Genomic DNA, 68,507 nt, shown 5'->3' with positions numbered 1-68,507 from the left:
GAATCCAACAGGCAAGGGCATGGGCTCTGGGCCTCGTTGGCCTGTGCTTTCCCCATGACGTTCCTAGGGAACGGAGGCACCACGGATATGTTCACAGAAGCACACTGTGATGGGTTCAGGAGCGAGTGGCAAGGTGCCGAGAGGCATGCACGTGTCCCTGCTGGTTCAGTCGCGACTCTGTCACTCCGGTGCTCACCATGCAGCGGGAGCCGAACCAGACACTCAGGGAGTGAGTAGTCCTGGGCCTCCTGACCTTTCAGGAGCTGGCTGAGGCTGCAGCGGGGCGACTGTGCCACCAGACAGCCTGATTCCCCCTGCATCGTCCCCTGTGATCCCCTGCGCACCACCGTCTCCACAAGGTTCCCGCCTCCCTCGGCTCTGGGTGTACCTCTCACCGGGCAGATCTCTGGGAACCCCAGGTATACGCTCAGGGAAATGACCTCCAAGTTCTGCTTGGCCCTGGGTCAGAGAGATGAAGGTCCCCGTGGCCCCCACTGTCCTCCCATCATCAGATTTTCTCTCCAAACAAGCTCAGGTCATGAATGCATTCCCATGATAAGCCCACTTTTTTTTTTTTTAAAGATTTTATTTATTTATTTGACAGAGAGAGATCACAAGTAGGCAGAGAGGCAGGCAGAGAGAGAGGAGGAAGCAGGCTCCCTGCTGAGCAGAGAGCCCTATGCAGGGCTCGATCCCAGGACCCTGAGATCATGACCTGAGTCGAAGGCAGAAGTTTAACCCACTGAGCCACCCAGGTGCCCCGATAAGCCCACTTTTGAGGAGGAAACGCCGGGAGAGGGGGATGGATTCTCCAGTGGCTGCCAGCCTTGGCATCCAGCTCTTCCAGCGGGAGTCTCCAGGCTCCGAAGCTAGAGTCTCACTTTCTTTTGTCAAATTCCCGCCCCACCCCTTCCCAGCTCTGCAACCCGGGGTGAGTTACCTCCATTCTCTGTGCCCGCCCAAGTTCCCTTACGTGAAAAACAGGGATTGTCAGGAAGGCTGATGAGACAGTGTCTGGTAATTGGAGGGGCACTTGGTGCACAGTAAGTGGGGAGCGCACCTTAGCCATTGATACGCCCATTTTAGTGGTACCTTGTCACCAGCCCCTTTCAAGGGCTGAAGGGTTGGGGAAGCTGAGTCACGCAGGCTGGGTCGGAGCTGGCTACTCCTTGTCTGTGGGGTTTCCTGGAGCCCCTGGAAGCCTCTCTTCCTTCTGTGTTTCAGGGTCAGGCCTTCTGCCTGACCAGACCACTGGGAGCCCGGGGTGGCGGGTGGCGGGAGCCTGCTGCTGCTGCTGGTCCCTCCCAGTGGCTGTGACACGTGGCTCTCCCAGGTCTGTGCCACTGGTGGGACAGAGGTGTGCAGAACTCACTCCCAGGTGGCGCTCCGCCCCTGACACTGTGGCCCGGTTTCCAGAAAGGGTGGGGCAGCACCCACCCTGGCGGGGGCGCCTGGCTCTCCTCTGTGCTGGGCTCAAGCCCCAGGGCCAGGATCTCGGGTCAGCGCAGGCTGGGGGGCAGGGGTTGGCCAGAAGTGCAGGGTAGACCATGCTGGCATCCGTGTCCCCACAGGACGGCTGTGGGTCATCGCCATTCTGGGCTTGGCTTCTCCTCGGAAAGTTCTGCCTGCCCCGTCGGCCCTACCAGGAGAAAGACTGAGTGGGAATTGGGGGACGATGCTGCTGGCTGGGGTAGTAACCCACCCTTTCTCCTACGGAACATCCCCTCCTGTGTTCCTCACCCTGGCCCCTGTGCCAGGCCCTGTGTTGTACCAGACACATATTCACTTTGGCCATCTCCCTCCCCTCCCCACCCCTGCCACTGCCATGGCCCTCAGGTCTTGTCCCCATGGTCTTAGGAGGACACTGAAGTTTGATGGTTTGAGCAACATGTCAAGGGCCATTCAGTTAGTAAGTGGTGAAGCTGGGATTTGAACCCAGGCTTATGGCTTCAGAACCAGGACATGAACCTTGTGGATTGAGGAAGACCTCAGATCTCCCAGAGCCACCTGTGGGCCGCTGGAGGTGGGCCCAGGCTCAGCATTCTCTGCCCCTGCACCACCCCCACCCCTGCCATCAGCCCCCAGCCCAGGGAGACAGCAGCCCCTCCCAGCAGCCTGTCTGCCCTGTGCCCGTCAGCTGGCAAGGCTAGCTGTTCTGCCCCACAGGAAGCCCTGGGGACTGATGGGAGGAGAGGGGCACCTCCAGCATCAGAGGGGACTTTGTCTAGAGTTGGAAGAGCACCGTCAGCGAGCCTCCTCCTTCTGGGGGTTGATGACAGCCCATGCCTCTGTCCACGGGCGCTCAGGGGGACGAGTGGATCATGGAAGCACCTGTCATTACTTTGCCAATGGGTCACCCCCCAATCCTGCAAAGAGAGGGAACCCAGGGTGGATAGAGGTTTGGCCTATAAACAAAAGCAGTGGGTTGGTCCAGCTGCTGTTGGCGTGGCAGGCCTGATCCAGGGACATCCTCTCCCCCCCTTAGCCTACCTCCAGTCCTACTGCTCAGCCAGATGGAGCTAGCAGTTTTGTGACCCCCCCAGATAGTCCATGCTCTCCTCCGCAATGCTCTTTCTTAACACTAGAACGCCCTCGCTCCCTCTCTACCTACCCAACCTTTCCCCACCTCTCAGGACAGGGCTCCAGGGGCAGTTTCTGCAAGAAGTCAGGGGGCCTCCTCCTGAGGACAATGCCCCCATTGCTGCCTTGAGAACCCCACACTGAGGCCCAATCACCCGGGGCTTGTGATTCACAGAAACCAGGTAGGGCTGCCCCGTCCCGCCCCGCCCCGCCCCGCCCTCCCTGCCTGGAGGCCGCTTCAGCCCCACCCACCTGCTCATCCTGGTTCTCAGCCCCCACCCGGACAGCTACAGGAATTTCAGCTGCTCTCAGCTGAAGACTCAGGAGAAAAACGTTTCCACCTTGTGCAAAGCCCCCCTCTCCCCCGCCCCCCACCTGGGGAGTCGCCCTGCCCCCTGGCCCTACCTGGGCCACACCAGCCACACCTTCAGCACACCCGAAGCAGTTTCCCCGGTAAAGTCAGGCCTGGGCAACGCACATCTGCGGGAGGCGGTGGGGCTGGGGTTGCTCTTCAGGAAAGAGGAGGGCGGGCCGGGAGAGGTGGTGAGATTCCCCAGCTGGCTCCTGGGCTCAGATTGTGCTGGGCTTGCGGAAGGTGGGTCAGGGAGACTTGTTTAGCATGGAGCTGCCTTACCCCTCCCTCATCCCCACCCACCCTTACTTTGCCAATTCCCCAAAGAAGCCAACCTCCTGGGGTGCAGGTCCCTGAGGATGAAGGAGTGGGAGGTCGCTTCATCGCTGCTTGGGGGTCATGGACACACAGAGTCTTCCCTCTGAACTTGACACAGAGACCCCTCTGGCCCCACATCTCTCAGCATTCTGGGGTCCAGGGGTGGTGGTGAGCAGTGGACCTCACTGGGAGAGACTGGACATAATTTATAAGCCGGCTTCATGATCATGTTAATAAATGATATCAGCCTCTACCTATCAGCACCTACTGTGTGCCAGGCAAGGTACAGCACAGTTTACGTGGACTCTCCAGTTACAGGAAGGACCTCGAGAGCTCCACGTTACAGGTGAGGATGCTGGGGCTCAAAGCAGTTAAGTGACTCATCCAAGGTCATACAGGGCAGGATCCTGATTGTTCTGCTTATGATTTTTTTATTTGCACGGTATACTTTCCACCAAATAAAACTGGGTATCTGACAGAAACAAAGAAAAGTTTAGTTTAAGTTACTTCTGTATTTTAGCTAACAAATATTTGAGTAGTTTGTGACAATGTAATGCAAAGTATGTGTGCATTGATCTTTATAAGGAAACTCGTGTAGAAGAATGCTCCAATTGGCCTATGGCAGACTTTTGATTACTCCCAGGGGCAGCCCGGGATGAGAGTGCAATCTTACTGATCTTAGGGCTGTTTCTTGCTCAGATCAAATGACTTGCTAATGAACAAAGGGTGGGGGGTGGTTCCCATCCCCCGCCCCCACCAATGCCTGCTGCATTGTTGATTTCCTCATTGCTCTCCAGGTCTAGACGGGCTGAGCATGGGGCAGGGCTCCTGTCTTGTTCATCCTGAGGTCCCAGAGCCCCTCCATACCAGCTGAAGGAATGTAGGAGAAAATCATTCTCACTCAGCAGATCTTGTATGGGATTTGGTCATTAGATAGTCAAATGTTGATGGAGAGGAAAAATATGGTGAAACAGTTGCCTTATGGTTGTATTGTCTTTAATAGTTGTCAAAGTGCTGCAAGTCAAAACAAGACAATGGAACCCAGAAAAAGAAAAACTGATCTTAAAAGGTTCGGATGTCTACCTCACTCACGTGAATCAGTGTTAGCACGGAGTCTGCAGGATGACTAACATGTCGTTGTTGAGGGTTCGTTCATTCACCGGTTCAGTCCTTCCGTAAAAGTAACACGTATTTTTGGAGCACATACTCTGGAACGTGGGAAGTGGCAAACCTGATGGGTGTGGCCCAGGAGAGAACTCCCAGAGGGGCCTTTTGAGCCCCGTCTGGGCCCCTCTGAGTTAACAGACCGCAAGACAGAAGAGCAGGAGCCTCCACGGGCGACAGTGGGACGCCCATGGGAACCAAGGAAGAGCAGGTGCCTTCACTTTCCCTAGTGCCTTCCCAGCCTGAGAGGGATCCGTGTGGCAAAGGGGCGTGTGAGAGAGCTCAGCCCAGCCCCGCTCCCCCAAGTCTAGTCCCTGCTGGCCAGTGGGGGATGGGAAGCTGTGAATCAAATGGGAAGTTGGGATTTGAAGCCGATAAGGTTGAAGCCTTAGTAACTACAGTGGGGCTGTTGAAAGAATCAAAAGTGGTTGTTGAGTTTTGGAACATTTACTGGAACCCACCAGAGCCCAGGTGGTAGCAGTTATGGAGAGAACAATGAGAGTTCGTAATCAAGCCTCCCCCATCTAGGTCTTTATTCAGCCTCTGCTGTAGGTGCTGTCCACCCCTGGCCATAAGGCAAACATTGTTGCACGCTCCCTTCCATTCCCTACCTCTGGTCCCCACCCCCCCATCTTGTTTTTGGTCTACTATGAGTTCCGGAAGACCCAGAGTTTTTTGTTCACTGCTGAATCCCCAGCACCAGGAAGGTGCCTGGAACCCGGGGCGCTCTGTAGCTACTGAATGAAGGAAGGAGTTGTCGTGTATCCCCAAGGAGTCAAGACTTGACACTGGACAGGTCGTGTATACACGGTGTTCTAAAAAGGCCAGAGATAATCTTTCTGCTTGGAAAGGTGAACAGAGAGATTTGGGGGCTCTGGGGTAGGGTCTCTTTGACATGGATATTTGACACTGAAGAAATGGACATTCTGAACATTTGCAGAATTTTAAGCTCATGGAGATGGAAGAGGCCAGGGCTGCAATGCCCTGAATGAATGACCGGGGTGGGGGGTGGATGCTGGGGAAACACCAGTTGGAAAGGAGTTTTTTCCCAAGAAATCAGGCTGCCTTGCCACACCTGATGGATTGGTACTGGTGTCTGGCCACCAACAATCCATTCTGCCTCCCAGTTGGGCAGACGTTGGGGCGGAGGGTGGTGCATAGTGGAAGAGAAGTCGTATGTGCCCCAGAATCTGTTGTCTTCTAGAGAGTGCTTAAGGGCACCAAACTCCCTGGAGTCAATCCCCATTCTACCGTGTATTCACTGCATGACCTTGGCCAAGCTACGGTCTCCGTTTCATTTAATCTGTAAGGTGGGGATGATATGAGCAACTGCCTCGTTAGGTTTTGGAGGATGAAACGAGCTTCTGTAAATATAAGTTGCTCAGAACGGTGCCTAGTACATGGCACAAGCCTATGGGTGTTTGCTGTTATCACTGGGATGTCGTGGAGATCGAAAGACTTCCCTCCCCCCAGTGTGTCTCATTTGTCCTTTTCCCTCCCTGCGGTGTCTACTCCCCCTTCTCCCTCCTCTCAGATTCCCCCAGTTTAGGTCCCCTGTCCCTTTCATGCTAGGAGCCTTTGGGCAGGCCTTGCCCGGCCCCTCCTTCCCGCCCTCTTCTTCCCTGAGCCAAGCCTGGGCCCCGCTGGTCATGGGAAGATGGGCCCGGCTGGTGAGTCAGCCCATCTCGCCTTGCCCGCAGCCACCAGTGACGGGAAGCCTGGGGAAGATGCTGATGACATTCCCATCTCCTGCCAGGACATCAGAGATCTCTTCCATAGAGTGGGGAGACATGGAGCTCATGTGGCCACAGTCTCCATCTGAGGGATTATCACTCAGGTCCCTAGGCCCTGTCCCAGAATTATTGTCAGCCTCACTTGTGTGGCCGCAGGGGTGGGTTTGGGTGGAATTTGCTAGCTGCTCAACCTTGCTGTCTATCCTCTAGCCCTCGTCTGTGCCTCTTGGCCCATACCTAACTTTAAAATCTGAGTCCCAGACTTTGGCTTCCTTTTTCCCATCATCCTGTCTCAACTTCCGTCTCTCCCCATTTTCTCAGTATTCTGCAGCCCCAGCCCAGCTCTCTGGTAACTCTTCCCTCAAATCTCCCCTCTTCTGTAGGTCTTCCCTTCTAGAAAGCCTTCCTACTCTGGCTGGGACTACTACTCAACAGGTGTCTGTGGATGGATGCCTGGTAGCAATAGCGTCCACCTAGGGGCTCCCAGAAATGCCTCATCTCAGAATCTGCATTGTAACACGGCCCCCAGGGATCCGCAGGTGCAATACAGTTTCAGAGTTATGGAACTAGGTTACCCTTGCTCTTCCAGCCCCTGAGAATATGGAGACTCTGGGACTCTGGGTCAGCTGGTATTAGGCCGACTGGAGACAGAAGAGAGAATTTCATCCTGTAAATGACGATATGGTCCCTGCTCTGCTCTACCATCCCTGCATCTGATTTTTGAATGGCCTTCCCACCAGCACCCCCCCGCCCAGCTGGCTGGGCGGAATTACCCCGACCCTTGGTCAGCTGCAAGAAAGGTCTCATCTGGTTGGCCATTTACTGTTCCAGAAGGACCTCTGCCCGGGATTCCAGAATCTCCCTTGGAAAGTAAACTTAGCCAGTCTGAGTGTGCCCCAGACCGGCTCTCCGGAACACAGCTATTCTGCCAAGAAGTGTTCCTCCATGAAACAAGTTCAGGAAGGACTTCTGGTCACCCCCACTTCCTCTCTCTTTCTCCTGTCCTCTCTCTGCCGGGACACACATCAGCACCTTAAAGCTTCTGGGAAATAGGAGTAAAACAAAACTGTTTAACTTCATTTATCCCAGAGTCTCTAAAACGTAGACTTCTTCTGTCACTTGACATCTACGAATGTCCCGTGGTAATACCTTTGGGAAATGCTAGCCCAATTCCCTTATACACGCACACTTGTACACACACACACACACACACGCACACAGATACACAAACACTGAAATCTTGATGTGAGGCTCTCTGGTGCTAAGGGGTCCCTTGCCTCCATTTTCTGAGGTGAGAAACTGAGTCTGGTGGCTGAGGGGAGGGTCTTGGAGGGGGGTCCGGCCGGCCCCAGTGGGTGTAGGCAGTGTCACTTAGCCCAGAGTCTATGGGGCCCGTTGTTCTCAACAGCTTTTATTCCGAGTCGCAAATGCTGGTGTCCCCCCAGTTTACCAGCCTCGTCTGGAGCTGGTGTGCTGTCCCCATCACTGGGAAAATGCTGTTCCCAGAGGCCCAGTGGCCATTATAAAAGAAGGCGTGACTCCCTCCTGAGGGAGAGGGAGGGAGGGAAGAGCTTTCGCAAATCCAGCAGCTGACCTGGGCTTCTGCAGGAAAGCTCTATGCCTTGCCCACCTGGAGAATGTGTGGCAGCGGCTGGAAGAGGTTTCTAGCCCAAACCTGGCCTGGGCTTCTGCTGACACCGTGGTTAGATGGAACGTGGAACTGGCAGGGCCAGTTCTGACAGCCTGACTCACCAGCTTCTTCGGCCTCCAGCCTCGTGCGACCGGCACAGTGCGGCTGAGGAGGCCGAGGTGGGGCCGGTGTGGGGATCTGTACAGCAATGCCAGAGTGTGGGTTCCGTGGCCCCTGCCGTGGAGCTGGGGCAGGTTGGGGCCACAGTCTGGAGTTTGTGGAGACCTTGGGGGAATTGGGGAGCCTGGGGAAAGGAGTCTTGGAGAACCCTGATGCTTTGAGAATCATCAGGTATCAGCCCAGAGAGGCAGAAGTGCACGGGACCCTAGACACCCCATTTTAGTGGAGAGGACATGGGTGAGGAGGCTTTCCCAAGGCCATCCAGTGACTCTGTGGCAGAGCTGGGATTTCCTGACGATTATACTGAGACACCACGTTTTGTGGCTTCTGATCGCTTCTCCAGCTGGAACTAAATTACCTGAGAATAAATTTATTCCAAAGCTGGATCTGTCCACACTGGAGAATCCCATTTCCAAATACCAGCAAACACATACCCAGTTTCCTGGCTCCTTACGAGTCCCAGCTCCCTGAGGAAACTCAGAATAGGATCCACCACAGGCCTGGGCCCGCTGCAGTCAAGAAAGACCTCTGCAGGAGTTTCCAAGGGATGGGAGCTCAGAGAGGCCAGGAACCCAGGGATTTTAGGACTGGATGACTGGGTAGACTAGACATGTGAGCTTCAAATTAGAGAGGTCCCATCCCACCGGTCCTGGTAGCACTCAGGCCACATCCGGTGTCCTAGACCCCATTCATAGCCCCAGTTCTTAACAGGGATGATGATAACGTGAGATGTATTAAGGAGGGCGACCGAGACAGTGAAGGGAAGCTAACCCGTGCCTGATAAACAAAGTCTGAAGAGCCTGAGAAGGCGTAGGCTGGGTATGAGACCACGCAGAGCCACAGGATGGCAGTGCTCAGATATTGAGAGAACTGCCTGGAGGCCCCAGGGAGGGAAGCCAAGGGCCAGCGAGAGCAAGCCATGGGAGGGACACCTCTAACAGCCAGGACAGCTTTGAGGGGACGTTCCCTGGAGAGGCTCAGAGGGCGCTCGGCCAACTTGGAGGCTGTCAGTGTGGACCTTTGAAATCAGATAGAGGGGAGGAAGGCCTGGGAGGCTTTTAAGATCCATGCAACACGAGATGAACCCAGAATCCTCTTCGATTCCGCGTCTATGCAGGCCAGAGCCCATGCTCCCTGCTGGACACTGGGCTAGGTGTTGAGTAAGGACATAAAAATGAGTAAGTCACTGTTGCTGCCCACAAAGGGACTCTGTGTTCCACAGAGGGCAAAAAAGAACCGTGTGCAAGTCAAGACCTGATTGGGGCCTCCGCACAGGTGCAAACACGCAGGCCTCACAGAGGGAAGGACGTGTGAGTTGGGCCTCAAAGGATAAACAGGGTTTTGACGGGCAGAGCTAGGCGGAGGGTGCACTGGGCAGAAGACACACACAAGGACAGTGGGATTAAACAGGCATGTAGTGTTTGGGGAGATGCCTTGCATGGGCGGAGTGGAGAGAGTAAGTGGATGGGAAGGAGCCGGAGACAGACAGGGTGGATGGGGGCCAGCCAGGGAAAGCCTGGGGTGACAGGCTAAGAATTCTAGTTGCAGAAAATTGGGAGCGGGCAGATGTTTTTACGCAGAGGAAGGATTTCGTCAGCATTGCTTTTAGTGATTGGGCTCATGGCAGCACACTCTGGTGGCTGGGAGGTCGGCGAGGGGAGCAAGAATTGGAGGGGCCGATTGGAGGTGCGGGTGTCTTGAAATGGTCAAGACCAGGCTTGTAGGGGGCCCAGTTTAGGACAGCAGTGGTGGGTATGGAGAGGAGGTGACATCTCGGCGCCGTCAAGGGCTTGGTGCCCAGATGGGAAAGGAAGTATTAAAGATGAGGCTAGCGTTTCTTGCTCGGATGAGTGGGTAGGTGGTGATTTCATTAGCCTTTGTCTTTTGTTTCTCAAAAGCAAACACCCCAAAATATGTGTGGCTCGGGCTGGTTTTAAGCTTGGTGGAGCTCTGAGTAGAGAAAGGAAGGCCTAGGGAGGTGCCGGGAAGCTGGGAAGAAGCTCTCAGGGTAGCCATCAGAGGTCTGAGGTTTGCTATCTGGGCTTTCCCCTCTTGGTGTCTCATTTCCTCTGAATGTGCAGCAGGGGCAGATGCAATGTCCTGGCTTTCTAGCAAAGCCCCAGACCCTCTCCTCTGCCTCCCTTTCTCTCTCTTGGTGCACCCCTCACCCCTCTGCCAAACTCCGCAGCTCTCTTCTCAAGATAAACAGGTAGACTGACAATGAAGTATGTTTGTTGGGCTCCCTGCACTGCCCCCTGCCCGTGGCCTTGCTGGGAGTTAGCGTGCCCACCAGCCGGGCACTTGGACCCACAGGGCTCTGAACCACCAGCAGTGAAGTGTGGATCCCTTCTCACTGTAATCTCAAACAGTGGTTTGTTCTTAGTGGCTCTAAGTTGTTCTCTTAGAGAATTTGGGGAAGAGCTCATCTTTATCACCAGAAGATACTTGTGCATTGACTAGACACTACTATAGGTAGAATCCAGGTGAGAAGAAAGACTGGGGCTGCCTTGGACCTTGACTTCAGTTTCGTTAAACACTACCAACCTATGCAGCTATTACCCACTGTCGCAGTCACCTAGAGACCCCCAGGCCATTCCCCTCATTCCCCCGAAGACTTCAGTTCCAGTCCACCATCACTTTCTCAATATTAGTTCTGTTTAAATTCTTGGTGATTTCAATGTCCAGGAGTATGCTCTTTCTAATATCCTGGCCTCTTGGTTCCTTGATCTCCTGTCCACCAGTGATTCTTCCTCTGTCTGGTCTTAGCTATGCACTCCCACGGTCATCTCATCTTGTTAACAATGATGACACTTTGCATCTTTTCCACTTCAAGCAATACGCTCTGTGACTTCCTACCTTTCAGCTCACTCCTCAAGTCTTCTGATTCCCATAATTCTTCAGACCCTATAATCCATTCATTCTACTGCCTTTATTTTAATCAGCTCTCAAAGCCCTCATGTTTTCTCCTTACTTGCCCAGGTTAAAGTTCTTGGGCCATCTCTAGTCACTCCTTTATATGCAGCCTTAACTCCCTTACTCCTCTTTTGCCTCATTGTACTTTCTTGGAAAAATCTCTGGTTAAATACTCTTCACCTATTCTACACTAGCAGCTGTGTGGTAGCAAAATGTGGGTGTAGAAAATCCAGGCCTATGCTGACTCTTTTAAAATTCATGACATTGACCTCAAGAGGGTTCTTAGCACTACCTGGCATTCCTACTATATTTTGTTAGTTCCTTGGTTCTTCTCCTTTCCTAGAAAACTCTTTCATGCCTCCTCCCCGTCTCCCAAGTATCTAATACATCCCCCTCTATCCTCACTCTCAGATAATAATTGGGCTTCCTATCTCACTGAGAACATGGAAATGAAACAAAGGGAACTCCAACTGGCCAGCTCCACCACATCTACCCATCCACCTGCCCCTGCACGTGTAGACAAACTGTCCATAATCTATCCAAGGCCATTATACAGGTCCTATCTTCTCTCATCTGTTCAAGAACATCGTGCCAGCAATTCTTCCCTCTTTTTCTGTATCATCAACTTTTCCTTCTCTGCTGGATTATTCTCATCAACACAAGACATGCTTTTATCTCACAAAATGGCCTCTCTTGACACCACATCCACCTCTGGAAATGACTTCGTTTCTCTCTCCCTTTATAACAAAACTATTCATGAAACTGTAAATATTTACTATCCGTAATTTAATTTTCCCCATTTTCTCATGAATCCACTCTAGTCAAGTTTCTGCTCTTACCATGTAACCAAAATTGCTCTTATCGAGGCACCAATGGCTTTCATGTCACTAAATTTGATGATCAGAAGGTTCCATTTGCAGTGATGGTGGAGTAGAGCCTATCAAATCATCTTTCTTGCAGGTAATGGCTTAAAACTGCACAAAATATGAAAAGTAACAACTACATGAGGGTATTAAAGCATGGCCAAAAAGCAGTCAGAAAATGCAGGGGAGTTGACACTGAGAAGAATAACAATGCATTGAGTAAGTTTTCTATTTTTATAGTATTCCTCCCAATGGCCAGCTGCAGTTGGCTCCATTCAGGCTGTCAGAAGCTTGAGTAGAAGCTCATAGTCTTACTGGATTGAAGAATTAGAGGCAAGAATTTGAAGCAGTTGGAAAGCAGAGGAGGGAAAAATTGAAAGGAGAGTCACAGAGAGAGTTCCACAAATTCTGAATGTAAACTCTGCCCAAACCTCTAGGTGACCTTTGAATTATGTATGTGTGGAAAAGAATCCAAACAGCCCAACAAAACTAAATGAATTGAACAGAGATTTTAGCTGCTGCTCACCACAAAGGGAATTTGAGTCCAGCCAGTTAATTTCCTGTTTAAAAAAATTAATACTCTTCAAGGGAATATAACACAATCCAGAAGGTATACAATTTATCATTCATAAAGTCCAGGATGCAACCCAAATTTACTAACAGAATAAGAAATAAGAAACTGTAACCTGTACTTGAAAGAAAAGGCAACAAATGGAGACTGATCATGAAAGTGGATAAAGATTTAATTTTTTAATTTTTTTAAAGACTTTATTTATTTATTTGACAGAGAGAAAGATCACAAGTAGGCAGAAAGGCAGGCAGAGAGGGGGTGGGGAAGCAGGCTCCCTGAGAGCCCGATGTGGGACTCGATCCCAGGACCCTGAGATTATGACCCGAGCTGAAGGCAGAGGCTTAACCCACTGAGCCACCCAGGCGCCCCTAATTTTTTAATTTTTAAAAAAGATTTATTTGTTTTTTTATTTTGGGGGGAGGGGTGGAGGGAGAGAGAGAGAAAGAATGTCAAGCAGACTCCTCACTGAATGTGGAGCCTGATATGGGGCCCAGTCCCATGATCCTAAGATCACAACCTGAGCCAAAATCAAAGTTGGATGCTCAACTGACTGAGACACCCAGGTACCCCAGCAGACAGAGATTTTATTTTATTTTGTTTTTTATTTGTACCCTGCTCTGATACTGCATTATCTTTTTATTGTGGAATTAATTTATTTAATCTTTTAAAATATCTTTAAAATCAAAAATCTTTAAAATCAAAGATTTTAAAGTAAAGATTATAACTTTGCTCAAAGATATAAAGGAAAAAATACTTGTAAATAATAAATAAATAGAAAATTAGTAGAAAATATTATCAAAGAAATATAGAGTATTAAATAGCACCAAATAGAAATTCTAATACTGAAAAATATAGTATGTGAAATAAAACTCACTGGATGAACTCAACAGCACATTTACAATGATGGAAAACATTGTCAGTGGACTTGAAGATAGGTCACTAAAAATGAACTAATCTGAAGAACAGAGAATAGAAATAAACAGACAATGATCTGTGGGAAAATATGTAAAGGTCTACTAATATACAGGTAATTGTCCTCTCTGTCTGAGAGGACAGAGAAAATGGAAACATAAAAATAACTGAAGAAATAATGGCCCCAATTTCCCTAAACAAGGTGAAAGATTAGGCTTAGCACACCCCAAGCAAGATATATGCAAAGAAAATCATCCTTAGGCATATTATAGTCAAATCACCAAAAGCCACAAAGATAAGAGAAATTCTGGAAAGCAAGACCGAGGAAAATGATATGACATATACAAGGAACAGTAATATGTGTGACTGCTAGATTCTCAGCAGACATAATGGAGGCCAGAAGATAGTGGAACAGCATCTTTATTTATTTTTATTTTTAAAAGATTTTATTTATTTATTTGATACAGAGAGAGAGAGAGCACAGTAGGCAGAGCGGCAGGCAGAGAGAGAAGGAGAGGATGCAGGGAGCAGGGAGCCTGATGCAGGGCTCGATCCCAGGACCCTGGGATCATGCCCTGAGCCAAAGGCAGCTGCTTAATGGACTGAGCCACCCAGGTGCCCTGGAACAGCATCTTTAAAGTGATGAGAGAAAAAAGACACCAGGACTCTGGGACCATGACCCGAGCCTAAGGCAGATGTCTAATCAGCAGAGCCACCGAAGTGCCCCTTGTCTTATGGTTTAAAAGCTCTCACATCTTTCCTCACAATGTCTGGTGTCTGGCTCCAGTTATTCTACATTCTCTTTAAGGGGTGGGACACTTGGCATTAATTTGTCCCCTGTTGTGTCCTGGTCACCAATGCTGCGACTAGAAGAAAGGTCCTCCTTAATCGTATAGTGGCAAAAACACCAAAGACTCTGCTCTGTGCCCACGTGGTGCCAGGTGCTGTCACAGATGCTCCAATCAGCACGCAGCTGTGTGTGTGTGTGTGTGTGTGTGTGTGTGTGTGTGTGTGTGTGCACGCTGTCAACCTCTTCTCTGTGCCAGGGATCACCGCCCTCGAGGAGCTCACAGTCTAGTGCAGGAGACGATGGGCTGCTACAGTTACCCAGGGTGGGTGTCATGCTGTGTTCCAGCAGAGCACTGGGGGGTTGGGGGAAGCACCAGAAGGTACATGTGGTCCAGTGGGGGCGGCGAGGGCAGTATAGGAGAAAGGATCTGGCCTGCTATTTGAGGCCCGAGCTCTAGACCTGGTTCTGCTACCAGAGCTTCTGTGTGACCCCACCTGGGTCTCCGTTTCCTCACCTGCAAAACCAGGGGGCTGGACTAGACCAGAGATTTTCCAACAGCTCCTTAGAGCCTGAGGTTCTAAGGATCCCCTTCCTGGGAAGACAGGGGTGGGCAGTTGGAGCTCCTTCAAAAAGGCTGCTTTGGTCTTACCTGTTGGGGGCTTCAGGCTTCCATGTCGGATGTAATTCACCGAAGGGGTTCTGTGGCTGAAAACTGTGAAAATCACCCGACAAGGGGAATCCTGAGGTCCCTCCCAACTCTGACAGTCTGAGACTCTGATAAGGGCCAGTTCCAAAGGGTGGGTCCCAGCTACTGGATGGTGACGCCAGGGTGTCCCCTGAGTCCCGCTCCCTGCCAACCCGCCTTCCAGCCCCTGGCTTGGGGGGCTATAGCTCCCCCTCTGCCGAACTGTCCAGCCATCCAGGAGCTCTGATTTGTTGAGATCAAGAGTAAAGGCTCTGCCCCAAGGGGGCCCCAAACTCAGGCAGGCCCGGGGTCCCGGGAGGGCCGGCTCTGGGCTGGCAAAGGAAAAACAGATGGCGACTTTGGACAAGAAGGGCTTCTCTCAGAGTCAGAACTGGCCGCTTGTCTGCGAAATGGCTTTTTATCAGTTTGGAGGAGCCAGTGAGGTCGCAGGGGGCAGGGGTGGGGTTTGACTCGTAGTTTTGTCTCAAGAGCCTTTTTGGAGGACAAGAATTTTTTTTACCCAGGTGTTTCTTGAATTAAAAAAAGAAAAAGTGAGCAGTGTGTGTCCAGGGCACAGGTGCTTGCTCTAGCCTCTGGCCCAGGTTACAGAGGCTCAGAGGAGGCACTACAGTCAAAGGACGGTCCTGAGAGGGCAACCAAGAAGTCAGCCTAACCGCTGGCCGCTGCTGTCTAAATGCGGTTACAGCGAATGGGGGAGGAGAGCGGTCACGGCCTCAGACTTGGTTCAAATTCTGAGTCCATCACTTACTAGCTGTGTGACCCTGAACAAATAACTAGGCCTCCCTGAACCCAAGTTTCATTATCTGTGAAATGGGGATGGTCAAATCTGCTTCGTGGCATTGCTATGAAGACGAAACGTAATGACATAATTAATACGAGGTTACTCCTCTCTAGGTCTACACCTGTGCCCCACAGCCCAGCTGTCCTCCAGGAAAACTTTGGGCCCTAGAATGCAGGAATGTGAGCTTGGGAGGATCCAGAATGACCCACCAGGGCTGCATTCGGCCTTGGAGAGCTGGTGGAAGCTTCCTTTCTGAGTGAGGTGTAGAGAGCAGGATTTTAACGGCTTTGTGTAGAGGGGGTAGGATTACAGCCCAGAGATTTGAGCCTTGATTAATATGGAAAATTTTTTTAATTCACCAATCATGAAACTTCTTAATGGTTGATTCATGGGCCTGTAACATTGGGAGCAGGCAGCCCTTTCTTATATGGCATGTGTCTGCTGATCTGCCGTCTGTGGGGTTCATCGCCTTTGAGGAGAGGGCAGACATACTACTTGGTGACATTTGTACTCTGCTGATGCAGACACAGGTGTCTGAAGGATGACCAGTTAGGTTAGGGCAGGCCTGCTGGGGTCCATTGGCCCCATATGCTGACCCACCAAACCAGGTGGCCCCAGACTAGATGATCGTCACCGTGGTTTCAGGTACCTGATATGCCACAAACCAGAACTTTCTACTCATCAGCACGTCTGCATAGCAACCCACGCTCATACGACGAGCAGTCTTAGCATGCCTCAAGGTGGCGTGAGCTTCTGGACCACTGGGCTACAATGTGCACAGTCCTACCTTTGTATCGGGGTCTTATCCCGTCCTAAGCCCCCAACAGTTGGGAAGGCTCGTGGGAGTCGATCAGAGTACACGCCTGGGCTGGGACAGAGGATGCTTGTGGTCTGCCACACACTTAACAATGTGAGTCTGGGTAAGACAATTTCTCTCTTAATCTACATATTGGAATGTAATACTCAGAGCTCTGCTTGCCTCACTAGAATGAGGCAAAGCTCAAAACAGAAAATGAATACCTTAAATCTTTGAAAGGTTAATGGGGTGATTTTTTGGCCCCTTAAGTAAAAAGACTATTGTTATTAACAACTTCTGTTCATTCTTTCTCTGAGCCTGTTGGGCAACAGAATGACCTGAGTTTTGAGAAGTGAAGCACAAAGACTGCTTTGTCTCTAGAGTAGCTGGGACTACCGGGGGGATCCGGGCCGTAGGCCAGGCCATCTGCAAAGGGACAGGAGGAAATGACTTCAAGGCTCAGGGATAGAGAGCCGTCCGCAGCTTGCCCATGGGAGTCTGGGAGAGTCTGTCTCGAGGACCCTGGGACCCTTCCCTTGGCACCATCTAAGCTTCCAGTTGCTCCCGGTGGCCCCCCAGTTTTGTCCTGCCCTCTGCTCCTGGACCGCAGGGCCCTCCCTTGTTCATAGGCTAGTAGCCTGAAGGGCCAGAAAGGGGCCTGTCACTCTCTTGGCCAGTGATGGCCAATGCAGGACCTTTGGAGCCCTTTGCCATGCCAACATATTAGATGCACCCACACCCACATGAAGTGAAACTTCTTTGCTGTTAGTTTTAATTTCCCAGTGATCACACCACATGTGGGAACTTTGGGGGAAGGGAGATGGCTAATCCATACATTATTTCCAGATGCTTAGAAATCCTAGATAGAACCATGATGGTGCTGTCAGACCGTATGTTGCGTTGCAGCATTGTCCTGCATTGGACTTCCAAGTTCACAGCCGTGAAGGTGACATACGATAGTAATGGATGAACCTGATGCCCATGAGCTAGGGAAGCCGGACACAGCAAGCGACAGCCTGGCTCCATTCATACAGAGTGCCAAACAGGCAAAATGACTCTACGGCGTTACAAGTCTGGATAGTGGTGACCCTCGGCAAGCGGGGCCTTGAGGGGGACTTCGGGTGCTGGTAACGTTCCATTCTTGATCTGGGTGTTGGTTGCATGGTGTGTTCAGTTTGCAAAGATTCAGAGAGCAGCACACTTGTAAGTTGTGTGTTTGTGTGTGTGCGCTATTGGAAGGAAAGCTTAACCATCTGACATTTCTTGATTTTCAATTTGTATTGGAGCTCACACTTCAGAGCCAATACATGTTTTCAGGTCAAGGCATTTTCCGGGGCCTCAGACTGACTGTATTAACAATCTAGGCCACAGACAGGCCACCTTCCTCCCACTGGGCTGAGGTGCAGCCTCTCCTCCCAGGTTGCCCTGACCATTACGGAGCCAAGAGATGGCCCAGAAAGTTAGGGTCATGGCTCTCTAGAGAGCCCGTGCCAGGAACCACCCTCCCGAGCTGGGAAGAGCTCCTCTTTAACACTTTCCTCAGCTTTCTCAGCCTTCCCCACCCAGAGGGCCCTGACACTCAGTGATGGCTTACAGTGGTTATGTTCAGACCACCACTTGGAATTTATCAGCTGTGTCTTAGAAAATTCCCCATGTGTGTCTATGGTGTATGGTCTATGGTGTATGGCCCTCTTGTGGCCGGGGCCCACTGCATCCTCTGCTTTTGTGATGCTCCAAGCGCCCCATACAGGACGCAGGTAGGATGCACTTTCAGTAAACTTGGGTTCTTCTAATGCCCTTGAAGTTCCTTTCCCTACAGCTGCTCTGCCTGGTGCATTCATGGGTGGGGCTCCTTTTCCCTCTCCAAGCTCTGTGATATGGGCGTACTCCCTCCTGCTGGAGGGAGGGTGCTGGTGTCATGGAGCCCCTGTGGGGCTCAGATGTGCGGACATGGGGCAGGGGCCTTTGCGTGGTGGTCCCCGTCTCCCTCAGGTGGTGCTCAGTCCTAGCCTGGCACAGGCTCAGTGAAAGGAGAGCCTGGGAGGGAGTGAGCAGCTCTTCTTTCCTCACCGGCACCCCCAAATAATCCACTGCTCGAAGAAGTTCAAAGAAATGCCAGCAATTTATTGATTTCCTATATTTCCACAAAAGCAAATACATAATGCATCACACAGGGAAACTGGGCCTGGCCAGTGCGAGGTCCTTATACAAACATGGGGCAAAGGGAAGGCTGGGCTCTAGATGGGTTCCAGGATACCTCCAGTATCATCCCCCGGGTTTCCCTCTGCCCATCTCCCCCTGCCCATGCCATCCTCCCAGCCTTCCTCCTCCTGACCATCCCACCTTTCAGCCAGGCTTTGGGGGTGGACAAGAGAGACTATCACTGTCTCCGTATCTGGAGAAAACCCTTCACTGCATCATGAGGGAAAGCATGGGGTCTGCGACACTGGTCTGGCCCCCCTGGAGAGGCTGCTGGCAGCCAATGACCAGATCTATCTGAAGCACAGGAGATCCTGGGGTCAGGGCCGGGACAGGCAGAGACGGAGTGGTCTGTGCCCTTCCTCACTGGCCCCAAAGTGGAATCCCTTGCTTCGGGTGTCAGCTCTGCTAGCATGAGGCCGGTGTGGGCCAAAGATACCAAGCCATCCTTGGGCAAACCCCTCCTCCCTGACTAGGAGATGCATCCTCAGGACTCTCTCAGTGCTGTCTCTTCCAAAGGGACAGCCACGGGTCAGAGGCCCAGGTGTCGGGCCCAGCTGGCCAGCCGGAGAAAGCACAAGAGAGATTACAAACTCAGGTCTGGCCTAACTGTTCATTTTAGCCCGCTCCTCCCCAAGGCAGAGGGCTGGACCCACCTGGTTCGTCACCCTAGCTGGTGACAAATCCAGCCGAGGAGCGGAGTGGCAGAAAGTGAGGGCAGCGCTAAGGTAAGGGGCATTTCCCTGGGGGCCACTCACCACAGACTCACCGATCGTGGGCTCTTTCCCTCTCGCCCTGACTGGACAATCCTCTCACACTGGGAGGGGGATCCCCAAAGTCAAGCACCCCATGTGTCCTCCTTCCTCTCTGAGAATGTAAGCTGCACGAGGACGGGGCTGTGGTCTGTTTGTTCGTGGATGTATGCTGAGGGCTTACAACACTGCCTGGCATATCTTGGTGCTCTGCACGTATTTTTTTTTTTTAAAGAAATGACTTCCTCTGAGCCTTGGTCACCAAGGAACCTATGCCCTGGACGGCCTGGTGGGACCACACTCCCATGTGGCCCCTGAGGGAGAGGGAGTCAGGAGGAGGCCTTCCATCATGAGCTAAAAGGGGGAAGGGCATCTCGGACCCACAGCAGCAGGGGACACTGATTAAATGGCCTGTAATCACAGGTCTGGCCACAGTCTGTTACATGTCTTAGCAGGCACATCCTTCGTCCAGAAGGGTACTTTTCGGTTTTGACTGCTGGGGTAAGAAGCGGGGTTGGATGGGGGGTAAAGCGGGCTGGGGAGCAGAGGGCCTGGAAGGCTGATGAGGAGGAAAGAAGAGTGAGAAGCACCTTTTATTCTTCTAGAGAAGGCTGTGGACCAGGCAGCTAATTCCTAGCTGACACCAACAGTGTTAGTACGGGAGACGGAGGCAGACGTCAGGAAGCCTTGGGAACCCATGTTCTGCTCTACCCTACAGCGTATACCGAGGGCTGCTGACAGCAAGCTTTCCCATGAGGCAGTCGGGAGGTCCTTCTACTACTATTTCTCTGAAATGCACAAGAGTCTGGGGCCTTGGGGTGGCAGGTGTCCCTGACAAGCTTCTTCTATCACATCCTCTGTGCTTTTCCCCAAGACAGAGTGGAGATGGGAAGGCTGGGGTTCAGGGAAAGGTAGGATCAGCCTTGGGCTACCAGCTTCCTTTCCTGGGGAAAGTAGGATCAGCCTTGGGCTACCAGCTTCCTTTCCTGGGGAAGGTAGGATCAGCCTTGGGCTACCAGCTTCCTTTCCTGGTCTATCCAAATTTCCATCTTCCAAGTCTCTCGAGACCCAAACACTCCCTCTCTTGGGTCTCAGCAGGGAAGTCGGCTCCTGGTTAACTTCCAAAGTGCCAACTGTCCCACAGGAGCCTGGCACGGCTGCCTGTCCGACCCAGCCTGTCCCCCTCCCCACCAGGAATATGAAGACCTAACAGCCATTCCCCAAATAGCTCTTTGACTTTGAGGACCATTTTGCCTTCTTTCTCCCGAAACAAACAGATGACAAGCCCCTGAAGGCAGGGACTTTGCAGGCTGAGCCCCCTCTGACAGGTATGGCAGCCCAAGACCATGGCCAGTCCCATCCCTCTGGCTCCTACGCCCCCAGAGCAGACTTCAGATAGCAAAGCAAGCGTGACTGTCCTTGCCCGTCCCCTGGAGCCCCAACCCCATCCAGCCCCAGGTCCTGTGGCCCTGCGGGAAGGGAGGTGTGATCAGACAACTAAAGTTTCCCATGAGCTACACTGAACTCCAACAGCCCTGCCAGCCTCCCTTCCGGCAGGACCCCGGCCCCGGTTACGCTCCCCTCCCAGCTCCCCTTGCCCCAGGGATGGTTCCCTCTAGGCTTCTCGTGGACCCGACCCTGGTGCGGGCCCCTTGCCCTGGCATGACACATTTTGGGAACTACGGACAGCTCAACAAAGAGCGCAAGTCGTGGAGGAAATGTGGGAGAGTGAGAGTCCTTTTGACCACCTCATGAGCGGCAGAAACAGCTTACTTAGCTCCTTGAAGTTTGTGGTCGTGCTTTTAGGCACTCACGCACAAGCATGCGCGCGTGCACACACACACACACACACTTACATTATACATATATATATACATACCATTTCTCAGCGAAAGAAGTATTGACATGAAACATAAGCCCCTTTAACTCAAGAAAAGTCCCCCTGCCCACCCTTCCCAACCCCCCTTGCCTGCCAGTTCCCCCAAGGAAAAAAAAAATCTAAAAATATTTTCATCAGCCACAGTTTTGAGGTTTGCTTTCAGTTGCAGTGGAACTTTTCCAAAACTGCACAGGGTGCGAAGAATCACCCTTCCAGCAAGGCCTGAGGTCGTCTCAGCTGGGTTGTGTCATTTCTGGAAAAGGAGAGGTCATCTGGTTAGCATTTCCAGGGAGACACCCCCACACCAGTAGGTCTAGCCAATGCTGCCCCCCACTTTTCACCCACAACCCCAAGGATATTTCCCCAGGCCAGCCAGGGCATTCCCAGTCGCCCTTGACACATTTGTAGGTCGCTCTTGCTAGCCAGAAGTGTGTCGGCTTTGTCCCTTCCCACCACGCCCACCCTGTTGGGCCAGCACCGGGCCCCACACAGTGCTGAGGGTCCAGATGTCACTTGCTGAGAATCTATTGACTTTTGTCTTCTCTCTTTTCCCATCCTCATTGTTGTTGAAGCTCTTCTGCCAGGAGAAGGTGTCTGACGTATTTATTTTTGCCTGGACCACGGTCACAGCCACCTCCCCCACCAGGACCCTCCTCAGGTGATGGCATGCTGGCACAGAGCCAGGGTGCTGAGAAGCTTCCTTCAGCTCAGGAGGCCCTGTCCTCGCCCCTGGCTCTCTGCAGATGGCTCCACACCAGGGCCATCTCTGGTGACCCTCTAGGGAAGGTTGGTGATGTCACCTGCCTCAGAAAGTCCTGGGATGATTGTTTAGTAATGCACTTTCCAGAGTCAGAACTGCTGGGATTGGGGCCAGGAGTGTGTGTTTTAGGAAGCACCAGGTGATGCCACTGGAAGCTAAGGCTTGCAGGCCTTTGTCATAGATACTGGTTCTGAGTTTTTGGTCCCTGGAATCAGCAGCTAGAAACAAGCTTATCCACATTAGGCATGTGCAGACTGGAAAGTGAATTATGAAAAGGATAAGAAAGTGAGCTGTAGGTGTGCAAACCCAGACTGACATATTGTATCACTGCAGGGTGGGGGGCATTCATACCATATCCACGTGTAGGGCACCACCTAGGTTGTGCAGTGCGTAACCTACACAGCCGTACCTAGAAGTTCTGCCCAGACCTCTGGCCTGCTGATGCTATCAGGACATCATATATCCCTAATGTACTGTGGTGGGACAGCCCATGGCGCCCTGGCTGAGTAGCCTATACAGTTGTCATCACAGGCTTTGTGTCGGCCACAGTTAGGCTATCTGCCAGATCGAAGGATTCTTCTGTGCTCCTGGGGAGCACAGGCCTGGCCTATGCCTCTGAGACCAGCTGAGGCTGCTGCAGGTGTCCTGGATGTGCCTCTGCCCTGGGGGAGCCGATCCTTACCTGCGATCTGTACTTGCTGGGGCAGCCCCTTCTTAGAATCGGGAGGTGAAGTTCCTGAGGCTGTTGGGCCCGGCTAAGCTTCCCAGCATGTTCCTATCCAAGCCTTGCTGCAGGGGAAAGAAACAGAGACTGCGTGAAATACTCTAGGATGAGAGTATGTGACTTCCCATGGGGCCAGACACTGCCCTCCTGGAGTGTCCTTGGCCTTGAGCCAGCACTGCCCTCCCAGAGTGTCCCTGGCCTTGAGCCAGACACTGCCCTCCCAGAGTGTCCTTGGCCTTGAGCCAGAGCCCTCTGGATTCATTAGATATGTGTGTCAGGGCTAAACCTGGCCTGATTAAATGTGCAACCAAACATAAGGCCATTGACATCCATGGGTCAGTAAATTGCCTGGGTGTCTGGGCTCCCATCAGCGCTTCTGAATTTCCTAGGCAGATCCACAGAAATCTGAATTAAGGCATAAGGATTTAAGCTGTTATTCATTACTCTATACACAGAATGATAACCAAAATCAGATTAGAAAGCTGTTTGTTTTTCCTCCTTCTGACTGTCCCTGTTCTTTCTTTTTTTTTTTTTTTTTCCCAAGTCTTGACCGAGCTCTCGGCAACGAGGACACGTCTACCAGAGAGGCGTCTGGTGCTGGTAGCGAGGAGCCGCCGCGCCGTGGGCTCGGTTTACCTGTCTGCTCTCCCACCTGCAGCCCCACCCGTCCCTGAGCTCCTGCTGGGGAGTGACGGAATCTTGTTTCTGTTATGTCTCCTGGCATGCTGCAGGTGCTCAATAAATGCTTTGGAGTGCATGGGGACAGCAGACGGGGCCCAGACGCCCTTGAGAAGGACTCTGAGAGTCTGTCAGCTCTCACTGGCCTGTGGGAACATGAGGGATCTAGACACCAGGTGGTTCAAAGCCTGAGGCCTACTTGGTCTGGGCCTGAATCATATGACGTTGGTTTTTCCAACACAGATCGGCTTGTTTGTTCCTGTTGAGCTTGGCTGGATTTGGTGGAGAGAGCCCAGGAGTGGGAATTCCTGGGTCCCAGCCCTGCTCCTGCCCTGACCCACAGCATCAAGGCAAACTCCCATTCTGTGGGGTGCAACCAAGCCCCATGGTTGGCTTCACTGTGGCTGCAGGGACCCAGCGGGCAGTGCAAGTGCGGGAGCTCTGGGGACAGAAACACGACCCTTGTTATGTCCAAGCTGCTGTGAAGCATGGCTAGAGGGAGCCACAGGGATTGGATGACGAGGCTGGTTCCCACTGACGCTGAACACAAGCATGCTGGCAAGGGGACTCTCTGGGTGCCTTAGGGTGGGTGTCGTGTCAGTATTTCTGGGTGAGCTGAACTTTCTGGACCACTATGGAACAGCTTGAGGAAGTTCTCACCCAGTCTCTTTACCTACCTCCCTTCTATGGAGTCTCCCTGGCAGCTGCCATATGGCCAAGCCTGCCCACACCATACTACTGCTGGGAAGGAGCACTGGGTTGTCCAACAGAGGACATGGACCACCACTGGCCATGGCCTTCAGACTTCCCCAGTCGACCTTGACCACCTGGTCCTTCCTGTCTCCCTGCCTTGCTGGAGGAAGGGTTAGTTCCTCCTTCTGCCCCAGGGCAGGTGTCTTCCTATCTCCTCTCCTACCTGATCAGGCCATCCCTGACCCTCTGTGGCCTCTCTGTTCTGTGGTCTTCCTCATCCTCCTGCCCCTTCACTGTCTTCTGCTCTGCCCATTCTTCATCTCATGACAGAGATGCTTGGGTCCCCTCTGTCATTAAACAGGGGCCTTTTACCCATGCCTCTGTCTCTCCCCTTTCTGGGCTACACTGAGGAGAGCGGTTCTCCCCTCTGCCCTCCTCCACCTCTCCCCATCCCCATCCCTCCTTGCCCATGGCAGGGACCCCAAGGGCTCCCCCTGCTTTGCCAACAGTGCTCTTACCATGGCCTGGGACTTCAGATCGCCACATCCAGGGGCCTCCCTGGTTTCCGTCCTCCCAGCTGCCTCGGTGGTCCTCGGAACTGCCACTCACCTGCTCCCGCTCCTGGGCTTTCTCCTCCCACATGGGCTGCAGCCCTGTCCTGGCTAGGTGGTACAGCTCCTCCTGGCTCCCTGGTCTTTCGCTATCCTTGTCCCCTAGGTGAGGGTCTTCTCCAAGCTTCTGCCCTTATTCTCCAAGGCTCACCCATGCACTTGTGCCCCATGATGGTCCTGCCTGCTCTTGGGGCTTCCACCTGCCCTGTGCTCCTGTCTGGGTGGGAGCCTGGCCTCTCTCCTCGGGTCCCACCCCCACGCCCCAATCCAATCCCCTCAGACTTGACCTCTTAAAATTGGGACTGCTCTCCCTCTCCCCGCAAAGCCTACTTGGCCTCTCCCCAACAGATCTCTTTCTGCTCATGTGACCACAGGCTCTCTAGGCTTGCACTTGAGCACGGTCAGTCTGGCCAGTCTGTCTCTTCTGTGTCCTGTCCTTGTTCTGGCCTCACCACTGTTGACATCTGTCTAAAGAATGGTGGCCGCAGGAGTGGGAGAGGCCAGTGTGGAGAGATTTGGTGAACTAAGACCTAAGGTAGGACTTTGTGTTTGACGAGGTTGGGAGGTGTTGAGAACAGAGAGGAGCGAGGGTCACCACTGGACAAATACAGCTACCCCAGCATCTTTCGGTCCCCTCTGCCCTGTCCCTGGCGATGAGGGAGACTTCCAAGTGTTGCTTTAATCATGACACTCTCTACCTAAAATCCTCAATGGCTCCCCAGTACTAAGGGCAAACTCTCACAGAGATTCAAGGGGTTTGTAATCTGCCCAAACCTACCTCTGCAGTCACAGAGCACATCACATTTCCTCGATTCCCTCTGCCCTCCGGGCACTAGGCATCCTCCCAGAATTCTAGCCTAGAGGTTTGTTCAGAGTGTGATCAAGTTCATCGTCACGCACATTGGTCTCTTAGTTCTGATTCTCTCTGTCTGGAGGATAGCTCCCTTTCCCCCTGGGGTGGGGCGGAACATTCTGCCTCTCTCTCCTTGCCCCACTCGGACTTGATTCCGTGCAGGGCAAGTGCAGGAGAGCCTCCTGGGGAGGGGTCAACAGTGCGGGCCCTTACCTGTCTGAGGACTCCCTGCAGTTCCTTGCTGGACCACATGTCAGACAGGAGGAGGCGGGCAGCCTCTGCAGCCTTGGGTGAGGCACTGGGCAGGCAGGAAGTTCATTTGTGGGGTGAGACTCAGGGAGGCCTGAGAACGAGCCCCCTCCCCCCTCCTTCCCTCCCCTTCAGGTCTTAGAGATGTGGGAGGCCCCAGAGGTGCATGAGAAAGGAGCCCCATCAGGCTCGCTCTGTGCAGTGGGCACGACCCCACGGCCCTGCCCACTTAGAGGTGTCCTAGGATTCTCCTTGCGGGCTGTAAGGGGGAAGGTCCCCCAGCCCTTGTCCTGGGAGGAGAAAGTCCCCTGGAGCAGAATAAAGTTCCCCCATGTGGGGTCTGCTGCTCCATGCCTCCTGCTGATGCTCTAAGGACCCAATGTCCTCTGGTGACCCGCAGTGGGGAACACACTGCCTCTGTCCCCTTTGTGCAGCCCCAGGGCCTGCCTGTTGGGACTGAGCCCCACAGTGCTCCTGGCTTCTGGAACTTCTCTGCACCCAAGCTTCCCCCGCCCTGCTCTCCTGTCCATTCTAGCTGCTGCTTCCGCCTGCCTCTGAGACTTTGCAGGAGTCGCAAGACAGCCTGCTCTGCATGGGGCGGGGGTGAGGGGTGAGGGGGGCTGGGGAGGAGACCGCCCGCCGCCCACCTGCTACGGCATAGGTTGATGACATTGTTGACCATGCTGCTGGTGAAGTACTGCTTGGCCATCTGTGGCTGGGACGCCATCAGGTTCCTCACGGTATAGCAGGCCGAGGACAGGATGTCTTCTGAGTTGCTGGTGTTCCCAGTGTGACTGGTGAGGAGCCTGGTCACCTCTGGGAATACTTGGTTCCCTGAGAGAAAGCAGTGGAAGGCACGGGCTCAGATGACTGAGGGAGAGAGACGCTGAGGGGCTCCCTCCTGGGGCCAGAGTCCCGGCTGCCCTCAACCAGATTCCTAGACAGGTGACCCCTCAAGGCTCCATTCTAGCTCCAAGTCAGGGCTTGGGACCCAGATGGGACCTCTGCACACCTGCACCTCCCACCCCCATCTCCAGGGGACCTGCCCCTTCCTACCTCCATGCCCCTCATGGGCCAGTTTCCCCTCTTGGAATGCGAGGGAAAATTTAGAGGGGGACCTTACAGCAAGCTCTGGAAAGCGGGGTTCTGACAAGTCCTGGCCGGTGGCCCGGGGGAGAGGGCTGACCAGATGTTGTGGAGGGCGCTTACCCATCGCGCGGTGAAGCACGGGGTGGCGGGACATGTTGCTCAGGAGGGAGGCTCCAGACCTCACCACGTCAGAGTTGCCGGATTGCAGGAGGCGAGCGATTTGGGGCAGGCCTTTTTCCTTGAGCCCAATCAACTGGCTCATGCCGCTGGACATCTGAGGAAGAAGGGCCGAGTGAGGACCTAGCCTGTGGCTTCCCAGGCACCGAGGTGGAAGCAAGCCAGGTAATCCCAAATGAAAAAACCCCAGAATCTTTTCTCTTTCTCGTTGGAAGCGCGGACAAAGAGAGACACAAATTTGCTCATGTGCTGGAACAGACAGAGCACCCAGGCGGAAATGCACCCTGACCTCTCCTGACCTTGAGCTCTACTCCCGGATCAGCCTGGAGCCCAGATGGGTGATGAGGGTAGTCTCAGACCCCTTGCTCCCAGGGGCCCTGAATCGGCTCCCAGGGGCCCTGAATCGGCTCCCAGGGGCCCTGAATCGGCTCCCAGTCTAACAGAAGGGTCAGATACCCCTGCTCAGCTGTGGGTCTCAGCTCTGCCTTCCTGACGTGTCCTATCTGTGTCTACTCGCATGAAACCTTATGGTCAGTGATATTTGTCAATTAAAGAAGCATCGAACCACCTTCCAACTTCCCTACCTCCGGGGAAACCAACGCATATTTGTTGGGTACTTGCCTAGGACAAAGATGGGTAGGAGAGGGTCCGTGCCCACGTGGAGATACCATCCAGGGCCCCCTAGAAGTAGGCCAGCTCTAGCAACAAAGCCATCCTGGCTGTAATCTGGTCCCGGCTGGTCTGGAGTTCTTGAAGACCCCCAGACCCATCCTCTCATAGTCAAGAAAGTTCCTTCCTTACCTCAATTCACCCTGGTCCTGCTTCCAACTGATTCTCTTTTGTCCTAAGTAAAGATGAAGGATTGTTGGCTGCCTCCCCATCTAAATGCTTGTTGATTGCAACAGGCCTCCTATGGCTCAGGGCCATTCCGTCGTGTCCTCCAAACTATATTTGGTTTCAAAATCTCTGCTGGTCCTGCCACATTTTCCTCTAGATCCGTTCATGTTCCAAACCCTCTATTTTTCCCTCTGCCAGTTCAACACCCAGGAGACTCTTCCCGCCACAGACATACCCTTCATCTCTGTCCCCCACCCCAGACAGGGCCAGCGTGGGGCAGGAATCACAACACTAAGGGGGCTCTGTGAGTACAGACAGAATCGTGCAGGAGTGGGTTTGCTTTGCCACTGCCTGGGAGTTCCCAGAGGGCGGGGCTATTTCTCCTCCCTCCTCTCCCCCATAGCACAGAGGACACTGCCTCTATTCATGCCTGCAGAGCCGAGCTCTGGAGGCCACAGGTGTTTGCTAGGACTCGGACGGTGGACACGCTCGTGGGAGAACAGGGAAGGGAGTGGAGCCTGGCCTGAGTTGGAGGAATGGGGGTGGGGCAGGGGCCGCTCCTCACCAGCCCCTTGCTGGCGGTTAGGTTCTGCAGGGCCCCCGCGCAGGCTTCCAAGGTGGCATCTTTCTTGCTCTTGCCCATGAGGTTCAGGTAGGTGCGGATGGCATCCGAATGGTACAGCCAGCTGCTGCCCTTGGGGTTGGTCTCCTCCTCCGGGAGGGGGCAGTCATAGTTGTTGTTCTGAGGACAAAGGGCAGGTCAGCAGGCAGCCTTGGGAAGGGAGCAAACCCAAGCCTTCTGCGTGCCTCCCAGCTCCAGGGTCCTGGGTCCTGATAGGAGAGACCTGGGAAGCACCTGCCTGGTGTCCCTTTTCTCACTACGGCAGCTCCGCAGAAGTGAGTGAGGACAGGGGACCTGCTCCTTCGGGCCGTCTCCGAGGGAGGCAGAGAACAATCTCGGGGTCCCGGGGATTGTGCTGCCGGCCAGTCTCTGCCCAAACCTTCCAGCTGCTTTTGGGTTTCACACCATGATCCTTCCTCCCCTCCCAGAGTCAGATTCTGAGTCGGACACACCCTGGGTCAGCAGGTGTGGCCCAGAGCCCAGTTTCCACAGTTGTACCCAGTGGGGAAGACTGACCCTCCCTCCACAGCACCTTCCTGCCTCTGGGGGACCTGGGAGGCCTGGGAGCTGGTGGGAACCAGGCCAGAGAGGGCTTAGAGTCCTGGCTCCCCCAAACCTTCCAGGGAAATGGACAAGATGGGGCCGAGCTTATCAATCACAGGTAAGAGAGGATAAGCTCTGCCAATGGAGGGCGGGAGCTTTTGACCTCTGGGTGGTCTGAGCTCTTACAGTCTCAAGTACACAGATCCCCTCTGCAGGCCAGACGAATGCCCTTGACTCAGCTCCCAGAGCGCGACACCAGCCCGAGACCAGGGTTTTGGCCTGGGCTCAGCCCTTCTTGCTGGTTTCAGGCTTGAGGGGGATAGAGGAAAGCAGACACCGGGCAGCTGAGCCCAGCGGGCTGCCTGGTGGGGAGCAGGCCCTGACTCTGTCATCACCATCGCTCACCATCGTCTTGTCGCTCTTGTTGCTGAAACAGCCCGTGGAGGACTTCTCGGTGTAGGCGTTGCGCGCGTTGTACTCCAGCTGGCGGTAGCGGGTGGGCACCTCAGCGTCCAGGCGGTAGGACAGGTTGTGCAGGATACACATGCAGTTCTCCACGGACTGGGGGCCAAGCAGAAGTGTGGCACCTGAGCCCGGGCCTCCCCAACACCCCGATGGCATCCCAGGCTCCCCTGCCGCCCTTGCTCACGAGAGAGAGGCAGCCTCTCAGAGGTTCCAGGACAGAGGAACACTGACCTGAGTGAAAATCCCGCCCCTCCGTCACGCTCCCCGGGGTCTGGACTCGAACCCAGGTCTGTCGCTTCCTAGCTGCGTGAACTGGAGGGGCTTGCTTTACCTTCTGGGCCCCGGTTTTCTCAGTCGGAAAATGGGACTGAAGTCACCTGCTTCACAGGGCTCCTGGGAAGGCCTACCCGGAAGTGCCTGTCACAGGGCCCCCCACACAGGAGGACACAACAGAGAGCGGCCACCGCTTCTGTGCGACAGCCACGGTACTGGCGGTCGGGCTGGGCTATTGAAGAACACACCTCTGTTCTGGCACATTCTCCCTCGGGAGCCGCTGGATGTATCTAGGTTCCAAAGCCCTACGACTGCCCCATGGTGTGGCTCGTCCTCAGCTTCCAACAGCAGAGATGCTGACCCATCCCAAGTCCACACAGGCAGTGAGACCCGCGACCTGGGACTTGGCTGTGGCAGCTTCTCCTAGGCCTTTGCCTTTGTCCTCAGTTAACAGGCTGGGGTTTGGGCCAGCAGACTGACCGTCCAATGGCCCTGCTAGTGTTTAAGGGACTCTGAGTCACTGGGTCTGGGTCACACAGGTAGAGGGGATGCTGCATCCGCAGCAAAAGAAAACATGATGACCCCTGGGAGCTGGCTGAGCCTCCGCGGGACTGTCTCTCTCCTGAGGCCCTGTTGTCACTTCCAGGGGAGGAGTGGGCCACTGGGAAACTGTATGCCAGACCCAGAGCCCATGGCGCTCAGACAGTCCCCTGGTCACCCGGGGACTGTGGGAACTCACTATTCTCCCAAGTTGCTGTCCTGCCGTGATGGAAACATCCAGCCTTCAGTTCCTCTTCCCTCTGTGATTTTTCCTGTCTGTGTGTGCTAGTGTGTCCCAAAGATCAAAGGGGACAGGAGGGCGGTTTGGCCAGTGGCCTCACTGGGGGGCAGTGGGAAACCAGTGTAGCAGAGGGAGCCTTGGTGCAGGTAGGATCCCCGGAGTATCAGTGGGGCTCCTCGGGGCCGTCTGTAGGGCTTGGCACTAGTGACAGCGACTGCTCGCGGAGCACTCTCTTGGCCACAGGCCCACTTTGAGTCTTGCTTATGAACTAACTGAGCCTTAAACCAACCCAGGAGGCAGACAGGATATGATCATCTCCATTGGAGTAAAGTGCACACTGAGGAACAGAGATGTCACGAAGTGTCCGCATTCACACAGCCTCTAATTGAGGGACAGGGGAGCTGCCCTGTAACCACTGTCCCTGGCAAGCAGAGCACTCTGCAGCCAGCCGTCCCCTTCACTGGCCCGTCTCTGGGCCTCTGTCCTGTCACTGAACCATACCTTAAAGGCCACCTCAAGGGCAGACCTGCCTTGTGGAGCCTGGGAGAGAAAAATGCCAGGACCTAGAGCCCAAGGAGCTGCCCTCACTGATTCTGGGGAGGCCCTGGGCCTTGGAGTGCTGTTCCGAGAGGAGGACCGGGGTCCAGGGCTGGAGTGGGGCGCTGCCTGGGTTCACTCACCTTGTCATCACAGCGGCTGGCGGCCACGCAGTTCTGGACATAGGCCATGAGGGAATCAATGAGCCCCGTGTAGTTTCGCATGGTCTGGCGGCCCGCATCGGCAGAGCTCAGGTTCCTGCAGGAGAGAGCCGAGAGGGGGTGAGGAGGCAGGGGAGGAGGGGTGGGGGTGGAGAGTGGTTGGGGGGCACGCAGGGAGGAGAGCAGGTGGCAGAAGGGGGGCCGAGGGGATGAGGATGAGGTTGGAGGTTTGGTAGGACGAGAGCAGGGCAAAAGGCACGAGGAAGAAGTAAGGAAAGACCCTTCAGGCAACTCCGCCCCATCGTGGCTGAGGCTGGACGGGCTCGCATCTGAACTGAGCACTTTCTACCCCTCCTTCCTCCCACTGGGCCCCAGGCCTGTAACTTTTATGACTGTTGAGGGCTCTAATGCAGCTAGCAGCCCAAGACACATGTGCTACCACTAGTGGGCACCTGTTGAACGGGGGCTGGAAGCTTCGCCTGCCCAGTTTCTCTGTGGGGCCCAGGGCTAGATCTGGGAAAGGAGCCGAGGGGTGTTCGGCTGGGGCCACATGCCCCCTCCCTGTGGAAGCTGTGTTCTGCCCCAGCAGCGGGCTCCTTCCAGGACTGTCTGCCTGGTGCCCGCCAAGTGTAGTTCCTGTTGCCACCAATAGCCCTGCAGCCCCATCAGGTCCCTAACACCCCAGTTTTGCTCACTGGAGGCCACTGCTGGAGGCTGACAGGGAGGAGCCCCAGCTGAGACACTGCACCCCTCACTCTGCAGCATCCAGGAGCTGGAGAAGACAAACGCCATCAGAGCAGGGTATGATCCTCAAAGGAGATCCGTTCCATGGCTTTACCTCCATACCAGCACCCACAACCCAGCCTGTAACTGCACTCCTGGAATGAGCATACCCGCATCCCTCCTCCCTGCCAAGGGGGGACGCAGGAGACTCTGGGCAGAGCCGTGCCATCTTCATGCCGATGAATGTGGCAGTTGGTGTTAGCACCATGGCTGGGAAGTGACTCATTAGGAGCCCATCAGCCGCCTTTTGTCTAAAAGGACACTCTTCAAGAGAGTACCAGAAATGGATTTTTGGGAAACGGAGGAGAGGGAAATGGTTGAAGCAGTGTGGGTATTCAGATCTGGCACTTCCACTCTTAGATTTCTAACGAAGTCATTTGTGGTCCCTTAAAGGAGGTCATGGAGTCCCGATCCTTATCTGGGTGCAGGGACATCAGGAACACTGGGGGTCCGTTTCTTGGAGTCTTCCTGTGAAGACCAGTGCCAGGCAGACTGCATTCTATGTCCTCTTCCCTGGCTGAGTCCTGCCCGAGATGGGGCTGCCTGGGCAAAGCCCAGGGCTGGGGCCAAAAGACTCCACGGGCACACTCTTCTCTCACCTCAAGCACCCCGTGGCATTGAAGAAGACTTCAGGGTCCACCATTTCCCGGCTCATGTTGCTGTTGCCATCACACCAGCCGGAGAAGGGAATGATGACCCGGTCGGCCAGCACTGGCAGGGCGTCGGCGATGAGCTCCTCCTTCAGCTCGTCAGTGGAGGACAGGTTCCAGAGCAGTCCTACAGGTTGGGGACAGTCAACACAGGCCAGGCCAAGGAAGACCACAGGCAACAGGGGACCAACCCCCAGCCTCCAGCCTGCTTTGGCAAATGAATCCTACTGAAAGGTCACCTTCCAAGTAGGCCTGGTTTATTTCACTTAGTGTCTGATTGTTTCCTGAGCCCACTTCCCAGTGTCTCAACAAGACTGCAGGTTCTGTGAGAGCAGGGAGCATCTAGAGTTCTTTATCCAGGTCAAAATTATGAATAGGGAAGGTGATCAGAAACACTGGATTGATTCATGGTTTTTAATATAAATGTTAGCATGTAGAGTCTTCTAATGTTTTCTATTTTCTTCCTAAAAGTTATTCCAGAAATACTGATCTTGGTTACTCTGTGCCTGGTCTCATCTTCCCTGTCCAGTCTGAGGGTTTCATAGTTCCTTCTGTCTCTTGTGCCCCTGACCTGAGTGCTTACCATATTGTTTGGACACAGGAAGGTGGTTAAGAACTGTTAGTTCCTGCTTTCATTGACTTCCCTTCCTCCCCGTCACCTGCAGATCCCAGCCTCTGATGAACAAGGGTCCTGCCTGGCCACCAGCCTTCCACGCTTTGAATTCTATCTTCAGAAAGACCTTGACCCCTTGTGGGTATACACCATCTGGATACCACTAATCTGGCCAAGGCCAGTACCATGGAGGCTCCCAAGACCTTAGCCTGAGGTCAAGTCTGCATGGCTGTGCTCTGAGCCAGGCTGGAGGGGCTGCCCCACACCCCATCTTGGGGCTGCAGCCAGCAGTCCTGCCACCCCCAACCCCGAGCTCTCCACAGCAGGGGCTCCCTACCGGTCAGTTGTTTCTGGATCTCAGTGCTCCCGGTTCTCCTCAGGAGGCTAACAGCCTCTCGGATCCCATTCTGCCTCCGGGTCTCCAGCTTGTTGGTGACGCTTCGGAACACCAGGTTACGCAGGGCTCCAGCCGCAGCCTGCTGGACGTTCTGGTTGGGGCTCCGGAGGAGGTCCACCAGCTTGCAGATGCCTCCCAGCTGATAGACCTGTTGGGATAAGGGGGCCGCCTTGCCCGGTCAGGGAGGTGAGGCTGATCTCACGGCTCTGCTCAAGGTGAGTCTTCTCAGACCCAAAGTCTACCGTCAGTTCAGAAAGACTCAAGCCAACCAGCATGAATGAGCAGGTTGGAATCATAGCAATGGGCCAGACCAGGAGCCAAGATGGATTCAGAGGCGAGCTCCCCCACCTCCTCGCCAGGAGACCCTCAGGAAGGCGCCCGTCTGCTCTGAGCCCCACTTTCCTCCTCTGAAATACGGCGGTGAGGACCACAGGAGGAGACAGATATAAATATACTTCAAAATCCTAAGCCAGGACAAATGTAAGGGAGACCCTCCCAGGGGAACTCCTTCTCCTCTGGTAGGATTTTGGATGCGGGTGGATCATGGAATTTCTGGAAAACCCATTTGTTTAGAGCACTACACCCTTGGGCTGAGCTGCAGAGCCCCAGAGGCGTCCTTCCCACCAGCCAGGCTCAGGAGGCATGAACGAGCCCTGTTTCCCCACCTCGATGCCTGGTGAGAAAGAGGATCAAGCTATGGAGAGGGGGAGAGATATGGAGACCCAGAGGCAGAGAGGCAGAGACAGACAGACAGACGGTGGGGAGGGGAGTTGAATGGTGGAAAGCAGTCATGTTTTCTAGTGGCATCTGAGAAAGGGCATGTCTGTTGAGCCCATGACTGTTTCTTCCATGTGACCAGTAGGGGAGACACGCTTGACTAATGTCCACTCACTAGAGGGTTAAGATGCCCAGCTGTGATCTTAGGTGAGGCCAAGCACACTCCTCGCCCCAGGCAGCCAGGCCGGGTGAGAAGGAGTGAGTGCAAATACCCCCACCCATCTCTAAATGGGGTCAGGCTGACACGTCCAGTCCCTGCCCAGGCCTCCAGGGGGAGGAAGGTGTGCAGCCAGCTACCTGTTGTTTGGCCGATTCATCCTGGAAACAGGTGTGCTGGATGTAATAGGCCCCGATGGCCTGGTACTTCTCATCCTGGGAGCTCAGGTACTGCACAGCCTTGGGGATGGTCAGCCCACTGCACTCAATATCCTCGCTGCAGATCCTGTGGGCAATGGGCAGTGGGGTGGGCTCCAGGGTAGATTGGGAGCCCCGGGATTAGGGGCTCAGAATTCCCCCCATGTGCCCAAGCTGCCACAGCCTGTCCATCCATCCACCCACATATCCATCCTCCCATCCATCCATCCATCCATCCGTCCATCCACTCATCCACCCATCCATCCATCCATCCATCCACCCACATATCCATCCTCCCATCCATCCATCCATCCATCCATCCTTCCTTCCTTCCTTCCTTCCTTCCTCCATTTTCCCTCTCTCTCTATCCAACCATCAATGCCTCCATCTCTCCCAAAGTCCAGCTAATTTTCTTACATAACAATTCTCACATCTGCTCCTTCTTCCCACCCTCACATCCACTGCCTTCCTTCTGACCATGATCACTCTCACTGGGACTACAGCAAGAGACCCCCACAACTGGCTCTCCTCTCCAACCTCCCCCATCCAAAAATTTCCTCCCTTTTACCAGACTAGCACTCCTAAAACCTAGTTCGCTGAGTTGTTCCCATCAGTGCCTTCTCCATCCTGCAGGTTCAAGTGCAGACTGCTTAGACTAATATCCAAGGGCACGTGTTAAGCTGGACCATATGAAATGGCTGATAGTCAACCTTTTTGAGCCACAAAAAAAATTTCACGTTTCAATCTAATCGTTTGGCTCTGCTCTACCCTCTTGCTCACGCTCCAGCCCCTCATGAGGTCAGCTCCAGCAAGATTCAACTTTCCACTGAGCAGCCACATGGCTCTCAGGTGTGGCCATGTCCCTTCCCTTCATAACACATGTGCCTCGCTGAAGTCCCACTTTCCTGAACATTCCAGGGAAAGGACACCTCTCTTCTAGGAACCTCTTCAGCTCCTGTGGTGTCGACTCTTGGGCTGCCCTTTCCACCTGTCTGTGTCCTGGTTCCCAACAAAGGGGGAGAGTTCCGGAGGGCAGTTCTTCCTGGGGCAGCCAGCCCCACCCCACCAGGAATCTCCTCAGCACTACTAGAGGGGCCTTCTCGTGGGTACCGGGCTCAGTCCTGCAGGTAAATGCTCACTAAATATTCGTGGCTTTAGCGTGGCATCCTAACTCCATTTTGGGAAAATTCTCCCATGGAGAAGAGCTCTCTGGTCTTGTATCAGCAGCCCTCCTGCCCTGCAGAGCTCTTTGGTCTTGTATCAGCAGCCCTGTACATTTGTCAGTCAAACATCAGCTTGAAATGGCTCATCATACATCCCCTTCCGTGTCTTGCCCAGTACCTTGTCCTCTCAGGGCCTCTGGTTTGGGGCAATAAGCCAGGGCCTGTTGCCGCCCTGAGTCCTGCTCCTTGGTAAAGGGTTTCTTAGTCCTTCTCCAACTCATCCTAAATACACCTGATGGCCTCCGAGTAGTTAGGAGAGGTCCAGCTTTACAATGGGGTTCAGCTTATTATCAAAACAGTGTGACGGACTGGGGAAGAACACAGGGTGCTGCAGCAGCTGTGTGACTTTGGGCAAGTGAGTTAACGTCTCTGTGCCTTGTTTCCTCCTTGGGAGTTCCTGCACCTGTCTAGAAGGGGCTATGAGGTTTAGAGACGAAGCAAAGCTCCTGGAGCTCTAGGAAGAGAAGTTTATCAGGTGAGTGTGTGGCTCTAGGATAGCTCTGGGCTGTGTGTTCTTGGCTGTGTCTCCTACACTTACCACACACCCTGGAACATAGTAGATGCTTAGTAAATGTTTGCCAAGTAAATGAATAAATGACCATTAGGTGGTGATAAGGAACAGTTTGGAGGTCTATGGAGCTCTGAGCCCTGGAGGGCAGGCCCAATGACCCCTAGGACCCTGTCCCATCCCCAAGCCACCCTGGCCTGTGGCTCTTTACAGGACACGTGCTTCATCTCCTTCATTCTCTCTGGGCCTCCAGGGTCGAGGGACAAGAGAGATCCTCTGTTCTTCAGCTCTAGATCCAGTTCCTCAGTTTCGATGTCTGTCTGTCCTGGTTGTCTGTTGTCTTATAAGGTGGAACATGACCCCCTTAACCATTGGCCACATCTGGGGACACTCCTTTGCTCTTCCAGAACACAGACGGAGACTTGCATGCCTAAGGTCACAAATTCTCCATCCCTTGGAGGGCTTGCTAGAACACACGTTGCAGGGCCTTTCCCTGAGTTTCCAAGTCAGTAGGTCTGGGGACAATGCAAAAATGTTCCCAGGTGATGCTGTCACTGCTATTTCGAGGCACACGCTTGGAGCACCACTGGTCTAGCTAACCTTCTCTAATTAGACCCCCTCTGTTCATAACCTGTGACCCTTTAGAACCTACATACCCCACGCATTTGTGTTAATGTCTGGACTCTGTCTCCCCCTTCACATTGAGGACTTCCTCAGTCCATTCCAGGAATGCCCCCAGGCAGGGACAAAGGAACCCTGGGGACTGATGTGGTCCTTTCTATCATCAGTGTGCAGCCAGGTGGACAGTCTGCCCCCACCCTGACCCCCCCACCCTGGCCCCCTGCCCGGCCGGGCAGCACTTACTTGGAGCTGGCCCTTGAGTGGCCAAAGGACAGGTCCTTGTTGCAAGACATGGGCGGGACATACACAGGTTCCTGTTTGGAGGTGCAGGAGGGCGGGCGCACAGGGCACTTCTTGACGGCCTTCTGGCCGCTGCAGGTGCTGTAGAAGCTGTAGCGGTTCTGGGTGGTCTTCTGGCCCCTGTTGCTCAGCGTGCCCTTGCGCAGGGTGCCCCGGGGGTCACAGTAGAGGTCAGGCTCACTGCGGCTCGCCTTGATCTTCTGCATGAAGCAGATGTCACTGCCTGCGCCGGTCGTGGGACAGGGGCCCCGCTGGTAGTGCCGGCCCCAGTTCTCCATCTGGCTGTAGGAGCTGAAACGCCTGTTGTCGTTCTCCCGCTTGAGGGTCCCGTTGTAGATCTGGTCAGAGAAAGGGGGTAAGGCTCAGTGGGGATTCCTGACCGGGGCTTCTTGATCCAGCTGGCCACGGGAACCCGTCCTCCCTGGCCTCCGTAATAACGTTCATGGAATCCCAGAACGTTCAGAGTGGAAGGCCTCTTGGCCTCATCGTCTGACATATTATTTTTTCAAACCGCAGGTTGTGACCCATTATGGATTGTGAAATCCATTTAGCCGATTTGTGACTCTCGCTTAAAAAACCAGGACAGCGTGGTAGATGCTGGAATGGAAGCCCTCAGAGTGCAAGGCGTGCAGTAGAGACACATGCTGTGTTATGTGCTGGGCTGGGCTGGGCTGGAAAACGCATTTCTTACTACGGGGGTGCAGGCACTCATCCAGTCCTACGTGGATGGCCCTGGCCAGGTGGGGAGTCGGAGGCCCAGAGAAGACGGGGGACTTCTAACTCAGGAGGGAAGGGTGACACTGGACCTGCCCCTGCGTCCCCAAGTCCTTGCCCTGTGGCCCTGTGCCATTCCCAGACTCCGGCAGCTTCCAACATGGCCCACCTTCCTTGTCCACTTGTACTCAGAGTGGGAGAAACATCTCTTTTTCTGGCCAGGACTGTTTCTAGAGCTGAACTCCTCATGTTGCCTCCCCTCTGCTGGGCAAGAAGCAAAGGGTAACAGGCCCTCCGGGGGAACCCCTCACAGGCCAGAGGGAAAAAATGCTTCTGCTCCTGGGCCTTCTATGGCAAGTGCACCGGTGTGCATGGAGTCAGGCCCAGGGGCTTAGGGTGGGGTGCAAGGGGGGGGCCTCCTGGGTTTTTAGTCAGGCTTGCAGGAAGGAGAGGCTGGGCAGAGGTTCAGTCTGACAGGAAAACATACGGAAATGAGGCAACCCCCAGGGGCTCTGTGCGAGCTCACCTGGGGATGTGGCCTCCCTGGAAAGAGCCTACAAAGCTGGAGATTCTGTGGGAAGGAGCTCAGAACAGATCTGTCGAAGGGGGACTTTCCCAGGAGCTCCCAGGCTGGTGGTGGGTCTGCCTGCTCTGACTTGTCCTCAGACTAGAGGGTAACACCAGGCCTGTGGAGATGAAGTGTCTCCACACAGGGGCTGACTTGGACCTCACCTATGCTGGGATGAGCCAGGGCCAAGCCTAGCTGCCCAGAGTCTGCCTGCCTCACCCCCTGTGTGCTGGGGAGGCGGGGGGAGGTGGTTAGACAACTGGGTTATTCTCTTCCACACCAGATCGAGCCACCCAAGGCTGGGGAGGGCCTTCTCTTGGCCGATCCCCTTTCAGCCCCCCCTCCGGGAGAGTCTTAGCAGGAAACCCCCCCATGGGCAAGGTCCCAGTCAGAAGTGGCATCCAAAAGTCAAAAGCCACAAACTGTTCACCTTGACAATGGCGCTCTCTTCTCCTCTACCTACATGCTCAGCTGGACATTCAGGGGGGCACAGTTTTCTTCCCCAAACTGGGTCCAACCAGCCTACCCCAAAGGGAACAGGTGTGCAGGTGTCTGGGGAGGCAGAAGTGAACAGGAACAGGCAGAGGGAAGGGAGTAAGGCAATTTTCTGAGCATTTTTGACACGGAATGTGCACCTTGCACAAAATGTGCGATTAGGCCTCCCCTGCTTCAGGCCCATGGCCACACCCCTCAGCCCTCCATCCTCTTGGGGTGGGGGAAGGTGGGGGAAGGTGATGATAGCAGGGCAGGCTGAGCACTCCCATGTGGCGGGCTAAGCCTTAAATGGAAATGCAACAAGGAACTCTCTTGTTCTCAGTAAATGACACTCCCGACGTCAGCCCAGACACCTGATGAGGAGTACAAACGCTCATCCTGGACCAAACCCAGCGACCGTGTGATCATGCTGATGAAGGCTGACAGAGGCTTTCGGCCGCTCCTGTGCTGGGAAAAGGAGCAACGGGCCGTGCTGCCAAGTCTCCGCGAGGGTGGGCTGCCTCGGGGAAGGGCGCCGGCTGCGCCCGCCAGGGAGCAGGTGTGGTGGAGAAGTCAGGGCTGACCCTGTGGGACTGCATTTCCTGCCCTCCCCCCACCAGCCGCATCTTAGTGATGTCACCCATTCCTGGGAGCCCCACCCCAGCTCCTTGTGTTATGGCTGCTGGAGGCAAAGGAGAGCCTTGGGTGACTCCCGTCACTTTACTGTTACTTGGACAAGTGGGGACCATGCTTCCTTTTTGCCAGGCCCTTCCCTGTCCTAGTCCAGGGGTCAGGCTTTCCCTCCAAAGCTCAGACAAAGCAGGCCGTCACCAGCCTCCTTGCCTGTGACCTTTCTCCTTTGCTGTCCATCAGGTTGAAGGTTTGGGACTCCAGTCCATTCTTCCAGCTCCCTGGGCAGAGGCAGACTCAGTGGTCAAGGACACGGGCTCTGGAGCTACACTGCCGAGGCTGAGCCCTGGCCGTGTCAACTGCCCGATGGGGGGCCTTGGCCAACGTACTTGAACACAGCACACCTCAAGTTCCTTTTTTTTTTTTTTTTTTAATCTGTAAAACTGGGATTATAATTGTACCCAGTATGGGGAGAATCCAGTGAATGAATGTTTGTAAAGTGCTTAGGACAGTGCATGACCTAAATGTTTGTTTAGTAGGGACATCTGTATCCCTTGGATGCTCAGACCGGAGGCAGACTGGGGGCCTCTGGGATCCGACCGTGGGTGGCCTTTCACCACAGCCAGACCTAAGGAGCCACCAGGTTGACACTTGACGGCGACGGACCCAGGAGGCCAGGCCGGTCCAGGAAACGGGTATTCAGAGCCCCACGCTAGTCTCACCCAATGGCCGCAGAACCCGCCTCAGTAGGTTTCAGAAGGAAAGAGGAGTGAGGCCCGCCTGTACGGCTCCATGACGGAATGGAATGACGTGGTGTTTCTCTACGTGGGCGCTGTCGGCATTTGGGGCAGGACAATTCTTCATTGTGCAGGCTCCCCCAAGCGCGACAGGATGTTGCGCTGCCTCTGGCCCCCGGGCCCTAATGCTAGCGTGCCTCGCAGTCATCATGACTAGCAAGAATGCCCCCACACATTTCCAAACCCTCCCTTCCAGGTCCTGAGCAAGCAGCTGCGGAAAACACGCGGAAAACATGAGGGGAGTGAGCACCCAGGTGCCCACAGCAGGTGGGAAAGCTTCACTGCCAGTGCCGGGTCTCCCAGGCACACCCCCATACCCAGATAGTGATCTGCTGGCAGCATCCTCTGCTTTGAATACAAAGGACAGTGAGACACAGACACACGCCCCTTGTCTGGTTAGCTCATGCTTCCTTGGGAAACTCCAGCCTCGTGTGGTATGGTCCATGCATCACACATCAGAACATTCCAGAGGCTAGAAAGTTGACTATTGTTGGGGCAGAGATGACCTTCAACCAGAGAGTAGGCTGGGCTGGACAGCTGGAGGGGGCGGGGCCCAGGGTGGTCCAGGGAGACATGTTATTCCACCTGGAAGACCAGTGGGGCTCTTCAGGAGGTCAACAGTTGGAACCACCTTCCAGGTGGCACAGAGAGAGCTGCCCTGAGCGAGGAGACTCTCCTAGCCAGGCCCTGTTCTGCTTTCCCTTCTGCTAATGACTTAGGTCTTGTAATTCACCCACTTTTCTCTCCTCCTCCCCTTTTTTCTTGGAAAACTGTGGCATTTTATGTCCTGCTGAATGCTCCCTAGGCCCTCTTCCTGTTCCTCCTCATGTCAGGAAGTGCTCAGAGGCCAACCCCCTCATTTTGCAGGCAAGGAAACTGAGCCCTGGAGGATAACTAGACTAACACAGCCGAAGACCCAGGGCCTCAAAGAACTGAACATAGTCAGTTTCCCCTTGAAAGTCCCATTCAGTCTGAAGAGGCCCCGAAACTGGAAGAGCTCCTGTTGGCCCAAGATCATGGGACATGACAGTGACCAGTCATTTAGGAAGAGATGGCATCCTTCTGTCCTTCCAACTGAGACCCCTTTCTACTCCTCCCTTCCCACTCCCACTGCCCAGACTGTGGCCCCAGTAAGCCTCAGGTCCCTATTGGACAATTCCAGTGCCTCCCACCAGCCTCCAACCCAGCCCTTGGGGCCCTGGTGCCTTCCTGGTGGTGCCATCCACTTGACCTTCTTCAGACAAAGCTTTCCTTGTTTTACATTATCTCTGTATCTCTCTGCTTCTTCTTCTTCTTCTTTTTTTTAAAGATTTTATTTATTTATTTGACAGAGAGAGACCACAAGTAGGCAGACAGGCAGGCAGACAGAGGAAGGGAAGCAGGATCCCTGCCAAACAGAGGGTCCAATGCGGGGCTTAATCCCAGGAGCCTGGGATACATGACCTGAGCCGAAGGCAGAGGCTTTAACCCACTGAACCACCCAGGTGCTCTTCTCTCTGCTTCTTGCAAGGAGAACTCATCAGCTTGGTCCCCTTGCCTGTCCAGTCACCTCTTCCCTCCCCAATACACCCCTTTATGCCCTCTGGTGACATTGACCACATCCTGCTTCTGCCCAGCCTCTTTTCCATCCTGCATAGCTTTCCTTGCCCCTCCTCCCAAATGCTATGTTTCTCCAAGACCTCTTCCCCAGTCATCTGCACTAAGCCTGCTCTGACCCAACCATGGTCCCTTCTTCAGATCTCTGTCATGCCCAGAGCCAGAATTCTTCATCTGCACACCCCCAATGTTGTGACCTTATGCGTTCTTTAGTCGCTAATGCTTTCTGTCATCTTCCCCAAGCTCTCCAGGGCAAAGACGCCCTTCACTGTGCCTAGGGCCCTCAAACAGGGCTGGCCTCACTAGAAGTGCCCAAAGGAGGGCCTTGACTTGCCATGGGAATCTGTGCCAGGGATGGACATCAGGGCCGTTGGCACTGGGGTTCCCACAGCCTCCCTGGGCCACAGGGGGTCGTTGACAATGAAACAAGCTGCCAGGAAGGCAGAGGGTTCCAGATGAGGCAAGCCAGTCCGTGAGGGTGGCCCGGTGAGGCTTCAGGCTATGTGGGTCCAGGATTCTTCCCTTTGCCCCTTGACCTGGGCCTTATTAGCTGGTTGGCTAAGCCTAGAGAGTTCCTTTCCAGCTCTGGCTGACCAGACAGGAGTCAGGCATGTGCTGGGCAGACCAAGATGAAAAGAGTGTCTGTGTCCCCAGCTATTAGCCCATTTTGAAACCAAGCTTCTGCCAGCAAGGTGGGGCTGGCCAAACCGGCTCTCCGGCAGGACACACCCTGCTCTTCCCTCTGAGTCCCACACCCAGCACGGTGCCCAGCAGGGCAGCCTCCAGCAGTGCACTCTCCAACGCCCTGCTCATGAGAGCGCGGGCGCACACACAACTGCATGGGGTCCTCTGCCTCCTGGGCCGGGGGAAGCCCCTCCTGAGAAGGGACTCACATTGAAAATGCCTTGAGGACAGACTCCATTTGCTACTTCCCTTGTACCTACTGGTCCCCCTGCAGTGCCCATTTGCGGGCCCTGGTGCAGTAGGCATGCTCTCTTTCATCTTTCTGGGATTTTAGTCAGGACTGGGCACAGCTGGCCAGTCACAGGGTGGCGGGGGTGGGGGTGGCCGGGAGGAGAGGGAGCTTCACAATGCATGTGGCAGCTCTGCTCCTCTTCTTCTGGGGGGACTGGAGAGCACAGGTCCTCTCTCAGCAAGGGCTGCCCAGGAGGGGGCAATCAGGCCTCAGGGCACAGGAGGTTGGGGGGGGTGTGGGCAGAGATGGCTGCTTACTCAGCAGCTGGAGGCACCGAGAGCCGAGAGCTGCTGGGCCTGAGTCACCAAAGGTGGGACTTGGGCAGGAGGAATGCTGATCGCTGTCTCCTTCTGGGCTCTGCTCCCTCTCTGGTGGGGAGCAGAGGGTCCCGCCCTGGGCTAGTCCTCCTTTCTTTCTCTGGCACGTGGCTTTGTGGAGCATGTGGAGAGCAGAGCCGCCCACCACTCACAAAACCCTGACATCCAGGCAAAGAGCAGGCCTATTCTGTTTGGAGGCTGTGGTGGGGGGTGGGTCGCTGCTGGTGAGCCCTTCAGGGTGGGGAGGAGCTCTCCCATGATTCCATCCCCGGCATCCTGAGTCCAGCAGTGCCTACTCAGGAGGAACTCTAGTTTGCAAACTGACGGACAGGGGCTGGTGGGTGTCTATCAGACGAGGCACAATGGGAATTGGAAACAGCCTGATGTCAGGTGTTGGGCAGCTTCTATCACCTGAATTTTAATATATACTGTATATATTATATTAAAATATATATTTCTCTATATAATATATAATACTAAAAATATATATTTCTATATATTATATATATTTAAAATACATATTTATATATATTGTATATTATATTAAAAATATATATATTTCTATACATATATATATTTTATAATATATATCCTATATATATAGAACCCCGACCCATGAAAGTTTTGGTGCCCATCCTGGAAGTGCAGAGTTCATCAGAGATCTGCTTAGTAATGATTAGTGTCCCTTGTCATCTTGAAAGGTGGAAGCTGGGAGCTGGCATTGATCAGGGGAGTAGTATAAAACTAGTGGGTGATTCGGAATAAGTTTTCTAAAGTATCTGGACAACAGCAGCCCAATTAGGTAAGATCCTAAAAATCGCAAACTCCAGGCTGTGGCTTGTGGGTCTTTCAAGATGGCGCTGCTCTCTCCAGGGAGCTCACAGCTCCGGTGAAAGAGGCATCCTGTCCTGATGGGCTCTAGGCTCCAAGTCTGCATCCCAGGTTGGTGGGAGGGTCAGGCCCACCGAGGCTCCTGGTGCTATCGGGCACCTGGGCCCAGAGTGTGCTTGGGCACCCAGCCCCTTGCAGAGAGCTGGTGCTCCATGATACCTGCCATCCAAACAGACCACTGTGGTGCCCCCCACCCAGCTCTGTCTCCACACCCGGCTCCCTGCTTCACTGCTAGCCTGGGGGAAAACGTGGATTTTCTGAAAATCTTCTCCAGAACCTCTCCCCCTTCACAGCTGAGCAATGGGTTTTTCTTAGGCCCTGGAACTCCCAGGATGGGTTTGGGAAACAAAGACTTACGTTTCATGTGTACACTCTCTGTCATATTTGGAAAAAGAAATCCCCAGCAGGTGTTTACCACCAGTGAGAACAAGCCCCGTGGCAGAGGAACCCCGAACCTCGGCCATCTCTCTTTCACAGGCTCATGCTCAGATAAGTCTGAGGCATGACTATCCTGCCCTCCAAGAGCCCCCTGTTCTGTGGCCACAGCTTCTGCCTTTTGAACCCAGGGGCTGACCCTATCGTCCCAGCAGCTGTTCATCCTGGGGAGAAGCCCTATAAGGTTTCAACGTGAAATAACTCCTGGAATCTGCGAGAACACATCAGCTCCTGGAAGAGCATAGTTGAGAGTCAGGAAGATCCCACTAAGCCGGGCACCCGCCCACCCCATGCCAGCACTGGGGAAGGTCTGGGGGAAGCTCAGTGGCCTCCTTAACCACAGCCCCCCACACATGAGGCCACGGGGTACATCCAGACATAAGAAGAAGAGGCCAAAGGCCGTGAGGTGGGAATATCCTCAGGGGCAGATGCTTACTTGGCCCCAAACAGAGCTCCCTGGAGACCCTGCTAATGGAAGGAAATTACTCCCACTGATGAGAAGGCCAAGACCTTCACCTGGAAGGAGGAAGAGTTGGCTGGCTCTCCCCGGGCTCGGGTGGTGGAGCTCCACTCTGGAAGGTGGGCCGGTGTGCCCGTGTGTGCTCCCATAGGCACACCCGCCTACACAGACACACATCACTTTGCTGGTGGTGGACTGTGGTCGGGAAGGTCTTTGGAAGTTCCTGAACGTATTGTAAGAACACCTTAGCAGGCATGACGTTCTGCTCTGTCTTGGCCAGGACCACAAGACTGAAGGTGCAGAAAAGTGACTGATACCCTTTCAATCAAATGCAAAGAGCTTCCCATTCATCATCTTGTTGGAGACTCTGTGGGATGGCACCCCTGCCTTGTGCCTTGCCAGTGAAGTGTCAGGGAAGACGGCGACATCCTCTTGCTCTCTGTGAGCATTTATTAGCTGCATAGAACTTGAGGCTTGGCTAAGGCCATACAACTAAGATGTGGCAGACCATGACTCAAGACTCCGGTCTCCGACCTCTCTCCTGGTGTTTGTCCTCCAGCCACTCAGCTGCCAGAGCCTGGTGACGTGAAGGAAGGCTCCGTGGCCAAGAGCCCCTGCAGCTAGGGGGCGCTCTGCAGGAACACCACCTGTATCTCTGGCTAGTTGCTGGCCCTGACTCCTAGGAAGCTCCTTGCCCAGGGGCTGCATATATAGGAGGTCTCCGCTGCCTGCTTTTGGCCTGTTGTGGGAGATCCCTGGAGACATTTAGGAAGAGTATAGCTCCTTAGCTGTGTGACACAACCTTACTGCCCAAAGACCTGAGCTAGAAGTCCCTCTATTCCAAGGGACACCAGTGGGCCAGGAGACCTTGGGGTCATGACAGCTGGTCTGTCTTGGCCAGGACCACAAGAGTGAAGGTGCAGAAAAGTGACTGATACTCTTTCAACTATGCCTTGCTCCAATGCACCACTGAGCACACACAGACTGGGCTGGGCAAGCTGGGTATCATGTCAAGACCCGTGACTGCGGCTGGGCCTGGAGTTCCTGGAATTAGCCAAATCTCACGGAGCTTCTTCACGTTGAGGGAGTTGGGCCACCCTGCTTCAAGCCTCAGGGGCAGTCAGGAGGGAGGAGAAGGGAGGGCTGGGCCATTCGCTGGCCCTGAGATCCACAACTCTCCCAGGCTTCCTTTCACAGCACCCCCATTTTGGTCCCAACATCATGGGGCCTCTAAGAGAGGATTAGGGCTGCAGGCAGATGTGGAGGAGGCCCAGGATTTCCCAGGGACCCTCTCCTGGCTGGCTCCAGGGAGTAATCTCACAGAGTTTTGCACTGACCAAGCCATCAATTAGTTCAGAGAACTGTAAACATTCAGTCAGAAACATCATCTTTGGGGTGCCTGGGTGGCTCAGTATGTTAAGTGTCCAAGTCTTGATTTTGGCTTGGGTCATGATCTCGGGGTCCTGGGATTGAGCCCCAGGTCATTCTCTGCACTCAGCATGGAGTCTGCTTGGGAGTCTCTCCCCTGACTTGGGCTCACTCTTTCTCTCTCCCAAATAAATAAATAAAATTTTAAAATAAAAAAAGAATCATCATCTTTACCCGAAACTGTAAAACTCCTAGAAGAAAACAGTAAGCTCCTTGACATAGATCTTGGTGATAGTTTTTTGAATCTAACATCATAGCAAAAGAAATAAAAGCAAAAACGAGTAAGTGGGACTACATTATACTAAGCTCTTCTGCACAGCAAAGGAAACCATCAACAAAATGAAAAGGTAACCTACTGAATGGGAGAAAATATTTGCAAATCATATATCTGATAAGGAGTTAATGCCCAAAATATATAAAGAACTCATACAAATCAACAGGAAAAGACAAACACAAATCTGATTTAAAAATGGGCAGATCTGAATAGACATTTTTCGAAAGAAGACATGCCAATGGCCAACAGGTACATGAAAAGGTGCCCAACATCACTCATCATTAGGGAAATACAAATCAAAACCACAACAAGATATCACCTCACACCTGTTAAAATGGCTAGAAAGACAAGAAATAACAAATGTTGGTGATGATGCAGAGAGGAGACCCTTGTGCTCTGTTGGTGGGAATGCATACTGGTGGAAAACAGGATGGAGTTTCCTTAAATAATTAAAAATAGAACTACTGTGTGGTGCAGTTATTCTACTTTGCGGCATTTATCCAAAGAAAATGAGAACACTAACTTGAAAAGATATGTGCATTCCCGTGTTCGCTGAAGCAGTATTTACGATGGCCAAGACATGGGAATGACCTAAGTGTCCATCAGTGGATGAATGGATAAAGAAATTGTGGCGTATATATATATAAACAATGGAGTATTATGAAGCCATAAAAAGAATGAAATCTTGTCATTCCCCACACCATGGATGGACCTTGAGGGTATTATGTTAAGTGAATTATGTCAGACAGAGAAAGACAATTATCATATGACCTCTCTTATACATAGAATCTAAAATCCATCCCCCTCAAGCCCCAAAACCCAAGAAAAAATACATAAAAACCAAGCTTGTAGATACAGAGAACAGACTGGTGGCTGCCAGAATTGGGAGGGATGGAGGTGGGGCTGGAGAAATGGGTGAAGGCGGGTCAAAAGGTTAAAAAAATATATTATCTTTTAAATGTTCCGTTAAAAACAAACTGTTCAGTCTGGCATGTGGCTGGTCACCTTGGGGAGGGGGATGTACTCTGTCGCTTTTTCCCTCGGCTCTCAGCTTTACCTGACCTGCTGGACCAGCTTTAGGAAAATTATCCTGCACGATGAGTTTGTGACCCAGAATCTCCCCAAGGGTGGGACAGGCACTGCTGGTGATTGTGAGGTGACGTCAGAGCATTTAAGGCACCACAAAAACCCACATCAGAGCGCATGGAAAGCGCTTCCTTTTTCCATTTGATCACCACAAGGAGAAAGTCTAGGTTGGTGCCAGCATGTTTTTTTTTAACACTTGCCAGCCTCCCTTTCTGAGCAGAAAGAAAAAAAAAAGGGGGGGGTTTTCTCTGGCAGGAATTAAATAAATTTGTTTTTATTTTATTTATTATTATTGGTTATAAGTTATGGTTAACCTTCATCTATGGCAAAGAATATTGTTTTTTGTTTCACTTTTTAGTGATATAAATTTTCTTTTCAAAATTTCCTTTGAAATTTAAAAGTAAGCACATTAGAAATAAATCATAGTTGGTCAATGATTTCATAAAAATTTTAACAGCAGATTGCAAATGACCCAGGTTTGGGAAACACTGTTGCCCATGGTGGCAAAGGTACCCAGAGACCACAGTGTGACAAGATGCTCTGGGCAAGAGTCCAAGGGAGATCCGGGGCCCAGTCCTGTTTCTTCCCTGTCTGGCTGTGCAGCCTTGGGCAGTCACCGCACCTTTCTGATCCTGTTTCCTCAGCTACAGAGGGCCCTATAAGGCTTCTTCTGACTTCGGCATTCTAGGATTCAGCCCCCACTGAAGTCACAAACAGCCTCCTTCCCAACCTAGCTCAGTGCTTCTGAACAAACTCCACAAACCCCACCTTCATCCCCTTCACGCCATACCCTTGGGCTCCCTGCAGGGGAGAAGGAGGAGAGGACTGGAAGTCTAGAGCCCCAGAGCTGCTGCTTCTCCCAGCTGCGTCTCTAACCCCTCCCCTCCTCCACTCCCCACCTGATTTGATTTTGTTTTTCAGCTGAGCTGGCTCTCCTGGGGCAGGAAGGCCTCCGTAGAGACTTGCCAGGGCCCTGGGGGAGAATGCTGAGCCTCGCCCTAGTGAAGGGTGGGGATAGCTCTTCCACCCACTTGGGAAATGCTGCTGCATTTGTCTCGCTGAGCTCTGTGACAAAAGGAAAACTCTCAAACCAGAAAAGAGGCATCAGAAGATCTACCCAGGGCTGAGTTTTCGTGGGTCCCGCTCAGGTCCCCCTGTTTGCCGGGCTTGGGAGCGTCTGCAGCTCCCCGGGTGGCAGGTGAGGAGATCTTAACTCACTCCAGCCCACTGGGCTCTGGATTCAGTTCTGCCAAGTCTGCCTGTGGGGTACCGGGCAAGTCCCTGCGCTTTTCTGCAGCTTGATTTCCCTGCACAGAACATTAGAAGAAGGAGAACACCTACCGATCTCACGATCTCACGAAGACGGAGGAATCAAGTGGGGAAGTAAAAACATGAGCACTGGGGGTAAATTCAATTTACCAATTGAAGGGATTAGTGAGGATGGGGATGCTGGAGATCGGAGTTCTTCCCTGTGGGAGATAGCTGCAGATGAAGGCAGGAGCGCTGTGGCCATCTGGCCACCTGTCACCTGCCCGCTCACCCCAGAACCTGGGTGTTGTGGGGGGGGTCCTGCCCAGACCTCCTGCTCCTTCTGGGACTAGGGCCCCACCTTCCAGGGCCTGGGGCTGGAGCTGGGGAAGGAGACCCCCCCCACTTCCAGCTGAGGGAACGCAGGCCTGCAGGGTTCAAGCTCACTCTGAATGCTATCCTCTCTGACGCTCTTGCTTCCTCCTTGAGTCGTTGTTAACTATAGTGTCAGGACTTTAAAGACTTGTTGGTTGAGTACATTAGTTCTTGCCAAGACCAAAAAAAACAAAAAAAAAAAAACCCAAGCCAGCCAACCCACTCACCCACCAACCACACAAAACACCAGGACCCAAACAAAACTCCGCTCATTTTTTTTTTCTGGAAAAAATAAAGAAGTTTACAATTATCCTTGATTCTTCCAATCTTCCCTCTAAAGTCCCAGAGGGTCTACTTTAAGTATGTGTGTGAGAGGGAAGGTGAGAATAGTGACCAACTCATGCAACTTTCCTTCTCGGGAGAAGCCATTTCCATTCTACAGGGCCAGGGGGTCAGCGGCCTCACAGCGCGCACCCCGGCGTCTCGCCCTCACCTCAGAGCTCTCCGCAAACCAAATGGAAGTACTCGTGGGGGCTCGCTGACAGACTGAGCTGGAGGAAGATGTAAACCAGGCTCTGCCATCTCTCCTGAGGAGAGAGGCACCATCTGAGGAGGGCCAGCGGCTGACTGTGTCCAGGGCTGGCAAAGCCCGATGCTGTCCACCACCTCTTTGGCTGCCCCACTGAGTCCCGGACCCTGACCTCTGTCCCTGAGCATTCTGGCCAAATTGTCTGGCCTCCTGTCCCCATGAGGATCCTCACTGCCTGATTCTGGGTCTGGTGCCCCTCAGGGGCACAAGGCAGGGGTGGGCAGCATCCTCGCTGAGCTTAGGGTCATGGCAGGTCCCGCACCCCCAGGAATCAGTGGCAGGAGGCCAGGGAGGCTTATGAGATCCCTGGAGCTGGCAACATGCACACAGCCGCCCTCCTTGGGGGTGATCAGTCAGAAAAGAGGGCCCAGACGCTACTGTCAGACCGAGCGCCAGGCCTAGGAGAGTTTGTCCTCTGCCCACATCCTCTCTGCGAAGGGCAGCCCTCCTCTCCTTTCACACCCCACTCCAAGCTCAGCTCAGCTTCTCCGGTAGCCTGGCCTGGTTTTCTCCACTTGGAGCCCACCCTTGGACGTCGCTGCCATGTACTTGCCGGAACCACGTTCCCCTCCCTTTGCAAGCCCATGGCGTGGACATGCGAGGCATTCCTCGATTCCTCTCTCCCAAGGAAGGCCACGGGCTCTGTGATGTCAGAGCTGCGAAGAGATGTTCTGAGCCACTGTCTAGTCTGCTGACGGTCAGCCTGAGGCCCGGCCGGGGAGTCCCCGAGTCTCAGCAACAGTCCCCAGGGCAGTGATGTTCTGAGAAGCCCACGGCCAGGCTGGGGCTTCCTCCTTCCCTCTGGCCCTCCCCCTCCCTTTAGGTTCCAACTCGAAGGCAGCGGAACTCCTCACATGGAAAGCAGAGCCCTTCTGGTAGACTACAGCTTAGGAAGGAGGGCCCTTCCCTGAGGGACACTCCAGATGTAGGTGTGGGCCACAGGCTTCTTGCATAGGAGTGTCTCTAGCCTCAGCAAGGTGTCTGTGAAAACACACTACAAGCCAAGCTACTGCTTTCCACAGGGAGGGGTGCCCCGGGAGCCGGCCCTGCCCGCTCTTGCTCCCGCGCCTTATTCTCTCGGGCACATTCTGTCCCTCAGCAAGTAGGATCATTGTCTCTTCTTGTTGGGTGAGAGCCTGGGGCTCCGTGGGACCCTCCTATCTCCTAGGGCCGAGTGGGAGTGAGTCACGGGCTGGCAGCAGGGACACTGAGTTGGCAAACACATCAATCACTCCCTTTTGGGGCAGGAGCCGTGCCCGCTTGGGAGAAGGAGCCTATATCCCCTCTATCTTTCTTCCCCTGGACTTTTCAAGAACAGAGGCCCGGAAGGCACAGCCAAAGGAACCCAGGTGGCCCAGGTGACATTCAGAGCTGAGAAATGGGAGCAGGGGAGGAGGTGGAGACTGAGTTTTACATCAGGGTCGTTATGAGGTGGAGCCATTGGCCGTGTCTGTTTCCTCTCTGTGAAGCCGAAGTAAATGAGGTCCTACCACCTTTCCATCCTGTTGCAAGGGTTAATTAACTGCTGTTCTCCTGGTGCTTGGAGATGCTCAGATGAAAGTGGGGAGGAAGTGCAGAAGCCAGTATCCCTCCGGGGGGTGGGGGTCTTAGCGGGAGGACCGGCCCCTGCTCTCGGGGAGACCTCCATGTAAGCTTTGGCTATGGAGCCCTGTGGCTACTCAGCTCTCAGGTCACACAGACCCCTGAGAAGCTGGAGCTGAATGCGTCCTTGTCTCAGATCTAATCCCAATGTGCCTTCCTCCCTGGATGGGAAAGCCAAGGTCTGGAGAGGTGAAGACCACCCCAGATCCCTTAGCTGGTCGCAATCCAGCTGAGACAAGAATCTAGGCCTCCCCTTAAAGATCTGACATGCTGACATGCCAGAGCCATATCCCCTTGCTGCCTTTTGGAACAGGAATTCCCACCCATTTTAGAGATGGGCAAGCTGAGTCTCAGTCAGGTTAAGAACCGGCCCAGGCCACATAGCCAGTTAAGGGGCAAAGCCAAGATTTAGATCTGAAGTTCCTGGCCAAAGTGCAAGGCTTATTCCTCTACACCAAGCTTTTTTTCGGGGGGGAACAGACCGTGTTAACTGGATTGGTGAAGATGGTCTCTTTCTCTACTTCAAGGGCAAGGATCCCGTCATGTTTCTTTCTGGCAGCTCCTCTGTAAGAGTACTTGGCCCAGGGCCCTGCTTTTGTGGACACTCCAACCACATGGCTAACTGGAGAACACTGTGCTTGGGTTTCCCATCCCCTATTGAAGCTTCATGCAACTTCAACCCTCTGTCTGTAAAAGCGGGTCACCCAGGTGGCTTCAGGTCTGGGCTGGGCAGGATCACTTCTTCTCAGGGTCAGGGTCTCTAACATGTTGTCCACAAAATGCTGTCATGGGTAGATCATCAAATACTGACACGTCAGTTAGGCAAGTTCAGTTAAGAATGGTTCAGGAGAAAGATCTGCCAGTGAATCCTGGCTTAAAGTAGAGAAATGGGGTCCATAAACAGGACAAAAGCAGAATTTTCCCTGGTTATACTCCTGGGGTTTCTCATCCTGAGGAGCATGGGGCTGAATTTAACTGAGCATGGATGAATGATTCAATATGGCGGCACCCCAGGTGTGCCCTAGCCCAGACCTCCTGGCTGACGATGCCCACATGGGTTCCCTCTCCTAGAAATCAGGTCCTGGGCGGGAGGGGCTAGTTCAGTCCCTAACCGGAGAACATTTTACTTGATGTGACCTCCCAGAAGACCTGAATGCCTGATTTGTAAATAGGAAAACCTTTTCAAGCTGGAGATGGTAGGAAAGGAGATAATTATCTTAATCCAGAAATATTCCCTGTAAATCAAAAGTGTCCACTTGCCTCAGCTAGGACAAAGCCCTGTTGTAGGAACCCACTTTCAGCTTTGGAATGGAAGGGCTATGCCTTCCAGGGCCTCGAGCTCTCTACTCCCCTCAACTTGGTCTCAGCTGACCCAGAGGAAGGTATTCAAGGGACCCATAAAAGGTCCCCTAATAGGAGTCAAACAGCTTCTACTTTCTCACCAGTGGCTATGGCCTGAAGTAATTCTGTTTGCGTCTCTGGCCTAGGAGAGGATCACTTAAGGAAGTCCTGTTTTTAATATGGGGAATGTGTGGGAAGATACCCTGACCTAGGGTTGCCAGATTTGGCAAATAAAAATACCAGATCTGAATTTCAGGTAAACAACAAGTAACATTTTAGTGTAAATATGTCCCAAGTGTTGTATTTTATTGCATTTTATTTGGCGCCTCTGCCCTGACTCCCATTAGCCCCTAGAGCTGAGTGATTCCAGTTTGAGTTTAGGAAGGAAAAAATGGCTGCTCTCCTGTTTTTGAGTGAGACTGGCTGCTCAGGTAAACAGTAGGCTTGATTGGGGGACAGGAGAGGGAGGAAATGAAGGGATCTAAACTTGTAGCTACGTTTCTTGCAGGTCCCTAAAACGTGGTTGTGATATTAAAATATTGAGATGCGAAAACCAAAACCAAACCAAAACAAAAACCTCAGATAAAGAGACTATCGAAAGTCTGGAGTAATGAGAGTAAAATTCCATTAGATTAGGAGTTAGGAGGCCAGGGGTCTAGTCTGCTGTCCTATTAAGCGGCTATGTGACTCTTGCTAATTTACCCTCTCTGGACCTGGATATCCTCAGCTGTAAAGTGTCAGCCTCCCTGGGGCCCTAATATTTCGCTAGTCTGGTTCTGAGAACCAGAGCACGGCACAGTCTGTTGATCCGAGATACTGAGCAGCGGGGCTAAAAAGTGCCCCATCCTTTGCCCCACCTCCCCTAACTCCTCCCTCTCCCTGAGGTCTGTGCCACCCTGGGGCTCCTGCCACGTCTCTGAAGAAGGAGGAGGTTGGAATGGCCGACAGAGAGTTGACTGGGTCGATGACTTTCTTTGTATCAATCTTCCCCTTTCTTTAAAGTCCTTGATGCTTTTTGTGTATCAGACTAACTTTGCTTTATTTTATGATAAGACTCTCTCTGGGGCGCCTGGGTGACTCAGTGCGTTAAAGCCTCTGCCTTTGGCTCGGGTCATGATCTCAGGGTCCTGGGATCGAGCCCCACATCGGGCTCTCTGCTAAGCAGGGAGCCTGCTCCCCCTCTCTCTGCCTGCCTCTCTGCCTACTTGTGATCTCTGTCAAATAAATAAATAAAATCTTAAAAAAAAAAGACTCTCTCTGTTCAGTTTTCTTAATTTTTGATATAAGTGATGTTTTACATCTATTTAAATTAGAAGACTATTGCTGATATAGAATATAAGGTCAAATCACAAGATAACACCATTGCTTTTTAAAGATTTTTAGAACTTTCATTTGGGAACTGCCCGCAGATCCTTTGCATATTTAAATAACATATATACTTCATGGTGACCGATCTTTGTTATTTGAAGTTCATTTGATATTTGGAACTGGAGCCAAATCTGGGGAGTGAGGGGCTCAAAGTGGCTAATATTGTTTCTGGCGAAACACAGGTCATGACAGTAAAGAAATGAGGCTGGTTTTCTTATATTATACGGCTCCTAAAATGACACTGATAGTTGTCTTTAAAAATTTTTTTCTTAGAGGGTCTGGAAATATTTTGAGCAACCGCAGAACTGCTGCAGTAGTCCAGGAGAGAAACTCCTGCCTGCATTCAACTTGTCCTCCAACCTCCACGCTTCTCCCAACTCGACTGCAAGTTCACTGAGGGCAAAGAGCGAGTCTCAGCTGGGCGTCCACAGTGTGCGTCTCACTCCCTGCCCTGCCCTGCCCCGGAGTTGCTCAATGCAAGTTGGCTGACGGTGTGGACGTGAAGTATCTGAGGGAAAACGGTCCTTCAGCAGCTTTCAGCAACTTCTGAAACCTGCTGACGAGGCTTGTGCAGACGAAGCACAGCCTGCTCCCCTCATTCCCTGACTTGTGCCGCCATATTGGTTTCACCAGAAGGGAGGGGAGGAAATGGTCCTGTGCCAGTTGTACCAGCCATGGGAAAATCCCTCAGACGTAGATTATCTCACCGCCACTGAGCTCTATTACAGTTTGTCCCTCTCTCCTTCTCCCTAAGTCCTGGCCCCACTTGGTTTTGCCCCGTCCTTGGCTGATTATATGCCTGGCTCCAATATCAATTATTCCATTTCCTCCCTACCTCTCCCCCTCCCTCTGCCAAATCCTCATGTGTGCTCAGCTCTTCACCGTTCCCATAGCCTCTCCTGAGCTGAGAGGAGACAGGACGTGCCTCAGCAGCTACCCTGACATGAGTCATGTCTTAAGTCCCGCCAGTGAAGAAGGAGCAAGGAGGGCTGGGCCTTAGGGCACGGGAAAGGGAAGGAATTTTCGTGGATTGTCAGAAAACAGGCACAGGGAGGGGTGGGGGCAGTTTGGGAGCATCAAAGGCTGTTGAGATTATTGAAGATGGAGTTGATTAACTAGAAGAAATGCCAAACATGGGCCATGTGGAGACTTTTTTTCTAAAGAAAGACCTCTGAAGGAGCTCCTTTGCAGCTCTTGGTTACAAATTTCCACGTGTAATGACCTCACACCGCCCATCTGATAACACTTCCCTGTTAACATAACATCAGCCTGTGGGTGAAGTATACACACAGATATCCTCATTCCATTTTACAGATGAGAAGACTGAGACTCAGAGAAGTTAAGAAGTTTATCTAAAGTCACAGAGCCATGAAGTGGTAGAAACTGGACTAACCCAATAAGCTTTAGAGGCTCTGATTTGTAACAAAATATATGTAAAGACCTGTACCATCCAGCGGGTCGGCAGGATTATTCATTCCTACTGCTGGTGCAGTCCAGGGATCTGCCTTCCCTGGGTCTCATATATGCCTTTCTACTAAGTCGTTTTCTCTAAGTCAGGTTTGGTCTGGTCATCATTCTTGATGTCAAAGCACTTTATCCACATCTGTGCCTGATCTGTCAGCTTCTGGGCTCAGCCAACTGTCTATATGTTGTACTGAGGATATCAACTGACATCAAAAATTAGAAAAATGGGAGGGAAATAAATTTGTAAGAAACCTGGTTAACTCTTCCCTTTGGTCCCTAACCTGGAACATACAAGAAAGACAATTACTCCCCAGTTAGCCCCAATAAGAACTTAGGAAGGAAGGATCAAACTGACAACGAAAAGAACGCTTGACTCCTAAACCACCAACCCTCTCCCTTGCTCAGGACCCCAAAACTCAGGGGTGACACCTGTAAACAATGTCAACTCAAAGCAAATGCCACTGAAGCCTGGAGCCCCAAGAAGACAGTGCCCCAGATTCCCACAGAAAAGCAGCATTTCGTTCCATGTGCATAATGTCTCACAAAAGAATTCCCAAGAACCATACAGGCTAATGCTGGAATTAGCAAAATAAGTGAAAGTCACAGATTTTGGAGACAGGGAGGAAACCAAGGTGTCATTTAGCCCAATACCTCTGATATTGAAGAAGAGGAAAACTCCTACAGTGGCTTGTATACTTAAACCAGAACATTTATACTGACCTTGGTGCAGGGGTAGGGCTAAATAAATATTTGTTCAGTAACGGATGGGTGGGCATAGTAGCTGGAAATCACACAGAAAGACACTGACAGGGCCAGGATTAAAAGATCTAGAACAACTCTACCTTTGTTAGTTAAAAAAAAAAAAACAACAAAAACCTTAAGACTGATGATCATCAGTTTTTTTTTTTTTTTCATGCACATTATTTCATTTTTCTAACATAGGGCTCAAACTCAGGATCCTGAGATCAAGCATTGCATATTCTACCAACTGAGCTGGCCAGGTACCCCTGTCCAACTTACAAACTCAACACTCCACTCCAGCATGTAATGCAGGGGACAAGCTCTCCCAGCCCCAGGGGACTTCTAAAGCAGCGTCCTTGGTCATTGGCACATACTGAGCAGAAGGGCCCCTCTAGGATTTTCCTCAAGATCTCTAAGTTAATCCATAAATGGAACTTAAGAATTCAAACCCCTCTCAAATCCATATCATAGCAGACATTCTAGAAAATGGACTTTAAAAACTTACTAAAATGTTCTCATTGGAGACATCTGGAAATATCCAACTAGCCCAAACAGCAGACTATACTGAGAGCCATCCACGAAGTAATGGGCAAGCAAAAGGACCTGGTGGGGGCTGCTGGGCCTCACCTCAGGGACCAGTGCAGCCCCTTCCCACCCCATGTCATGCTTCTCAGCAACCAATGCAGGTTTGCTCCGCCACAAACCCTAAACCATCCCCACGAACATTCTGGGTCTTTTTGAATGGAAGCAGCTCCTTACCGGATATCCCCATGAGCCATTCCCCGCCTGGAACTTGGTGTAGTAGCTGCTCCGGCTGGTGGTCCCATAGTTGTTGTAATTGTCAGCCAAGCCATCATACATGGAACCTTGAGGACAAAGGCAGGGGGTTAGGACAGGGGTGGCCATGCTCTTCACTCGCCTCTCCTCCCCACGGTATCTGGGTTCACCATGCCCCATGGAAGAGACCAGGGCTGAGCTCTTGAAGGAGGAGGATAACAAATACATCATCTGCTTGCTGTCTCTGTCTCTCTACTCTACCTCCTCCACGGTCAGGGCCAAGAAAGAGCCCAGGCCGACTGTTGCAGGGACAGCTCTGCAAATCTTGGCCGAGCCCTTCCTGGGCTGACTGAATGTCTCCTTGCTGCTTGGGGTCGTTGACACCTACAAGCCAGGAGTTGGCCGGGAGGGCCATGGAGCACCGCCATCCGGTTCTGGGGAATCACGAATCCACATTCCACAAGGATAAGCTCCCCACTGGGGGAGGACTGGCAGGATCTCAGCATTCCAGGTCCAGAGCTCTGAGGTCAGAGCCACAGACCAGTGAGAGCTGATGAGAGGCCAATTCAGGGCAAGACTCTGGTTCCAAATCTCAGTCCAGCCGCTGCTAGTGATGACACGATCTCTTGTCCCTTCCTTCATCTCCTACATGCTCCAGATGGGGAAGGGGGGTGGCCACCAACCTCAAAGGCCCCAGTGAGGATTAATTAATGTTTTCAGAGTGTTTGGAGACCCACAAATGACAGGCTCAGTAAGAGGACAGAGTGTCATTAGGGTTATTAGCGGCAAAATGGCTTTGAATCATAGAAATCCGAACTGGGTTTTGGGCTCCTGGTGGGGCTGCCTTCCCTTCTCCCCTTCACCAGGTGGCAGGTGGGCCCTAAAGGACAGTCCCCCAACTCTGCAAAAGTTGGTCTGTTGGCTGCCTTACTGTCCTTGAAACACAGCTGACTGGGACATGGCCATGACTTTGCTCACACCATGCCCCTGGCCGAGTCTGCCTTCCCTTCTCGGCCACAACATTCAGATCTCACGTATCTTCCAAGGGCAAGCTCGGGATCTCATCCCTTTGGGGAAGCCTCTTCTGTCCAGCCTTGCCCAGGGTGATCTCTTCTACCTCTAAACACATCCTTCTCTGCTGTCTGGACCCTGCGTCACATCCTGCCTGCTGTCCCATTCCCTACACTGGGATCTGCATGAGGGGGAAGCCAGGGCTCTATGGCCTGGGTGTCCAGAGCAAGGCTTGCCCTACACTTTTTTACATGATGAGCTCTCTGGGGAAAAATGGAAAGTGGGATCCAGTGAGAGCCTCCTAAGGGGAATGGGCACTTCTTTTCAGAAGTGATGGTCAGACTCCAGCATCAGAAGCCCCATCTAGGGGGAAGGGTTTGACAGTGATCTTACCTGGCCAAATTAGCTCCTTCCCTTCTGCCAAACCCACTCAGATTCCTAAGCCTTTTTAGGGTAATGGGTGTGTGGGGGGGTGGGGTAGTACTGACAGAAGGAATACCAGGGGTGGGGGGGAGCTTTGAATTGTGCCAGGTGTCTCTGCTCGGTGCCGTTTCTTCTGTCTGAAGCCACCTAGAGGACTGCCCCATTGCACACAGGAGGGGTGACCGGCCCTGATTCCCATCCCCTCCCCCACCATCATGGAGGATCAATAGGCCATTAGTGTTATCGGCTGTGGCAGAGAGAACTTGCCCTGGGAGCCCAGAGCTGTTGACATTGGTCTTGGCTCTGACATTTGGCCAAGTCACTTGTTCTCTCTGGGCCTCAGCTGCTTCTTCTGTAAAAAGAAGGGTTTGGCCTCTCTATGCCCCGAAGGCCCCATACAGCGCCAGCGTTCCATGGCTGTGTGATTACAGGGACCCATGCGTGCCCCATGGCATCCATAGAAGCTTGCAAGGAAGATGGGGAGACATCAAAGCCTACACCACCATTTCCTTTGCTGCCTGCCTCAGCAGAGGTGTCCTGCGGGCCCAGGCCTGGCTCCTGAGGGGACTCTCCCTGAGCCTCTGACTTCATCCGAGCTCCCTACTGAGTGCAGGCAGCTGGTTCCTCTTCCTTTCTCGGGAAGCTGCCCCTCCCGGGAAAGGCTGCGCTTTGTCAGGAGGAGTCTAGAAGCAGTTTCGTGGGCTGAGATCCAGAACCAGCTGACACCAGGGAAGAGGCTATAGGCAGGACCCTAGGCATGCACGGTCGGGCCCTGAGGCGGCTGACGGCTGGTCTCGTCTGACTCTCCTCCATCCAGCCTACTTCTATCATCCCTTCCAGGGTTTCACGGGCCAGAGGTCACTTGGCTGTTGGCCCGGGAGCAGGGACGTCTCACCCAAGGACAGCTGCGGGTCAGCCAGCAGCTTCTAGAAGGAAAATCCGGATGGTGACAGACAAAGAGTTCTATGGAGCCCCAGGGAGGCCTTCTGCTAGGGGAGGCATAACCCAGGAGGCTCAGTGGAAGGCAGGCTCCCATGGGGTCTCCACTTCTTCTCAAAAGGGAATCTGTCAGCAGTGACAGTGACATCACTGCTGGTCATCAGATGAAGCATCTCCTCCATGCCCTGCACCTGCCCGCCTCCCTCTCACATGATCCTCTCCATGTGGGAGGCAGAGTTCTCTGCCATGGAGGCAGGGGTGAATAAGACCTCTGGAATGCTCTATCCTTCCAAAAGCCAGTACTTTTGTCCCAGTGGTGACTCTACTGATGACAGGTGTGGGCTATGGCACTCACTTCTGGTGAGACCAAGGCCTCCAGGCCCTTCCAGGTGGCTCCTGAAGGCAATCCCTAAGATCCATCTGCAATTGGGGTTAAGATCACCTAACTCCCACCTTAAGATGCTTTGTTTGGCTTCCTTGTGACAAAGAGGCTGCCATCACACCAGCCAGCACTGCTTCTCTGGCAGAGGTTCTGGTAGGGTCTAAGAGGAGTCCAGAGAAGTTACCTACTTGAGGTCACACTTTGCATTGTGCCCGATGACCAAAAACATGCAGGTAGGAGGCGAGGTAAGCTCTTTTAATAAGAGTGCTGCTCCCCTCTCCTGACCCTAGGGTGTCTGGCTGGTACACATTACCCTTGGAAAGTCAGGTTCAACAACAAGAACATGGGGGTTTTCCATGACAGTGAAGGTAATAGCTCTGACAACTTTCCCTTCTCTGTCAAGTCCCCTGACTTCTTCACAGCTCATTTCTAGGAAGCCTTTCCTGATTAACTCCACCTGGTCCCATCACCCCTGGCTGACCGCCTCCTCAGAACAGGGGCCCTGTCAGGTGTAGTCAGTTCTCCATCTGACTGTGCCAGTACCCACCGTCATGTACTTCGGGCACTGAAGCAGGCGCCGTGTCTCTCCTTTCCCTGGGATCTTGGGCACAGGGCATGGCTCTGTCTGGGGCCAGGCCAAACTTGCACGGAGCGGGTCCTTTTTGTCAACCAGTTCACCCCCCATGGCCGAGGGGCTTAGGTGCCTGATGCCTGGAGGCTCCATGTCCCTCAGATTGTAGCACGGGACCAGGGTCCTTGAAGGCTACTCAGTCAGGGCTTTCTCCCACCCAAAGATGTCCTGCTGGGTGGGGTAATCCAGGAAGATGGAGGATCTGAGAGGAGCTGAGAAGAGGCACATCTACCTCTTTGAGTCTTGGTGTCAGGGGAGTAAGGAGAGGTGATCCCAGCGCCCAGCTCACCCCACAGAATCACCCCGGACTCTTGTAGCTGAGCGCCCGCATTCCCACTGTTTCCCCCGTAAGGGTGCATACGCCAGAAGCAAAGGGTGACGGCTTCTCAGCAGAGCTGGATACCAGACAAACTTGTGCCTTGACCCCAGGAGGCATCTGTCCAACCCTCAGAACCCCGAGGTCAAAGAGCAAAGGTCTCAGAGAACATATTGCTTTCTCCAGCGTACCATCAATTCCAGCTGCTCTGTCCACACAGCTTGTCTCGTCTGGGTCAGAGTTTCAGGGTGAAAAGCCATCTCAAAAAACCCACCACTCAGATCGTCAGTGTCCCTGGATGCCGCCTGCCGTTGCTGCCTATGACGAGGGTCGGGTTCTCTCTGGTGTCACGGGGGCAGTGCAAGCTTTCTTGGCTACCAAAGCTTTATGGAAGGAAGCTCCTTTGTTGGGATACACGGGCTTCTCTCTCCGGCGGGGATGGGCCAACCCTTGCAGGGATGACTCATCTTCTACCTTCCAAGCTTTCAAATGGGTCACACCCACCGCACCTGAAACATTCTTTCTCTTCTCCTCAGCCAAGCCCTCTCCCTGCATTCAACACCTTGCACCAAAATCAGCTTCTTCTAGAGGTGACCCCACCCAGCTCTGGGCACTCCAAACCCTCTAGCGTAACCAGCTCGGCTTTCTGGCCAGCTGCTCTGCTCACTCCATGCTGGCCTGTGTGTTCCTCAGTGTGGTTTCTGTACACGGGTGTGTGTGTGTGTGTACATGCACATGTACTTATGGGCCCTTCTCCCAGAAAGCAAAGAGGCCGAGAACTCCGTGGAGCAAGAGATCTTCTGCTTGCCCCCTACTCCTGACCCCAGGACCAGGGTCTGCCTCGACAAGGCACTCGAGACTTCTGCCTGCCTGACCAACAGGCTGCCCGCAGGGACGGAGTTCATCGGAAACCGCTTTCCTCCCCTCCCTCCTTCCCCCGATCCCTCTCCCTTGCTGGTCAGGAGGCCTTGTCACAGCGCAGGCTGCACTGGATGTGAGTCTCTTGTTTGATCTGTGTCCCATAAGGCCCATGTCTTTTCTGGCTTCTACGCTGATGTAAAGCCCATCTGCTCCTCAACACAGAACACTTGGGAAAGGAAGCTCATTATCTTTTAGCCCTGAAAATGCTCTTATTTCACCCCTGGAAATTTCTTCTACTCGTGGTGCTCAGTAAGGCTAGACCCATCGCAAGAAGAATTTAAATGAGGTACTAGGAAGAGCGGCCCGAAGACATTTCTGGGAGGATATACCTCTGGGAGGTTCAAGATTGGGCAGAAAGTGTGCCCATGGGAACGTTCAGGTGCCCAAGGGAGGGGAATGGCCAGATGTCCTCCCATTTCCTTCTGCCCAGGCCAGCTGGGAGTGTTGTGGACATTCCTGTCTGGAAGCTTCCACGCCTAAGAAGGGCAAGGAGTTTAGCACAGCCTCACCAGGCACTTTAGCGTGGTTCTTGCCCTTCTCCTGGGCACATGTATGGAACAGGGATGCTGCTACAGGGGTCTCCCCCCAGCTCTGCTGGGACACTGTCGAGCCCAGCTCTGCTACAGCCCCCCTTTCTCTTTCTGATCCTCTGTTCCTGGTCACCACGAAACCCAAGGCCTGGGCAGGGAGTGGGAGCATCTCGTGGGGACAGGGCCGGCATGGGGGCAGGGTGGTGGATTCGTGTGGACAAAGGTCAGAACAGGATACAGCTCCCAGGCTGGGGATCCAGACTAAAACACGGTCATCAGCAATCACCACCTTAGATGACTATCCATCTTTATGCCTGTGTGTGTGTACGTGTGTGAAATCAGAATCTCTGAGGTGGGACGTAGGCATTGGCCTTTTTTAAAATTCCCAGATGGTTTCAGTGTGCAGTCAGGTTTGAGAGCAGCAGAGTGGACGGCTTCTGGTATGTTAGGATGTTTACAAGAGGGAAACCATGGGATTCTCACTGAGGGGACGAGTTTTTTTGTAGGACAGCTATAGACAGTGTGGGGGCACGGTCTGCCGTGGTAGGGAGTGATGGGATCTATTTCCAGAGATGGCTACCATCATAGCACACTTTTGAGATGATCTAATCTGATCTCGTACAGTTGTAGAGACCCAGAGAGAGGCAATGACTTGTCCAAGGTCACACACCAGCTAGCAATCCGTCCAGGTAGAACTCAGGTTTCCTGACACCAGGCTGGACTCCTGCCCTCAACAGACTGCAAGGTGGGGTCTGTGTGTTCGCAAGAATGTGCCTATATGCATGCATGTGCATGGGTGTGAGTATATATGCATGTAAGTGTGTGTGCATGTGCAGTGCGCGTCTGCAAAGAACTTCACCTGAGGATAGCTACCATTCCTCCATCTTATTTTGTCCAAACATCACACACCTTCTAGGGGCCATCCCCGTGGTAGAAATAGTTTCCAGATTTGTAGACCGGAAACCATTGGCTTATTGATATTTACAATCTGGCGTATGGGGAGAAACATTTGTTTCTTTTTCTTTTTCTTTTTTTTTTTTAAACTTCTGCCAATAAGTTTAACTAAGGAGCAGGGTCCAGGGAAACAGCATTTGCTGTACAACATTCTGGAATACCTGGCATTTTTGTATGTGTTGTAACAGGCAAACGGAAATTCTGGTAAAACCTCAGCTTCGAGCCAAGATACATTGTAAAGAAATAGGAATTGGTTCATCTGCAGTTTAATGAGGACTTTTCGCTGCTGGGACAAGTTAAAGCTCAGACACCCTTTACCCTCTCCCATGCCAGCTTTGGACCCGAGAAAACAACCCCAGGAGTGATGTCTGTTCATGGTCTGTGGTCAGGAACGGGCAACTTTCAAGACAGTAGAATGAGCAGAACCTCACACGGGCAGAGGTTCATGATGAGACACAGCCAAAAGCAGATACAGAAAGGCCAACAAAGGCGGGTCCCGAGGCAGGGACCTTCACTTGTGCACACCACGGCCACCAAGTCAGCACAAGCCTGCCCCCTAGGACAGACTTAAGTAGTAACTGTGATATGAGGGACAGATGCAGGATGACGAAGTGGGGGACAGGCACCTTTCCTAGCTCAGCGTGGCCCCAACCCTATCTCCGAGAGGGGGAAATACAGGTTTGGCCCTGTTAGAGAGAAGAAAGGAGAAGGCTGAAAGTGAGGAATCACAGATGTCTCAGCAGGGAGTGAAACAAATAAGGACAATGACGCTGCTGTGTTGAGATTTCTTTGGAATGAGAAGTGATACGAAAAAGAAAGGTGGTGTCGTTAGACTGTCTGTGGGATGTGTATTCACGATGACGGTGATGCTGAAGTTGGACCAAATGAGATTCAGGTTAAGCTTCAGGAAGAGGTTCCGAGTGAAGTTCTAAAGAACCGGAATGTGGAAAAATATTTCCGTGTGGGCTGCCTAACTGATGCATGAACCCTTGACCCCCCCCCCCCCCCTCAACCAGGGCAGCTCAGGATAAACGCCTGTGGGGACTTTCCCGTCCCAGGCCGGTCAAGTTTCCCTAGCAAAGGGAAAACCCTAGCAAAAAAAAATCTTTAGCTGAACAGCCCCATCATTGCCTCGGTTTTCTCCGCCTCCCATAGTCTGAGAAGACGCCCTGCTGTGCAGACACAAGGACACTCTGGAAACACAGGACAACAATACTTAGCGGCCAGTTCAGAAAAAGGCCCAGATGGGCAGGCAGGTTCAGAACAGCTTCCTTCTGCAGGGTCTCCCAAACCGAGCCCCCTCCTCCCTCCCTGGGGACGTCCTGACCAGGGCGAGGCCTTTATCTCATCTGCTGGTTTGGGGGAAGACATGGGTGGAAATAGGTGTTGAGAGTCAGGCTCCTTTCAAGGGGCTCCTCTCCCAGCCCTTGGGGACTGGGACTTGGGGACTTCTGTCTTGTGAACCCTCTTGGGGACAGACTCTGGAGAAAAGCAGGTTCTATTGCTGGGACCACCAGTGGCCAATTCCTGACTGTTCTTTACGGGGTACAAGGAGAGGTTTCTACCTTCCAGGGAACCTGTGAGGTGTGGCTTGCCTTCTCTGGGGTGGGTGTTCTCAACACGAGGGGCCCAGGTGGGATTCCGGGGTTCCAAGAGAACCAAACCCCCTAGAGAATTCGACTCTTCTCTCTTGAAGGAGAATTCTAGTGTGCCCGGGATGGGGTTGGGGAGTTGGTTAAGGCAATGACCTGGGGTATGGTCCTTCCACAACTCCCAGCTCACCCCTCCCAGCAACCAGAGCAGGTGCGTGCTAAACAAACCAACACAAAAAGAGAGAGAAAAGTTAACAGGAATGGCCACTGAGCAAATAGGGAATGCCTGGGCGGTTCTGATGAAGAGAGGGGGGAAATCTGATGAAAACAAAGCCAGATAAACCAGAAACACCAGCTCCAAGTGACCCAACCGCCTCTTCCACCTAGGATGCCTCTGGGGAAACTGCCCCTGTGGGAAGCTCGCCAGAGCCAAGGGCAGAGGGGACACACCTACATGGTCAGTCCTTGGAGAAGCGTGTTTCTGGAGAGGGAAGCATTAGCTGAGGAAGTCAAAGCTCACCTGGCTGGAGTCCCCTGGAGGACCTTGGGATGGTGAGAAGGAGATCCCATCGAGTAGGTGCTACCCTCAAAGGGCAAGGTCAGAAACAGAGCACTTGCCCGCATCCCCATAGTTGGGAAGGAGAAGGGGTGTTTGGAGCACCCGGGATTTTTGAGATCTTCCTGGAGCTGTGGCAGGGGATGGCATGGGAGTGGGAGAGGGACAGCTAAGTCTTGTGCCGAGAAGAAAGTAGGTTGTCTTGAGCTGTGACTGGGCTGTGGACAGAAATGGGGACACTTTTTTTTTTTTTTTTTTTAAATCCCAAACCTACTTCCAAAAAAGACTGGTCAGCAGCTACCAAAACACTAAGTAAAAGAGGAAGCAAATGCTCCGGAGTCTGGATGACATTGAGCAGAAGTGTGGCAGGAGAGCAACCAGGAGTCCAGGCCAGGGCAAAGGGCACACAAAGGGCAGCAAAGACCTTTAAGGTTCGGGGTGCAGGGAAATCCTTGGCCAGCCATTTTCTCTCCCTCAGCTCTACAAAGGGGCCACTCGGGAGTGAGAGAAAGAGGAAGAGAGACCAAGCCGGAGTAGGAAGTTTGAGCTGGTTTGTGTTTGTGTCTGTGTGTGTGTGTGTGTGTGTGTGTGTGGGATGGGCAGGGGTCTGTCTCCTTTGCCTCCTTCCTCTTTACTACCCCCCACTCCCCTTACTCTCTCTTAGAGGCCTGGCTCCATAAATAAGTCTTGGCTGACCAGTGCTGGTTTGAAGTCTGTAGAATCTTTATTAGCATTTACTAAATTTACCTAAACACACAAATAAACAGAAAGTTTGCTAGTTTGAATGGAATTCTTACAGGAATCCTTTGTATTAAAGTATGTGGTCTATAAATTCTCCACAAATGCCCCTGTCAGATATTATACCTTCCTCCTTGAGTTTCAGGAGTCCAATCCCTTTCTCCTAACCTCCCGGTGTGGGGGACCTCTGCACCGGGAGTGGGGACCAGGGCATTGATGGCTGGTCAGGCTGAGCACCTGAACTGGAAAAGTGCTCACCATGAGGTCTCAGCGCTGGGTGCCTTCTGGGATTTCCAGCCTTGCCAACCTCATTTCCTACCCTCCTCCTGACACTTGTTCCTTCCTACTTAAGCCAAGTGAGGCAGGGAGAATCCGGTGGGAAAGAAAGCTTCTGCATTAGCTACTGAGCAAAGAGGGCATCCGCAGCCACCCTTCACGGCCTGGGGAAGCCTCCGGAGCGCACTAGTCTTGGCGTGACCTTCCAACCAGATTCGCCTCTTCCAGGCGTGAGGCTCCCGCTAACGCGCTGCGCGTTCCAAGGGCTGGTCCCCGCTCCCTGCCGCACCTCCCCGTCCCGCTGCGCTCTCCTGAGCCCCTGCTCCCTCCACCGTGACTCCCTCGCCCGGACCGGCGGCCACACACTGGTCCCACCTGGGCAGGAGACCTGCCGGCCTGGGCGCCGGCTACCTGGATACCTGCCGATGGCGCCGAGGAACTCGAAGCCCAAAGGAGGGGCGGGGAGTGAGGGGTCGGGGGAGACCGAGCTGAGGGGCAGGGGGTGATGTTCCCGGAGCAGCCTGAGGTAAGAAAGCCTCCCGGACTCTGGGCCGGGTGTACCGGCCCGCGCGCGGGCCGTCCTCAGCGTCTGCGCGCGCTGGAGAGACGGCCTTGGCCGTGACCCTCCCCTCGCCGCGCGAACCCGCCTTCGCGCCCCCAGCCTGGGGCTCGCGCCAGCCGCTCGCCCGCCCCCGCCGCCGCCGCACCCGGTCGGACCCGCAGCGCAGATCCCGCGCTCCTTCGCCTCCCCGCAGTCCCGGGAGGCGCGCCACCTTGGGTCCCCGCCGTGCGGGGCGCGGGGCGCGGGGCGCGGGGCCAGGGCGCCCGGGTTGCGCGGGCGCCGAAACTTTACCTCGGTTGGAGTGGCTCAGGGTGGACGACTGGGAAGACTTGGACTTCTGCCGCTTGACGGTCATCATCACCTGCTCCTGCACGCGCTGCCTGCCCGACGTGCCGGTCTTCATCTTCTGGTCCGACGGCAAAGCCAGCGTGGAGTTGTCCTGGTCCGGGAAGCATTCGTACGCCAAGGCGGTCTTGAGCGGCGAGTGGTTCATGGCGGCGGGAGGCGCGAGCCGGGCCTGCGAGAGCCGAGAGGGGCGGCGAGGGGCGGCGGGCGGCAGGCGGGCGGCGGGCGGCAGGCGGGCGGCGGGCGGCGGGCGGGCGGGCGGGCGGGCGCTGCTCTGCTGCGCTCAGCGGCTCCCGAGGGCCATAGAGTGAGTGGTCCTGGTGAGGCTCCCGGCGGCGGCTCTTGGCGCCTCCGCCCCGGCTTGTCCCTCTGCTGGCACTGGCGAGGCCCGCCCTCGGTCAGACTGGATATACCGCCCCTGCCCTGCACCACCCACTCCACTGGCTGCGCGCCGCCGCCGGGGCCGAGCTGCAGGGCGCTGCCGCTGCGGGAGCGAGCGCTCTTGGGGGGCAGGGCTGCGAGTCCCGAGTGTGGGACCTCGGCGTCTCCCGGCCCTCAGCTCCTTTCTCTCGCTTCCCTCCCCTGTGACGTGCAGGAGGTGAGGCCCCCAGGGAGACGCCCCTCTTTCCTGTCCCTGCTCGCTCATGGAGAAAGTATGTGCTCAGCTCAGGAACCCAGGGAGACTTCTCTCGAGGAAAAGGAGTCTTTCTTGACCAGGCCCCCGGGAGAGCCAGAAATCCACCTACTTCTGTCCTGAGGTTATGGCCTGTGGGGGAGGACAG

At 53.5% G+C, this 68,507-nt stretch overlaps 1 protein-coding gene across 1 annotated transcript; it reads right to left on the bottom strand.

Moving 5' to 3' along the window:
• Nucleotides 1-20,377: 20,377 nt before the first annotated feature.
• On the bottom strand, nt 20,378-67,933 carry PKP1 (plakophilin 1). Its single transcript, XM_032878236.1, has 14 exons — nt 67,672-67,933; nt 57,532-57,638; nt 37,342-37,736; nt 34,690-34,834; nt 33,556-33,763; nt 32,555-32,732; nt 31,155-31,269; nt 29,361-29,516; nt 28,356-28,532; nt 26,897-27,050; nt 26,335-26,521; nt 25,652-25,736; nt 22,562-22,668; nt 20,378-21,372 (listed from the first exon to the last, which is right to left on the bottom strand). Exons 1-13 carry the CDS (start codon nt 67,871-67,873, stop codon nt 22,594-22,596), a joined length of 2,184 nt encoding a protein of 727 aa, XP_032734127.1. The 5' UTR covers nt 67,874-67,933; the 3' UTR covers nt 20,378-21,372; nt 22,562-22,593.
• Between the last annotated feature and the right edge of the window lie 574 nt (nt 67,934-68,507).

Source organism: Lontra canadensis, unplaced genomic scaffold (assembly GCF_010015895.1).
Source record: "Lontra canadensis isolate GAN:19392208 unplaced genomic scaffold, GSC_riverotter_1.0 scaffold63, whole genome shotgun sequence".
In the NCBI taxonomy this organism is placed as follows: Eukaryota; Metazoa; Chordata; class Mammalia; order Carnivora; family Mustelidae; genus Lontra; species Lontra canadensis.
This window is presented reverse-complemented; position numbering and strand designations above follow the sequence as displayed.

Bases quoted from the DNA above. Each gene is read 5' to 3' on its own strand.
- PKP1 (XM_032878236.1), bottom strand. From the start codon at position 67,873: ATGAACCACTCGCCGCTCAAGACCGCCTTGGCGTACGAATGCTTCCCG. The intron at 25,737-26,334 runs GTGGGCGGCGGG...CTGCCTGCCCAG, and splicing joins ATCAACCTATGCCGTAGCAG to TGCCTCACCCAAGGCTGCAG. The intron at 22,669-25,651 runs GTAAGGGCCCGC...TTTCCCCTGCAG, and splicing joins TGCAGGGAGTCCTCAGACAG to CAAGGCTTGGATAGGAACAT.